The following is a 60,948-nucleotide window of genomic DNA, read 5'->3' on the forward strand; positions in this document are numbered from 1 at the left end:
TCATCCACACCTATGGGCAATTTAGAGTAGCCAATAACTTAACCCCAGTAAGTGCATATCTTTGGAATGTGGGAGGAAACCCACGCAAGCACAGGGAGAACATGCAAACTCCACACAGAGAGAGAGAGAGGCCCGGGCCAAGGTGGAATTGAACCCAGACCTTTCAGATGTTATGCTGTGAGGCAGCAGTGCTAACCACTGCGCCACCGTGCTGCCATTAGATGTTCTCATTCATTTAAATTTTTTATACGTGCTAAGGACCAGTTTATTTTGACTACATCCTTATACATAAAAACTTGAAAGAGGGTGTTTCTTTTTCACAACTGTCTTGTTTTATACATGTCATATCTATCGATCTATCTATCTCATGACCTGGTAGTAAATGTTAGGTAACCTATGCAACCACAGCCTGGAACATCCACAAGTGAGCAGCTGTCAGCTTCAAATCAACATGCGACCAGCAAAGTGCTTCTAATATGCAGCTTTAGGAACAGAGATATTCTTAAAGATGACGCACTGAGATGGATTTCCAGGTCACAGACAGGCAGCAGGAGAACAGAGAACATGTTGAAAGACCTTTGTCTCTTTCAAAGATTAAGAACTGTACAGCTGTTTGATAAGTAATTTCTGGGCCTGTGGAGCAATGAGGGCTAAGACTACATAACACTGTAGTGTGCAGTTAAGCCATAGATGGTGTGCAGACTGATTTTCTTCCTAGCCAGCCCCCCCAAATTACCTAATTAGGCAAATAACTGCAAAGCAGGAAAAAAAAAAATAAAACATAAAAAAAATAAAAAACTGGCCTCAAGGCTGGGTTCCAGCCAAATTGTGCATTTTTATTTGAACTCAAAAACATGGCACTACATAGAATTGAATCCAAGGAAAAGAACAGTTGCAACATAAGTTAATCAGCAGTAGTGTCTCCCTATATAACTACTAACCAAAATAATCAATCAACATGTTTAATGATGCTGTGGCGTTTTTCTTGGTTTGGTTCATATAGAAATTAAGACAAAAAAAAAGTCTGTTTGGACACACTGTGATGGCATGAGTTAGCCCATATTCTGGCGATTTCCATAACCTCTACGGTGAGTATCTTTCCAGTCATCCCAGTTTCTGGCTTTCAGCAGAGACTCATCGTCGTCTTCATCCCCTTTCTCTTTTCCTTCATCCTTTTCATCCTGATCCTCCTCCACAGCGACCTTCCTGGGTACACCCTGGTCAGGCAGGACTCCACGTTTCTTGTGCTGCTCATACCAGTCATCTACCGTCATGGTGGGAAGACTGGGGTAACCAGCCCCGAACACCTGAGCCTGTGGATGAAGTAAACATGCATTTAAGGAAGATACAATTAAGAGGGTCATTCCATATACAATCAATCAAACCCTCAGAATTGGCAGATTTTTTAATCATACTTTATCTAACATTAACTAATAATATGAACTCGTTGTCTCTGGAGCTTGAAAAAGGCGACTGGACTTCTTTTTGTTTCTTGAAGACGTTTCACCTCTCATCCGAAAGGCTTCTTCAGTTCTCAACCAAATGGTGGAGAGACCCAGGTATTTAAACCCCTGTGGGCGTAGTCCCCTGGAGGTGGTTATGACCCTCTATTGATCATGTTCACGCAGTCCGTTTTTTTTTTTTTTTTAAAATGGTATCTCTTGTCGGCAGCACGGCGGCGTAGTGGTTAGCACTGCTGCCTCACAGTTAGAATACCATCTGGAAGGCCTGGGTTCGATTCCACCTTGGCCCAGGCCTCTCCCTCTCTCTGTGTGGAGTTTGCATGTTCTCCCCGTGCTTGCGTGGGTTTCCTCCGGGTACTCCGGTTTCCTCCCACATTCCAAAGACATGCACTTACTGGGGTTAGGTTAATTGGCTAATCTAAATTGCCCATAGGTGTGAATGAGAGCATGAATGTGAGTGTGAAAGGTCATTTGTCCCTCTGTGTTGGCCCTGCAACAGGCTGGCGACCTGTTCAGGGTGTACCCTGCCTCTCGCCCTATGACAGCTGGGATAGGCTCCAGCCCCCCCGCGACCCTTAACAGGATGTGCGGAAGCGAATGGATGGATGGATGGATGGTATCTCTTGTCGAGTTTTTATTACACAAGAGTCACTCTTGCACTTTGAATCTTGCACCTGACAAACTATGAAAAAACTAAAACTAAGCATTAAACCAAAAAAAAAAAATAAAAACCAGCAAAGCCACTCTGAAAACTAAAACTAACTGAATTAGAGAGAAAAAAACAAACTAAAACTAAACTATAATGTAAAATCCAAAACTATTATAACCCTGTACAGCAACAACAAGATAGCATTTAATATTAATTGTAAAATTGCCCTCTAAAGGAGGGAGAGGTTGGTTTGTGCTTTTGCAGGGCTGTTGGAACAGATGGGCTTAAGTGTTTTGTTGATGGATCAGAGATGTCCATGTTTCATCCTGACTTTTATTGTGAAAAATACATCTCAATATAATCAAGTAACACTACACCAGTTCCACATAAAGCCTTCACTTTGTTTACGGTTATGTGAAACTGGTCAATTGCATTATTCAGAAAGTATTACAAAAGAAATGCAAACAGCAGGAGTATGTTGGTGCTGTCCGTCCTTATTTGGCTGAAATTCCATTATATACATATATACTGGGAACTAACACTCAAAACCAGCAGGTGGCAAATTGGCAGCTTGAGTTACTACATTAGTCTGAGCATTCCCTCCATTAGCTGCCCCCCCAGTCAAATGTGCTAATTTGCAGCAAACTACTGGACATTATTTCTCACACACTCACATTAAGACACCCTTATCTGTGCTTACTGCTCACAGTTTCTGTGAATAAAATATGCAATATCAAATATAACAATAAAATCTGAATTAAGTTAATGATGCAATTGAATGGCATTTATAATTTAAATTTGTTACAAACTGCTAAAGAGAACAGACTCCAATCAAGAGGATGAAAGAACACCATCCTCAATCTTCATATTGAGTCAGCTGTATAAGCTGTAACAAACTAGGTCAGATGTGCTTCATACAGAAAAATCAGTAATCTGTTATGGCTCAAGTAAGGCTTGGGTCTTGTACTTGTTCATGAATCTGCATTGGACTTTGGTGTCCTGCAGTGGTTGGCTGCTAAATATTTTGTGTCAGCACCTTGTGAAGCAGCAAAACCACTGGTCTCTGACTCATAAGGGGTAAGAGTCTCACAGGAAAGGCAACTAGCAAATGTGACTTGGCTAACATTTCCTCCTGCTCTTGCAGGTCTCTGTCAACGTGTTTAAAAGAGTGAACTTCTTTAAAGCAGTCCGGCAAAGATAAAGCTTTACATGCTACATGCTAGAAGTTCAACCTGAACTCGTAACATACATTGCAAAGTTGTTCAGATATGACGGGTAGCTGGTAGCGTACATAGGGTGCAAATCACACCAAAGACTCAGCTTGAACAGAATGCATCTATGGAGTGAATTTGAACATCCTAGGCCACATTGTTCTTGAGTTATCGCTCTTCTCATGCACCACCATCCTGAGATAACGTTAGCTGATCAAACTTGCATTAAACTGCCTCAACCGAAAAACCATCCAACACCGGACACACTTACAGTAGCTTGACAAATCTACCTTCTATTTCAGAGAAAGCCAACAGACGTTTTCACTTACTGGCCAAGATGTCTAGGAGTTAGGAGTATAGCGTGAAAAGGTTTTTAATAACTTATTCAGCTTATTAGCAAAGAAAGTCTTTTTGGAGAAAAGATGCCAAATCTGGTTCAATAAAACAGGAAGTTTCTACCTTCTCTTGTTTAGAAACATCAGGACATCGCTTGATGTCGACTGAATTATTATTATTTTTTTTCCCCCACACTGTGTTTCATGAGGATGAATTATTAGCAAAAATGAAACTCCGGTGTGTAAAGGCCTTTAATCTGACCCCCTCTGTCTTGTTAAACAGTGCCTCTCTTTGCCTTTCTGTAAAAGTCACTGCACGCCACTGCTGGATGAAAAAACAAACAAACAAAAAACACAACACAAACAATATCAGACATGGATGGGCCTCCCAGAGCCAGGACCTCAACTGAAAACAGAACAATAGACAGCCAACTTTCAAGAACACTTTTCGATTGACCTTTACGAAGCCCGGAGAACTTTGAAGATTATTTAAAGAAATTGGAAGACATCTGGAGTGTAAGCTGCGTTGAAGGTGGTCATACCTAATATTGACTTTCAAGCTTGATAGAATTGCACAAACTCTGTTTTTGCCTTCTATATTGCATTTCTAAGTCTGTTTGTACATGTTTAAATAAGTTGCAACTATTTCCCATTTTCGTAGCAAATGGGAAACAGGTGCAAACTCATGACTCTTTCAAAGTACTGTATGTTGCTCATTCAGTACCAACACCACCACATAGCTCACCTGCACAGCATCCCTGGTGAGAATGAAGGGTTTCATGGGTGGCCTGGATAGCTGAGTTGGCTGCTTGGCAGCACTCTCCTTGAGAGCATCCATATTTTTGAGTATCTCCACCTCCTGGTCAATGCTCTCTATTTCCTCCAAACACACAGTGACCCATCTTCGGACATTCAAAAGGTAAAAATCTCTGGTGACATCATCATCTGCTTGTCCACTCTCCACAGCTCTCCGAACATCAGACAATCTGGCCTCAAGCTCCTTCTTCTGACGGTACCGCTCAATTTTAGCTTGTCTCTGTGCTGCCATAGCAACCAGGTTCGTTGGGCAGGGGAAAGGCTGAAACAAAAAGCACACTTTACATCACCTGATTCATTATCAATAGATGCTCCAATTCTCACTCATGAACTCATTTATTTATAGTCACCTCTGACATGTTAAGAAAACAAAGTTTATGTGTGACCTTAAATCTTGTAGCTTTTTATGACATTTTCTAACAGAGCACATTTTTCTAAAAACTGACTTATATGACATTGGTCATGGTTCTAGCCAAAAAAAAACAAATTTCAGCCCAGCACCCATGTGTGCTGGGGGCAGGGGTAATTAGCATTAGCTTGCTAATGCTAAATGCCGTGCCAGCTTGCTAATTCAGTGACGTGAACAGCTGGATAATATTATGTATGCCATATTCTGTGATGTGTTGGTCCTATGGGTCATTGAAGGCACCTGAATCTGATTGGACCATGTGACTTGATGCCATTAGGGAGTGTGGATCCCTCTAGTCTAGTCTCTGAAAATAAGATGCACATCTACCTGCAGCTACTGTTAATAAACATTCCTTAAGCAAAACATGAGTGTGTTATCCTTGTGAGTCTATTAAGACAACAAGACGTGCTCCTGGGATTTTATGGTTAATAGGAAGTTTTTTTTTATTCACACACGTGCTAACTCAGGGTGAACATACTCTGCGTTGATTGAACTGACTCTGATCAGCTGTTGTGGAACAGGAAACTCAGAGTTTGTTGAACCTGCTTAATGGAATAAGGCCCAGAAGTTCAAACACCACAACCCTGTGTCATGTTTCATCTGTGTGCAGGCACAGTTGAACCAAAAAGCAGAACTCCAGTGACGAGAAAGATGCAGAATCCAAATTTAATTCTGATTGCTTATAGGAAACAAAACCCAAACTTCAGCTGGGATATATTAGAAAACTAACTGATGGAGAACACAGGGCAGGGAGATACACAACAATGAGGGATGACACGACAAGGAACTGAGGAGAAATACACACAAGGGTGATTAGGGTAACAGGACACAAGTAGGGAGAACAGGTGAACTGAATCGAACTAACAAGACAAGGGGAGCAAAACTGAACACAAAGCACATGAGATGAGAGACTAGCAAAGTAAAACAGGAAATGACTAAACATGACAAATGCAGATTGACATGAAGAATACTGGGGAACAAGGAATCAAATATAAATAAATAATATCTAACCAATAACATAACTCAGATAAACTAAGAAGGCCTGAAGATACAAACAAATAAACCAACCATGAATTACTACATAAAAAGGTACATAACTCAAGACTGCAAAACCCACAATAAACAGAAGCAAACAGGGACATAAAACAGAAAACGCTGGGCCAGGATTATGACACCCTGACAGTATAACCAGTAACTGTGTTGGCCAGAATAATTCTGATTTAACATGTTTTCTGTTTGCTCGGGGCTATAATGGGCCAGCCTTCCATGTTGTTAAATTGAGTTCCCGACTGGAATTAATCGAATATAAATTCTGAATGCATGTACAGGATTTCTCAATATGTTGTGGCAATGAACTAATCTATTTGGTCTAAATAACTAGGTCCCATTTCTTCTTAGTAATATTAGTCATGATAACTGGTATTACCTTCCTGTTTATTATTTGTGTTTAATTTATAATGTATTTACATTGAAATGTATTTCTATATATTTTCTGATGTATTTATATTTCTTATTTTTTATTTATATATTGGTTTTTATTTCAATTTAATATTTAATTTTCAAGAGACCGTAGAAAAGCACTAACTATTAAGTTAGTCACTGTTTTTAAGTGCATTAAATGCAGTGTGTTTACAAAGCCGGTGAGTAATTGTGTTAAATAATTGTGATTTCAACTTGACCAAAATAATCATGATTATGATTTTTTCCATAATCGAGCAGCCCAAGTAGTGATATGTGATACTTTTACTGTATTCCACAGAGTCTATAATTTCCCCATTGTTGGCCAATGCACGAAATTCTTTTATTTTAAGATTAAGATAGTGTTTATTCGTCACATGCACAGTTATACACAGTACAATGCACAGTGAAATGTATTTTTGCCAGTTATATGATGAAGCCAAGTGACTATCAGTGGTATGTGAGAGAAACGGTAAGCGCACACTGATCATTTTAGGGGTGAAAAAAGTCTTTGAGGGATGGGTTTCATGTGATATCCTTGAGTAAAAACATGGCCTCCTGCCTTTGCTCTACTCAAAAACAGCTGTGATTAAATCTGGTGGAATACAAATGCATGGTTTAATACTGTACTGGCAGTGAGATTTAAAAAAGTGGTTTTAATCTAAGTCAACAGGATGTTTTTGGCCACAAAGGTGTCCAGAGGGAGCAAGGGTGTAGGAAGGAGTTTACTATTGGGGGGGGACACATATCAGAAACCTGACAGATCCGTAAATACTCGGAGCAAAGCATAAAAAATGCCATTTGATCTTTTACTTTCTTCTTTTTCAAATGTTTCTTGGAAAAATAGTGTTGTGTACACCTATATTATTGCATGTATAATTTACATATATATATGTTTTATAATCATAAGACGTGGACAAACCACCAAACAAAATGGCTTGAGTCTTTTATGAAGCATAATGACCATGTCATTCCAGGCTTACTTTAACAGCTGGCCGCACTGGTACTAGTACAAAGGAGTATTTTAGGGCCACATTGAGAAAAAAAATTGTGCATTTTGAGAATAAATTTAAAATTTTGAGAAAAAAGTCGAGTATAGCAGCTGTGGCCGTTATTTGACTTGAAATGACGACTTTGACGATTTTGTCTTTATTATCAAAATGCATAAAATGATTTGTTTTTCCTCAATGTGGCCCTCACACTCCTTTACATACTAGCAAGCTAAATATTTCAGTAGCAGAAAAATAATTTAGTAAAGCACAGAAGTGCAAAGTTTGATATGTTTTATTGGTTGAAAACATTTAAGAATGGTCAAAAATGCATTTATGTAGGTTGACTGGCAACAGAACTGGTTCTTTAATTAAACAATGTTCTTTTTTGGGTGGCACAAATGCGCCTGTCTCCAATACTGGGGGGGGGGGGGGGGGGGGGGGCACGTCCCCCCCCCCGGTTCCTACGCCTATGAGAGGGAGTATCTGGCACTGCATAAAAAATACTAATGCAATCAAATCAATTTTGTTGCTAATTTGACACATCCAAGACTCTAAACCGCATCCCCCTGCTATGTATTTTATAGAAAATTAGATTTTTATGTTTTCTTGTTTAAAAAAGAAGAAGCAATAATTCAACAGGGTTAAAATACTGAAAATGATTGAATATTTGATCATTTTGATTAGGGCTGACGTTGATTAAGTGATTTAAACAAAAAAAATCAAATATAACAGAACACACAAAAGACATTAAATTTCAAACATTTTACTAAAGAAAACATTTTTCCCACAAGCTCTAACACAGCCCAAAATTACCAAATCAAAAATAAAAGTTGAAAAACGTACAAATATGCCCGAGTGGGGCATAAGGGTTATATAATTTGTTATTTACGTTAGCTAAGCACTTACATTAGCTTTCGAGTTTCCATCTTCTGATGCGTCGTCAGGACTTGCGCGTTCACCCGTCGAGTTTGGCAGTTCAAACTGTAATATGTTGTACTCTTTACATCTCCTTAAAAAATCCATAAAGTAAGCTCGGGCCGTTTGGACTATCTCTAGTCGTTTGTCCCGGGTGGTCTGCTTCATGCTCAGAGCTCCTAACAAACAGGGCAGCAGTAGATACTTCAGGTCCGCCGTGGCTATCTCCTCTAGCTCTTCATTACGGCTGAACAAGTCGAGCTGAGCTACCATTCTGGAGGCTTCTTCTAACATATTAACACCGCGTTTAACTCTGACCTGGATACTGTTTGAGCCAAGAGGTTCGTTTGTACTGTCTACCTCCTCAAATATTTTCCAACCACGATCGAACAACTCAGATAATTTAGGGGTATCTGCATTTAAATCTATTGCCTGCCTCACATCGTTGCTGTTTATAGATTCCGCCATCTTGTAATGTTTTCCGGGTTCGGACTTCTTCTTCTATTTTTGCAGCTCAGTGCAAGTTCAGTAAATATTACCGCCCACCACAGGCAAACGTTAAAATAACATGCGAGATATTTTATTCCTTTTTCTTTCACACAAATAAATACATAAAGAAATAGAAAATATACTACAGTCTCTCTCTCTGTCTCTCCTCCACTCACTCCCACCACTCACATCCTGACCCAGGTCAACTGTCCTCTGAAATCAATCACCATCTCTGTGGTCTTATCGACATTAGAAGCAGATGATTTCTCCCAGACCACTCCACAAAATCAACCTTTAGTGTTCTGTTCTCCTCTTCTGGCCCATTGTTAATGCACTATATTGCCAAAAGTATTCACTTACCCATCCAAACCATTGAATTCAGGTGTTCCAGTCACCTCCATGTGCACAGGTGTATAAACAAGCACCTAGGCATGCAGACTGCTTCTACAAACATTTGTGAAAGAATGGGTCGCTCTCAGGAGCTCAGTGAATTCCAGTGTGGTACTGTGAAGGATGCCACCTGTGCAACAAGTTCAGCTGTGAAATTTCCCCACTATTAAATATTCCACAGTAAACTGTTAGTGGGATTATAAAAACGTGGAAGCGATTGGAAATGACAGCCACTGAGCCATTAAGTGTTAGGCCACATAAAATCACAAACTGGGGTCAACAGATGCTGAGGGTCATAGTGCGCAGATGTCGCCAACTTTCTGCAGTCAATCACTACAGACCTCCAAACTTCACGTGGCCTTCAGATTAACTCAAGAACAGTGTGTAGAGACCTGCATGGAATGGGTTTCCATGGCGGAGCAGCTGCATCCAAGCCTTACATCACCAAGCTCAATGCAAAGCATTGGATGCAGTGGTGTAAAGCACACCACCACTGCATAGAGCAGTGGAGACGTGTTCTCTGGAGTGATAAATCCCGTTTTTTTCGTCTGGCAATCTGACGGATGTGTCTGGGTTTGGTGGTTGCCAGGAGAGCGGCATTTGTTTGACTGTATTGTGCCAGGTTTAAAGTTTGGTGGTGGTGGGGATTATGGTGTGGAGGGGTTTTCCCTGATGTTAGCAAATGTGCATCACTCTGGGAAAATGAGCCAGTGTAACCCAGTACACAGCAAAGTGTGTAATAAAGCTGCCTATCTGCTCCAGGAAATCACGTGGCTGTGACGTTTTGCCTGTCCAAGGTGTGAAAAAAAACCCACTCTCGGTACAAGGCATTCTGCAGATTCTCTTGGCTGACTTTTTGTCTTTCTTTTCTAAAAATACTGATTCTATTACCTCTTGCCCTTGACACCCCCGATACAAAAAAGCAGACAGAGTACCTGAGAGTGAGCAACAGGGTGAAATACAGGTACAGTGTACCCTGGAAGGTGGGAAAACCTTTTTCATTAAAGAAGATTAAAATAAACACTGTCTTTAAATCCAGTATTCAGTTCTAATAAAATACCAGCATCATTAATATATATGGTGTAAATAAATTGGTTCTTCAGACTGTTGTAAAGTAAACCCAGTTAGTCTCTTACAAGTTCAGAAAAATGTCCAACCACAGCCTTACCAATTATAATCAGGCAGCAGTATGAGCGCCTGTGCTCACACTAACGAGCACTGTATGTATTTCATAGACTGTATGACTGACTCACTCTTTTTTCTCTCTCCTGACAAATGACTGGACCAATAAACAAGGTAATTCAAAGCAATACTAGAAACATAAATAAATAAATCTACATTGACCTTCAGTGATCAGCTGACGTCAATGTGTAGGATGATTATCTGGGCTGACTTTGGGTTACGGCTAGGTCCTGCCCCCCCCACCAAAAAAAAAAAAGTGGCAATGAGACTCACACTGACAGACAGTTAAGGCACTTTAATTTCAGCAACAATCACATCTGAACAAATATTCTCTTTGTCCAAGTTGATAAGGCAGGCAATTAAAACTTAACACACAAAATGCACCCTTCGCTGAGTTTGTATTTTACCAGTAATCATGTATACACACATATGAACATATTTGAATGTTACCTTGCCACTTTCAGGAAGTATGATCTGTTCCATCAACTCTTAACAGCAAAGATTATTATAAACACCACTTTCTTTCATTCAACATATTTTCATACAATTTGCTGTTTTTCATTTGAAAATGAATGGGGAGAGACAGTGATATTGAGTCACCAAGGACCGCCTGATTATGGGAATTTAAAGGACCATGTAATAACACGCCAATAACTTTATTTTATAAATCATATGGCTTAAAATCATGGATCAGGGCCCTGTCCCAAAAAGCACATTTAGGGAAAGCTCTGGGTTCCCTCCACATGAGAGAAACTCTTGAGTTTTCTGTTCCAAAAAGAAAATTAATTTAACGGTCAACAGACCGTGTGTACCTCACTACAGCAGGTTTTCTCTGACTCTTCTCCTCCTGCTGCACCTGATCCACTCTCCTTCATTTCCTCATTCATTAGGTCCATATCAGAACACATACTGGAGCGCAATAAACATGCTCACGTTTGTTCTTTACAAACAGGAAATCCCAGTTACACATTTGCTGTAACATGAGCAGTTTTATAACCACTCAGTTATTAATACAAAGGCATTCAAGGCAATCACTGGACATTGTGGATCTAGTAACAGCTCAAAATAAAATCTGAAGGCACATCGTCAGTCAGTTCCCCTGCAATGAAACCTTTACCCAATGTTGTTATAATCACTGTTTAAGTCAAATTAATTGGCATGATTGAAGCATGCAAAATTATCTGCAAAATTTCCCCACATTCAGCTACAAACTATTTAAACAATGTGCTGTGAAGTTTATCAAGTCACATTGTCAGCAATATTCCATCAAAGTCTACATGTTAAATCTAAATATCACATTTAAATTTAAATGTTAGATCTGAGTGATCAGTCATTCGTCATGTTGTTGATAAAAAAAAATGTCAGTGGGCATCTTGTTGTCAATATTTGAGCAAAGATGAGGCTGAAAGAACATTAAATTTTTAAAGCAGGAGCTTGTGATAATATTCTGAGAGCATTTCATGTTGAGATATTTTCACAAGTTGAAATACAGTCATTAAATGTTGTTGAGCAACATTTTGAAAGGTACAACATCTGAAAGCTCCGTCTCAGTATTATTTCCTCTGAACGAGTCTTACTGGGTCTAAATAATATCACATGTATCAATAATATGTAGTTATAGCTGAGTAATTTCTTAAAATTACTGTTCCTCCCCAGTTTTTTTTATACGTCACACAATAAAAACAAATAATGTCATACCTTTATGGTTGACACACATTCCACAGTCCACGGGATTTATTATTTATTTATTTACTTGTTGAAGGTTTTTTTCGCTATTCACATGTACTAAAGTCAGGATGAATATACTAACTAAGAGCTGATCTCTGATAAGCCTTTCTAGAATTTTTTTCCCAGCTCAGAGATAGTCAACTAAGAATTTATGGTTAGCCACGGTGTTTGTTAAACCTGCTTTCTGGAAGTGGGCACAGATAAACCGATCCAGATATTTCACTTCCTATTAGCCTTAGTGGAAGATAAACAACCAGAGCTGCAAATACCAACAGTAGAAACTCAGGAACAATCAAGGAAAGCATTACTAAGCAGGGAAGTATTTGTACGTAAAAAAGACAAGTGTAAGGCTACCAACAGCTCCATGTACGGTCTAAACTGTTACAACGTTTCCACTGAAATATTGTTTGCCCAATTACCACACAGAGTACAACTACCAGATCCCAAGACTCTGTTTTCTAGAGAACATTACTTCCAACTGAATTCCAAATTTATCATCCCTTTAAAAAATGTTTATATAATACAGTAGATCAGTGGTTCTCAAAGTCGAGTGCTGCAGCCCACTGAAGGAACAGAAAATCCTAAAAAAACTTCAATAAAAAGCAGTAAACTCAGGTTAAACTAATGAGCAATACCGCAAACTAACCACCTCCTATTACCAGCTTTAATTCACTTTTTATTTAAATAAATACATTTATATAAATATATAACTGCATACTTGTGAGTCATTTAAAACTGAATTTCTGTTATTACTGCAGCCTTCCTGCAGTACCTCCGCAGCCCACCAGGGGGCCGCAGCCCACACTTAGGGAACCACGGATGAAAATTTTTTTTTTTTTTTTTTTAAATCAAGGGAAAATTTCATATATTTCCTTAGTGATGAGAAGACTGACAACACCTTATCAGGCTGAGCCTCGGTCTGGAACCAGAGACAAAGGCTCACTGGGATTTTTGTCCACTACGTTCAAAATAAATCAAAATCAAGCAATCTGGTGAAAATTCTGATCAAGAAGACAACTGTTGGTACATAATGTTTATACTGCACAGAAGTGAAGAGAGTCCTGTTGGTGATTAAAAAAAAAATTGTAAACGTACAGTGTGTGTTGGCTTTTATGTAACCGATAAGACGACGAATCACGGCTTAGCAAACAGCTATTCAGCAATGATGCCGTGGACAACTCCCAGCTTTCTGACAGCCCTTCCTGTCCTCCAATTCATACTTGCTTTGAATCAGGAGGATGTTTATCAGCCCTAACTCATCAGGAAGCTGCAACATAGACAAGACAACTTTCAACAATCAGTATCTGGATATAAAGCACCATCTCAGCCAATCACAGGGAATTAACGAGGATAATCTGATATTAATGTGTTTGTCCGTACCTGTATGGATATCCATGGTACTTGGCTCTGAAAATGGACAGCAACCAACTGAAGAACAGCATAACTAGACCAATACCTGCAACACACATAACTGACACACACACACACACACACACACACACACACACACACACACACACACACACACACACACACACACACACACACACACAGAGTGCTGCTATTATACATAGTCATGCATTATACACAAAAATAAACAAAGGTATAACGATTCACTGATTACAATATTAAACATTGAGACACTCAAATCAAATACAAGTTTAGAAAAGGACATTTTAAACATTTTCAAGCAATTAGTATCTGAAATCTTTGGACCGAAAAACACCAGATGTGATCGAACTGTTCTGAAATAGGTCATATCATTATTTCTCAACAATTTATAATTTGGAAGATTTTTGCCTTTGAGGTCGTCATCTTATGTGTTGCCAAAAATGCTTTCAGAGTGACTGCTGCTTTTAAATCACGTCCTGGAAATCTCTGTTTCTTTGATTCACGGGACTGAACCCTGCAACTTTTTGACCACACCTCAAATTTGGTTGACAACAAAATGTTATTTTAATACAAAATAAATTAAAATTACAGCTTCAACTGGCAGTTTAGAATTTGGCCAACTGAGTAAATCTGCTAGAAATGCTAGAAAAGTTTTGGTTCCCTACTTGAGGAGTTTTTGACGCTAACATTTGGTTGACAGTAAAACAATTAATGGCATAAATTCCCATTTCATATATTTTTGCTAACATTTAATCTGTAATATAGGTTTTGGCTGTCAGTTACGTAATTAAATTTTTTAATTAAACTAAATTTGTGTGTGTGTGTGTGTGTGTACACATACTCTTTCTCTTTCCAATATCCATGTCTGAAGTAGCAGCCTCACATAGTAGGACTATCCCCATGGTAACAGCAGCATCTGATAGTGAGGTCAAGGGATGAACAACGAGTGCATGGTGTCCATCAACTCAGGACCAAAGATGATGCCCCGAGTCTGCTAACACCTGGGACATTTTAAAAACTTGTACTTTATTGGTAACGGGGCCACCATCAACCCCAGAAATTATTATTATTATTTTTAATATTATGGATAACTTAAGACCTCAAAATCAACATAGCAAAACAGAATTTAAAATTGGCTCAAAAATGTTAAAGGGCATCTGTTCAGTAAGTGGTGCAGAGAATGGTCATTAATATGCATGATGAAGAACAGTTCAGTGAAGAGTTGATAAAGAATTTCAGGTGTGTTTAGTGTGTACTGGATATAAAAGTGTCAATTTACACATAGCTGGAGGATACTGAAGAGGAGGACGATGTGTGTCTCAGCCACAAACTGTGCCTGACTGCTGCCGTGGATATAACTCTGAAAACACAGTAAAATCTCTTACTTTTCCAATTAATGTACTCGCTCTCTCTAGTACCTACTCAGCTTGACTCAATTAGATTTTTAGGGTTTTTCCATTAGGTGTTAGTACCTGGTACTTTTTAGTACCTACTTGGCTATGGTTCCAAGCGAGCTGAGACGAGCCAAAAAATGTGACGTCAAAAGAATGCATGAGAGTGACTCCTTTACAAAAATCAAACCTGCCGTTTCTGAGACCCAGCAATGAGGGAAATGGGGAAATGCCCACACACTAACCAACAAAGACATTTTTGTTCATGGTGGCTGACAACAAAATCCAGAGGAGGCTAGACGGAGCGACCATTTGTGTTTGTGTCAAATTCAAATGACGTCACAGGACTTTTGGGCAGCCTTAGTGAGGTGGTACCAAATTGTAATGGAAAATGAACAAAGCTAGATAGGGTAGAGTCGAGTCGAGCTGAGTTGGTACTACTACAAAAGAGACATTAGAATGGTCAAGATACAGTTGTGGTCAGAAGTTTTCATACACTTAACATGGGCATGAACATCATGGTAATTTTGAAGGTTTTACAATGTCTTAAACTTGACAAGACCAAGAGACCAAGACAAAGAACTGGCATGCTACAAAGTGGACATCACTGCCCTGAGTGAAACAAGGCTGGCTGACAAAGGGCAACTGACTGAGGTTGGCAATGGCTGCACCTTTTTCTGGAGTGGCTTTGCCTTCAAGACCCAACTTGTCTGGAAGCTCTCCAAGCTGCCTGATGGCCTGAATGACTGTCTCATGACACTCCAACTCCCTCTGGGTAGACAGAGCTATGCTACTCTCATCAGCACCTACACCCCAATGATGACTACCCCAGACAATGTGAAAGATAAGTTTATGAAGAGCTTGACTCACTGATCTCCCATGCCCCATAGTCTGAGAAGCTTATGGCCTTTAGCGACTTCAGCGCAAGAGCAGGGACTGACGACATGACCTTGACCTGCTTGATCAGCAGGGCTGATGGCTGCAACAGCAACGGTATTCTGTTACTGATGACATGTACCACACGTCTAGTCATCACTAATCCTGCCTCCGTATCTGCAACAAGACATTGTGGATGCACTCTCGCTCTAAGCACTGACATCTGCTGAACTATGTTATCACTAGAAAGAGGGGCTGGCAAGACATACGAGTTACCAAGGCCATGAGCAGCGCTGACCGCTGGACAGACCACCGGCCCATCACCCCCAAGCTCAAGCTCTGCATCTTCCTAAAGCGCAGACCACAAAGTCAGAAGACAAGAAAGAGACTCAACACTGTCAAGTTGAGAAGCAGCAGGACAGCTGTGGAGTTTGCTGATGCTTTGGACAGCAAACTTCAGGATACTCCTTGTGACCAATTCAGTCTGAAGGAATAGTGGTTGACTTGTAGGGAAGCTGTACATGCCGTTGTTCTGGAATACCTCAGACTAGCTACTCGCAAACACCAAGACTGGTTCAATGAGAACGATGAGAAGATCTATGCACTCCTGGCAGAAAGCATTGCCTACTCTGCGCTAACTAGAATGACCCTGCAATGACCTCGAAGAAAGACGTTCTCCTCAGCTGCTGCAGTAAAGTCCAGAAGCAGCTGCGAGAGATGCAAGACACGTGGCTGAGCAAAAAAGCAGATGAAATCTAAGGCTATGCTGACAGCCAAAATACAAACAATTCTATGATGCCCTCAAGGCTGTTTGTGGTCCTCAGTCCTCAGGATCCTCACCCCTCCTCAGCACCAACGCATCACAGCTACTGACTAAAAGGAAGTTGATCCCAGACAATGAAGTGCTGCAGCGCTCGGGCTTGTCCAGCATTTACACCCTTCTTCACAAGTAAGTGTATGTGGATGTAACCTTCAGACCACAACTGTATGAGGGTGGTATTTTCTGAAAAGCTCAACTAGGCAAATAATCTGATATTCTGTTTGAATAGAAAGAGTTGCCAAGTAATATCTTCCATGAGAAATTGTTGAATTATGGAATATATGCAGTCCTATTGTTACAAGGTTAGCAAGACATTTCAGTCTTTTTATACAGATTTTTCCTAAGTTAACCAGTACTACATGTCAGTTAGGTGCATTGTGTTATATTTGTAATTATTCTGTTGGGGCCAATATATTATTGAGAATACATGATGAACTTCACATTTCTATCTTACAACTTGTCCTGTGCTGGGGTTCTTGTGAGCATAAGGTGGTCCTCTGATGTGGTTCCACATCTGGCCTGAAGTCATGATCAAGACAAAGCACTGAAACACAGATAACAATGCATCTCTGCATAAGACAAAGAGTCAGCAGCAGAGAAACTTAATGAGCTACTGGGTATTCAATTGGAATTTTAATTTGGACAAAAACATTCAGGAGAACTGTTTACTAACTTGGCCATTCTTCCCTTTAAAATTATAAGGTTCTATCTGACATTTTTGACGAAGTTGACTTATTTGTTGACCACTAATCAACAATATGTAAGAGATTTTTTTCAACTATGTACAACTTTGGCCATTTTATTCACAAAACAAAAAGGTTCTATCTGAAAAATCAAGCTTTAACTTGGTATTATAAGGTTCTATTATTTAATATCTCAAAATGGGTCAGAATGCAGATAGAAACTTAGGGGGACACATTATCAGATTAATGGAGTCAAGCATTTTCAAAATCAATGGAGTCTAAGGAGAAAGAGGTTGTTATATAATATAAACCTTTTACAGCATAGAATTGCCTTTTCATCACTTGCGGTGAATTTTGGATTTTGGGCTACATACACTAAAAAATACTCACTCATCCATCCAAACCACTAAATTCACGTGTTCCACCTATTTCCACGTGCACAGGTGTATAAACCAAGCACCTAGCCATGCAGACTGTTTCTACAAACATTAGTCAAAGAATGGGTCGCTCTCTGGAGCTCAGAGAATTCCAGCATGGTACCGTGATAGGATGCCACCTGTGCAACAAGTCCAGTCATGAAATTTCCTCACTGCTAAATAATCCACAGTCAGCTGTTAGTGGGATTATTGTAAAAAAGTGGAAGCGACTGGGAATGACAGAAACTCATCCACAAAGTGGTAGGCCATGTAAAATGACAGACTGAGGTCAGCAGATGCTGAGGTGTATGGTGCACAGAGGTCACCAACTTTGCACAGAGTCAATCACTTCCGACCTCCAAACTTCACGTGGCCTTCAGATTAGCTCAAGAACAGTGTGTAGAGAGCTTCATGGAATGGGTTTCATAACACTCCCTTAAGGTAGGTGCCTTTTTCACACACCAGTCAATGTTACGTGCCTTAACAATAAAACAAACCAAAAAAAATTCTTCTGAAAATTTTCAGGTACAAGGACTGGACTGAAAAATTTGTGCAAAAGCAGCCAATGTCCAAAGAAAAACTTTGAAAAACCTTCTGAAATCCTGGAGAGCTCGAAAGACTTACAAAAAAGGCTCCTTGGAAGCAAAATATAAATAAGGGATGGCTAAACATCTGCACACTATTGTACCTTAAATTTTTGTTTGAAATGTGACTTGTATTGAGCCATAAATAAAAATAAACATGCCAAAGTGCAGACAATGTTACATATACTTTTGGACATAGCATGGAGATGGATGACAGAAGATTTTGATCAAAATAGTCACTGCTTTTTAAGAATCATCTACTGGGTTTTCTACTCTCCACTCTGGAAACCTTGGTTTAGCACTGGGCATTTAAGCATGTATGTGTGCATGATGGTAGTTGTTACCAGTGCAGAGAAGGCCCAGACACTTTTGTTAAAGAGAAACTCTAAATTGTGTCTTCGTAGATATGCAAGTCCACCAATCACAGCCAGAAGGAATCCCAGCAAGAGAGGCCCTGCATAGTTGGGAGGACGAATGACACGGATCTGAAACATACAAACATGATTACAGACTCCAGAGCCTCCTACCAACAGTGAATTTAGATACTCTTGTTGGAATTTGCTGGATTTATTTTAAAGCAAACATCTTCACTGATCTCATTGAGAACCCACTTTCACAGCACGTTTGACACTTACCTGTACATCAGTTCTGTCTGCCACCCATCTAGCAAGCTGCTCAGCTGCAAAGCCTCGGACCTGCAGCTCATATGTATCAGACCTGCGAGGTTTCCCTTTGGATGGGAAGTGGAGGAATGTTGGGGCAGAATTCATATTCAGCTGAAAACAGACAGATAACATATACTAAGACAGGTGTAGCTATGGGGTACAATAGTACTCGGGGAATCCACTAATAAAGTAGAATCCTTGTGGATGCCTCATCAAATCTCATCTCAGCCATTTCAAGTCTTTTTCTTTGGACTGTAGGCACAGGGAGAACATTCAAACTCCACACAGAAAGGCCCGAATGTTTAAATATTGCATACATTTTTAGGTAGACTAAATTTGTGTGCAAAGGTTTAAACATTACATATAATATAAAATTTACTCTAAAACTAATATGGTGGTATTAAAATAACTGAAAAATTTGTCTCCTAAAGATTCATGTAGGTTCACCATTAGTTGTAGAAAATATTTGAAAAAAGTTTATGCTTTAGTACTTCTATTGTCCCATTTTTGCAATAATAATCTTATTAATAAAAATATTGATATTTTACTCATTTTAAGTAAATCAACTGAGTGCCAACATTAACTTATTTAGAACAGTTTCTCTCATTTTTGGAACCCCAGGTGACCCTCAGAAATATTAACCAAATTAATGCAAATACAACTTTATGTAAGTTGCAATGACTACACTATAATACTATGGTAACAACTTAAATATGTGCATGTGGGGACTAGATGTGTTTGTATCATTAAAATTGTTGACTCTGAGGAAAGTTATTGTGCCACTAATACATATAAAATACTTTTTGGGGTGGGGGTCACAGACCAAATTATATATCTTTGTGTGGGGTGATACAGATGAAAGACTATTGAAATATGTTTAGTCTTACAGAAGAAAACATCTCACCATCTGAAAGACATCTGATCCTTCATCAAAATCGACAGACGCAAAAAAGACTTTATTAGTAAATGCTGAAGAATAACGCCAAGAGTTAGCCAGCACCTGGAACTCCTCATCAGCTTGCCTGAAAAGAAAATACGTTTCAAAAGTCATAAATCCAAATAAATGAAGTAAAAGCAGTACATGCTCCTCTTGTTGCTGCTTGTTACCTGCAGACCCCACACTGTCTCTGTGGCTGCAGCGCAGTAAACATGATGACCACTGAGTAGTTTCTAGGTGGAGCCTTGACAAAACGACGAAACTTATCTCCATTCATTTTAATGACTGATCGCTTGGAAGCCCACTCCATCATCTGCGTGACCTTCTCTGACAGCAGAGTCTAAACACAACGAAGACACCAAGACAACTGCTAAAACCCCTGAAGTTGAAACAAACGCCTTTCTATTCACTTTATTTTCATTCAGTTAAAACATGCTTTTATGGAATTAGGATAAAAGTGACAAAAGCGAAGATTTAATTTCCGGTTTAATAACGTCCAGTCCAACACAAAGTTTACAATCAATAACTGGGTAAACCGAAGCTATTAATTCAGGTCAAAGTAATGTTATCTTATGAAAGTAGCGCCTTGTTTAAGCTACTGAGGCAACTGATAAAACTACATTAGATAATCTGTTACTGAGCTTTTTCTGGTTGCTGTTAGCTTAAGCTAGCTACCTAAAATGGTACGGAAACAGAAAGACGAGGAACTTTGACGAAGTTGCAAAAACTCCCTCCAAAGTTTAAGAACTCTCTTGGTTATACGCTACTGAAGACATCACCTCTCTTTTCTTCTGTGCCTCAACGGATTCATAGCAGAAGATAACGAGAAGAAGCAGCGAAGTGAAAAGTTTTCTTGACATTCTGCTACACTATCCACTCTGCTACCGGCCACACACACACCCGCGAACACGCGATAATAGCCTGTCAGCTTTCCATTGGTCACCTCTCAGCCAATCGCAGAGAGCTGTTCTTCCTTCTTGTTTCCTTCTTCTTCGTTTTAATAAACAATCGCAACCAAAGCTGAACATTGTCGCCACCTACAGCTGTGTTGGGGTGCGTTCAAATAGTCCATCTTCCTAACTGAGAAAAGTGACCCTAAGTATCTGCGTGGCAGCCATAATAAGGGCTGTTCCAGCTCTCTAAATACTAAGAAAAGGAGCTTTAGTGCTCCCTTTATTTCCTCCTTTGGCACAGCATACACTGGGGCTATGCTTTATGAATGGAGAGCAGAAAATGCTGTCCCATAATTTATTGTTCATGAAAACAATCAACAAAAAGTGGCAGATCATATGAATGTTAATTGTAATTGCATTTTCCATTTCATGCCATAACCTGGTAAAATGTTTTGAAGTGCAAAACCCAGCACGTCTGAGGAGGGAGCATGAAGGAGAGTGTAAGCCTGTTAACCACGCGCATAAATGCACCCATCGCTTTTTTCCTTTTATTTTTAATAGCACATTGCAACATTCAAACATTAATCTAACACACTAACACGGATTCATTAATAGTTGCATTTTCACAGACATTTCTTTTTGTATTCATTAACAGAGATGCTGCTTGTTGTGCGCGCACTGCAGACAAAAAGACAGCTTTACTGAGGAGAAATAAGCAGGGCTTGTCTCACAGACTTTGTAATTCACATTTGCGTGACTCATTGAAATATTCTTCTTCTGGGGGAAACTCTACATAAGGCCAGTTCCAAAAATACTGTTCACAACTTTTAGTTACAAGGAAAAGCACAGGACCAGACCCGAAACGGCTCCGTTCATATTCCAAACTCATCCGGTCGGTGTGCCAAAAAGTGATTGTCTGCCAAAAACTGATTACCGGTATTTGCCAGAAAATGATTGCCTGTATTGAAACTGTCATAGGTAAAAATAGGTAAAAATTCCTAAAACCTTCCACCCATGCATAAATATAATAATACCTAATAATTTGCTTATTTAATAATTTACTTCAAAGAGATCTGTGTGTTTGAGGTCTTATTAGATGTCAGTAAAATGTGTAATCACTGAACATGATAATCCTTCACTGCTGGGGAAACTCTGTAAAGCTGTCACAGCTAAAAGTTGATTTTTTTCTTCCATAATAACAAGTGCAACATAAAAATTAAGTCACAGTCACCATAAACTGCCATGAACCACTGTGTGGAAGGCAGGAACTGGATTCTGATGCAGACTCCTGAGACAAGACTGAACTTAGAAACACGCAGCTTTATATGCTGCTAAACTCAGAGAAGCTGTACAAAATATAAATTGGGCTGAACAGGAGCCAGGAATACATTAACCAGGAATAAACTAGGAAACACAACAGAACACACAGCGTAGGAAACCGCCGACACAGCAAAGAACTGAAGACGACACAAACAATATAAACACAAGAGGCAAAGAGAGGAGAGGAAACTAAGAATTAAACAGAGACAACAGAACTGAAAGAGCAGAACAGAAACAGTGGCTCACAGACTCAGGACCAGCTTAAAGCTCTGCTGGATGACGTTCTGCTGTTCAGTGGGAAAACTGGAGTCTGGAGTAGTTTTTTGGAGCCCCGGCCCATGGAGTCACTGCAGTGGTCTGAGTCAAATAATTAGCATGATTTTTTTTTAATGCAGTCAGTTTATAGTCAGTTTGGTGACAGTGTTGTTCAGGAGGAACGTCTCCATGCATCCAGCTAATTTTTCCCACATTCTTCCCGTTCTAACTGATCTTCCTCCAACATCTTCACAGAAAGAGGAGCCAGGATGGAGGAAATCTATGGTGGAGTGCAGAGAGGGAGAAAAAGCTTCCTCTCATAATACTTACAATAATACATAAGTAATGTGTTATATTACATGCACACAGACGAGTGCGTGTTCTTATTGATGAAGCTACCAAGCACCGTTAATCCAGTGTGAAAACTTCGACTAGCTAAATAAATGCAAACACAAGCCAACAATAAACATATACAGGAAAAATGTAGCGAGGTTTTTCATGTTTCTGTATCACATTCATTTATTCTTAATTTCCTCAAATAAATGTCCAAAATATAAATGTGCTGACTCAGCAACACTAATTAGTGTTTGTCAGATGTGAGATTCACAGTAAAATGTGCTGACTGATATCTGCCTGCTTTTTTATATATTTTAAAAAGCTTCATTTACTCAAGCATGAAATACATTTCTGTTTGTGAGCGCTTTGAGTGCTCATACTGAGTAGAAAAGCGCTATATAAGAACTAGTCCATTTACCATTTGTCAAATGGACAGAAAGACACAAACAGACATAAGCAAGGTAACGCTGGCTCACTGCCCTCGCTACAGGCAGCTCCTCCTTAGTTAACACACAACAAAAAAGATGATAAACTGACCTGGTATCAAAGCTCCTCCTCCTTTTTCCTTCTGGCTCCTCCATGGTCATCCACCTGCATGTGCTCATGACATCAGAAGAGACACCACAACAGTGTTAGCGCTGCATAGTTAACTCATAATTCATATTTTAGGTGGAAAAACAGACTCACTGCTGAAGAAAGAGAAGTCTTACTAACAGAGACTGGTGCTGTTGGAGTCAATTAGTCTTTAAGATAGATTGACTTGAATTAGGCAGCGTGCAGAGATGAGACCGCCTGAATAAGATCAACAGCAGTGAGCTGCAGGCTGCAACACAACATAGAGGTATAATATTAATAAAGATGATTCATCTGAAAGAAACTGATGACTTTTCTATGTCCTAGTGTCCGTTCAGATCAACATCCAGATTCTCCTCCATTATTTACCTGTTCTTTAATTCTGGAAGTTGACAGGATATATGTGTACAGACAGGAGTATTCAGCAACAAGGAAGCAAAAACAGGATCATGGATGAGCTCAAGGTCAGGAAATATGATGAGCTGCTGAATCTGAGTCAAATAAATGTAATTTATGAACCTTTGCAGATCATAACTCAGTCTCTCTCTCTCTCTCTCTCTCTGTATATATATATATATATATATATATATATATATATATATATATATATATATATATAAAAAATCCCAGCTAGCCCCTACGGGCAGTCTATTTTGACCTCCAAGCTTGGGTTCTCTACCAGAGGCCTGGGAGCTTGAGGGTCCTGCGCAGTATCTTAGCTGTTCCCAGTATTGCGCTCTTCTGGACAGAGATCACAGATGTTGTTCCAGGAATCTGCTGGAGCCACTCTCCCAGTTTGGCGGTCACTGCCCCGAGTGTACGATTACCACGGGGTCCACTGTTACCTTCATCTTCCACATCCTTTCCAGCTCCTCTCTGAGTCCTTGGTATTTGGCTGAATGACTTCCGACCGGTGGCACTCACCTCACATCTAATGAAGATGTTGGAGCAGCTCTTCCTCAGCCTCCTCAGACCCTAGGTGCAACACGCCCAGGACCGGCTGCAGTTTGCATACCAGGCAGGCGTCAATGTTGAGGACGCCATCCTCTACCTACTACCTCGAGCACACTCTCACCTGGATATGGGGAATGGCATGGTGAGGATCCTTTTCCTAGATTTCTCAAGTGCCTTTAACACCATCCAGCCCCTCATACTTCAGGATAAACTAAACAGGATGAGAGCGGACCCCTGCCTGGTCAATTGGATCTCCAGCTACCTCACCGACAGGCCGCAGTATGTCAGGCTGAAAGACACCATGTCTGACACTGTGATCAGCAACACCGGGGCACCCCAGGGGACGGTGCTGTCCCCTCTTCTCTTCACCTTGTACACTGCAGACTTCTGCTACAACTCTGAGCTGTGTCCCATCCAGAAGTTTGCTGATGACACAGCCATTGTGGGGTGTATCAGGGATGACAGAGAGGAGGAATATAGGAACCTAGTGAGGGACTTTGCTGTCTGGTGCCACAGGAACCACCTGCAGCTCAACACCTCAAAGACCAAGGAGCTGGTCATTGACTTCAGGAAGTCCAGACCAAGGTCACGGCCAGTTCAAATTGAGGGAGTTGAGGTAGAGACCGTAGATGCCTACAAGTACCTTGGACTGTGGCTGGACAGCAAGCTGGACTGGACAAGCAACACAGAACATCTGTACAGGAAGGGACAGAGCAGGCTGTACTTCCTGAGGAGGCTGCGTTCTTTTAACATCTGCAGGAAACTCCTGGAGATGTTTTATCAGACTGTTACAGCGAGTGTCCTGTTTTACACTGTGGTGTGCTGGGGGGGCAGCACAACCAGGAAGGACACATCCAGGCTGGACAAACTGATCAGGTGGGCCGGCTCTGTAGTCGGCATGAACCTTCCTTTTCTCTCAAAGATTCTTGAAAGAGTAGTTGTAAAACAGCTAACTGATCATCTGCAGAGGAACGGTTTATTTGAAGAGTTTCAGTCAGGTTTCAGAATTCATCACAGTACAGAAACAGCATTAGTGAAGGTTACAAATGATCTTCTTAGAGCCTCTGACAGTGGACTCATCTCTGTATTTGTCCTGTTGGACCTCAGTGCAGCTTTTGATACTGTTGACCATAACATTTTATTACAGAGATTAGAGCTTGCTATAGGTATTAAAGGTACTGCACTGCAGTGGTTTGAATCATATTTATCTCATAGACTCCAATTTGTTCATGTAAATGGGGAGTCTTCTTCATACACTAAGGTTAATTATGGAGTTCCACAGGGTTCTGTGCTAGGACCAATTTTATTTACATTATACATGCTTCCCTTAGGCAGTATTATTAGAAAGCATTGCATCAATTTTCATTGTTATGCAGATGATACTCAGCTTTACCTATCAATGAAGCTAGATGACACATCAATTAGTTAAACTGCAGGAATGTCTTAAAGATATTAAGGCCTGGATGACCTCTAATTTCCTGCTTCTAAATCCAGATAAAACTGAAATTCTTGTACTCGGCCCCACAAATCTTAGAAACATGGTGTCAAACCAGATACTTACTCTGGATGGCATTACTTTGGCCTCCAGTAACACTGTGAGAAATCTTGGAGTCATTTTTGACCAGGATATGTCCTTCAATGCACATATTAAACAAATATGTAGGACCACTTTTTTGCATTTGCGCAATATTTCTAAAATTAGAAACATCCTGTCTCAGAGTGATGCTGAAAAGCTAATTCATGCATTTATTACTTCTAGGGTGGACTATTGTAATTAATTATTATCAGGCTGTCCTATAAGCTCCCTCAAAAGCCTTCAGCTGATCCAAAATGCTGCAGCTAGAGTACTGACAGGGACTAGAAAGAGAGAGCAGATTTCTCCCATATTGGCTTCTCTTCATTGGCTCCCTGTTAAATCTAGAATAGAATTTAAAATTCTTCTCCTCACATACAAGGTCTTGAATAATCAGACACCATCTTATCTCAAAGACCTCATAGTACCATATCACCCCAATAGAGCACTTCGCTCTCAGACTGCTGGCTTACTTGTGGTTCCTAGGATACTTAAGAGTAGAATGGGAGGCAGAGCCTTCAGTTTTCAGGCCCCTCTTCTGTGGAACCAGCTTCCAGCTTGGATTCGGGAGACAGACACCCTCTCTATTTTTAAGATTAGGATTAAAACTTTCCTTTATGATAAAGCTTATAGTTAGGGCTGGATCAGGTGACCCTGAACCATCCCTTAGTTATGCTGCTATAGGCCTAGTCTGCTGGGGGGTTCACATAATGCACTGTTTCTTCTCATTCACCTTATTTACTTTGTTTATACTCCACTCTGCATTTAATCATTAATTGATATTAATCTCTGGCTCTCTTCCACAGCATGTCTTTCTCTCCCCTCAGCCCAACCGGTCGCGGCAGATGACTGCTCCTCCCTGAGCCTGGTTCTGCTGGAGGTTTCTTCCTGTTAAAAGGGAGTTTTTCCTTTCCACTGTCGCCAAGTGCTTGCTCATAGGGGGTCGTTTTGACTGTTGGGTTTTCTCTGTATTATTGTAGGGTCTTTACCCACAATACAAAGCGCCTTGAGGCGACAGTTTGTTGTGATTTGGCGCTATATAAATAAAATTGAATTGAAAAAATTGAATTGAATGAAGCTGGACTCTCTGGTGACGGTGGCAGAGAAGAGGACTATGGACAAACTACTGGGCATTATGGATGATACCAGTCACCCTCTGCACACGGTCATCAGCAACCAGAGGAGTCTGTTCAGTGACAGACTGCTGCTTCCCAAGTGTAGGACCAACAGACTGAAAAACTCCTTTGTCCCTCACGTCATCAGACTGTACAACTCCTCTTTTGGGGGGGGGCAACAGGAGGACAGTGGGGGGGGGCAGCCTGAGCCTGAGCCTGAGCCTGACCATGACCACAATGTAATGTAAAACAGTACTGGACAATGAATGATATCAATGTGCAAGTATTACCTCAGCTGTCTGACATCTTATATCTTCTGTGTCTTGTTGTGTCTTTGCTTATTATTTATCTGTTTATTCTTTGCTTGTATATTTCTGACTGTATATTCTTGCATATTCTTGTAGATTTCTGACTGTATATTTTCTGATTGTATATTCTTGTATATTCTGTATATTTCTGACTGTACATTCTTGTATGACTATATTTCCAACTATATCTCTGCTTGTGTGACTATAATGTAAAAGGCGCTACTGGAACTTTAATTTCCCTGACGGAACCCTCCCAAAGGGATTAATAAAGTTTAATCTAATCTATCTAATCTAATTTATCGAGCTTCTCGTGTTCCTTCTTCTTGATGTTCCCGTCACTTGGTATTGCAACGTCTATCACCACGACTTTCTTCCTTTGTTTGTCCACCACTACGATGTCCGGTTGGTTAGCTACCACAAGTTTGTCTGTCTGTATCTGGAAGTCCCACAGGATCTTAGCTCTGTTGTTAGCTCTGTTGTTCTCAACCACCCTTGGGGGTGTGTCCCATTTTGACCTTGAGACTTCCAGGTCATACTCAGCACAGTATACTATGCCGGCCACTTGGTTATGGCGTTCCATGTATGCCCTGCCCGCTAGCATCTTGCACCCTGCTGTTATGTGCTGAATTGTCTCAGGGGCATCTCTGCACAGCCTGCACCTGGGGTCTTGCCTGGTGTGGTAGACCCTAGCCTCTATTGATCTTGTACTCAGAGCTTGCTCTTGTGCTGCCATGATTAGTGCCTCTGTGCTGTCTGTCAGTCCAGATTGTTCAACAATTGGTAGGATTTCTCTATGTCGGCCACTTCTTCTATCTGCCAGTGGTACATGCCGTGCAGAGGCCTGTCCTTCCATGATGGTTCCTGTTCTTCGTCCTCTTCTTTCTCGGGTTTCTGCTGCCTGAGGTACTCACTAAGCACATGATCCTTTGTGGCCATCTTCCTGATGTATTCATGGATGTTGGAGTTATGGTATAAATTCCATTCTGTTTATTGTGAATTATCATATCTTCTGTTTGTATATTTTTTATAAGTTGTTTTATGTACATATGATACTGTTGTTTTTATGTTTGAAATGGAAACATGTGGTGACATTTTTTACAAAGGAAGTTGTAGTTACCTGCAGGCTGTTTTCAGCCTGCAGAGAATACACACATAGGATACATGTCTCATATACGCCATGTTACATGCACATTCTACAGGATACTTACTACCATATATGGTAAGGAAAAAGCCAAGAATGTTGTTTATTACATGCTGTAAACTGCGTTTGGTGTAACCCATGTGATCTTATTGTGAAAGTCCGACTAAAAGCGCTGCGCAGGAAGCCGTCCTTTAGGACAGATAACTTCCGCGAGCTGAGTTCAAGGAACGGATCTCTCCTCCTTGCGCAAGTTCAAAAAGAGTTGTGTGTTTGTTCTCTGAGTTAATAAAATGATGTGAACCTATCAATGGACCTTCGTTGTTTCATCTAGGACAGTGGTTCTGACACTCACTAGTCCTCGGCCACCTTCCTTCCGCTTAGCGTACAGTTTCAGGGTGCTGGATTTGGGGTGAAACCCTCCATGGAGCTTTCTCCTCCTTTGGCCAGCTTATTATCCCAGCAGGGTATCTGACAACTGGCAGGGCATAGGTGTTAATAGCCCGGATCTTGTTCTTCCCATTCAGCTGACTCTTCAGGACTTGCCTTACTCTCTGCAGGTACTTGGAGGTTGCAGCTTTCCTAGTGGCCACTTCATGGTTCCCATTTGCCTGTGGGATTCCAAGGTACTTGTAGCTGTCCTCATTGTCTGCAATGTTGCCTTCTGGTAGTGCAACCCCCTCAGTTCTGACTACTTTTCCTCTCTTAGTTACCATCTGACTACACTTCTCCAGTCCGATGACATTCCGATATCATTGCTGTAGATCCTGGTGGTGTGGATCAGTGAATCGATATCTCGTTCACTCTTAGCATACAGCTTGATGTCATCCCTGTACAGGAGGTGGCTGATGTTTGCTCCATTCCGTAGTTGGTATCCGTAGCCAGTCTTGTTGATGACCTGGCTGAGGGGATTCAGGCCTATGCAGAACAGCAGTGGGGACAGGGCATCTCCTTGGTAAATCCCACACTTGATGTTGACTTGTGCAATGGGCTTGAAGTTGGCCTCTAGTATTGTTCTCCACATACCCATTGAATTCTTGATGGCTCTTAGGGTTCTGTTGATCTTATACAGTTCTAGGCATTCCAGGATCCATGTGTGCGGCATCGAATCATAGGCTTTCTTGTAGTCAATCCAGGCAGTGCACAGGTTGGTCAGTCGAGTCTTACAGTCTCGAGTGACTGCTCTATCTACCAGTAGCTGGTGTTTTGCTCCCCTGATCTCTCTGCCTATCCCTTTCTGGGCCTCACTCATGTGTTGTGCCACGTGCCTACTCATCTTAGCTGCTATGATACCTGACAGGAGTTTCCATGTTGTACTGAGGCAGGTTATGGGCCGGTAGTTGGATGGGACTGGTCCCTTCTGGGTGTCCTTGGGGATCAGGACCCGCCCTCAGTCAGCCAGTCTGGGTGTGTCTTAGCCTCTAGCAGCTGGTTCAGTTGTGCTGCCAGGCGCTCCTGGAGTACAGTTAGCTTCTTTAGCCAGTAGGTGTGAATCATATCAGGGCCTGGTGCTGTCCAGCTCTTTATGTGTGAGACTCTTTCTTAGATGTCTGCCACTGTGATGGTTACTGGGGCCTGTTCAGGGAGATTGCTGTGGTCTGCTCTTAGATCCACTAGCCACTGAGCATTGGTGTTGTGTGATGCATCCTTCTCCCATATGCTCTTCCAGTATTGCTCCACCTCCAGCCTTGGTGGGAGTGCTGTTCTCATATTGTTCCCCTGCCACTGAGAATATACCTTGGATGGTTCGGTGGAGAACATCCAGTTTATTCTCCTGGCTTCTATCTCTCTGGTATACCTCTTCAGGCGGCTAACCAAGACTGTGAGTCTTTGCTTGACAGTCTCTAAGGCCTCAGGTATGGAGAGCCTGTTGTACTTCTTAAGCACCGCTTTCTTCATCCCACCTTTCTGCAACTCTGAGAGCTGGCTAACTTCCCTCCGTGCTCTGTCTTGATCCTAGCCTCTAGTCATCGTTTCCATGGAGGGTACTGCTCCTTATTGCTGTTCATATATATATATATATATATATATATATATATATATATATATATATATATATATATATATATATATATATATATACACACTGCTCAAAAAAAATAAAGGGAACACTTAAACAACACAATATAACTCCAAGTAAATCAAACTTCTGTGAAATCAAACTGTCCACTTAGGAAGCAACACTGATTGACAATCAATTTCACATGCTGTTGTGCAAATGGAATAGACAACAGGTGGGAATTATTGGCAATTAGCAAGACACACTCAATAAAGGAGTGGTTCTGCAGGTGGGGACCACAGACCACTTCTTAGTACCTATGCTTTCTGGCTGATGTTTTGGTCACTTTTGAATGTTGGTGGTGCTTTCACACTCGTGGTAGCATGGGACAGACTCTACAACCCAAACAAGTGGCTCAGGTAGTGCAACTCATCCAGGATGGCACATCAATGCGAGCTGTGGCATGAAGGTTTGCTGTGTCTGTCAGCGTAGTGTCCAGAGGCTGGAGGCGCTACCAGGAGACAGGCCAGTGCACCAGACCATATGTTGGTGCGGTTGGCCCTGGGTTCCTCCTAATGCAGGACAATGCTAGACCTCATGTGGCTGGAGTGTGTCAGCAGTTCCTGCAAGATGAAGGCATTGAAGTTATGGACTGGCCCACCCATTCCCCAGACCTGAATTCGATTGAGCACATCTGGGACATCATGCACCACAGACTGTCCAGGAGTTAGTGGATGCTTTAGTCCAGGTCTGGGAGGAGATCCCTCAGGAGACCATCCGCCACCTCATCAGGAGCATGCCCAGGTGCTGTAGGGAGGTCATACAGGCACGTGGAGGCCACACACAATACTGAGCCTCATTTTGACTTGTTTTAAGGACATTACATCAAAGTTGGATCAGCCTGTAGTGTGTTTTTCCACTTTAATTTTGTGTGTGACTCCAAATCCAGGCCTCCATTGGTTAATAAATTTGATTTCCATTGATGATTTTTGTGTGATTTTGTTGTCAGCACATTCAACTTTGTACAGAACAAAGTATTCAATGAGAATATTTCATTCATTCAGATCTAGGATGTGTTATTTGAGTGTTCCCTTTATGTTTTTGAGCAGTGTATATTGGCATCACAAACATCATTTATTCTGTTCAAAGCTTTACACACCAAAGCCACAGTGTGGTTATAATCACTCTGCCTGTTTTTATATTTACTGTCCACTTGATGCGCAGTAGAACAAATGAAGCACTATGAAGCTTTGGCCTAAGGGTTCACCCACTGAATGGAAAGCTTCATGAAACTTCATCTCACCAGCACTACTTGTCACTTGTAATATCCACACTGCTCTCACCATTCTCTCTACTGTGCGCACACTGTCTTATAATTTCAGGGCCTGATTGCTGAGTGAGCCCAGGTGTAGACCAGGGAAACAAGGGACACCTAAGACCTGGAGAGAGTGGGAGCAAGAGAGAGGGAAAATAGGAGAGGGAGAAAGGAAACAGTGCAGCACCACACACATACAGCCACGCAGTTCTACAGCATGTAACACACCTCTAGAATTTCTATGTACACACGTTCCACTGGGATGCTTTCTGGTGTAATGCACTACTGAATTTAGTGTGGTGTGACCTAACGTAACCATATCTGCATGCTTCTTTTGAAGGATGGGCCCTACAGAATTCCCCTGAGAATAATAATAATGATAATAATGAACTTGAATCATTGGGAAACCATAAATTCTTTAGTAAGGTTTCTGCCTAGGAGCAGATCCTCAGCAGAAATCTACAAAAGACCCAAAGACGACAACAGCACCCAACAGCACCCTAGCCTGCTGGGAGAAAAAAAAATCAGAACCAAAATCGATAGTTTGTCAGCACTAATGAGTCTTAGATCTGGGAATTCGTGCAGATTAGATGTTATTTATGAACTATATTATAGTTTGCAAAGATTGCATAATGGGGTTTAAAAGTTGGGTTTCTTTGGGTTCCAGCACATGTAAGTTCCAGCACATGTAGGCAAAACAGTCATTGATATTGTTATCATTTGATTTACAGTTGATTAATCAAAGCTGAATTTAAGAGCATTATTAATAGTCAAATCCAAAGAATATGGCAGGAGCACTGGGACATCAGCAATACAGGAAGGCATTTTCATAACATAGCATGTTGTCATGGGCAAAAGAGGGTAGGAACCGGACAGAAGAGATAAGGTTAGGTCACACAGGTCTTAATAACACACTGCAGCTCAGAGGTAAGCACCCAAACGGACAGTGTTAGCACTGCAGTGAACCTGAATCAGTTCAGCATATGTTGTTAGCATGCCAGGCCTATGACCAGGATGGGAAGGAATTGAGGGGAACTTAAGATAAGATAAGATAAGATAAAACTTTAATGATCCCATGATGGGGAAATTTGTGCATTACAGCAGCTCAATACAGAGAAAAAATGAAAAGGATGAGTAAGAACAAATAACTAAACTAAAAACTAAAACTAAAATTCAATAGAATAAAATAAAATAGCAAAAAACTATACACATATACATAAGCACTATATACATAAATATATATATCAGTGTCAATACCCACATTTACATATACACACATATACACACACGTCAAACACTATATAAAGATATCAAAATATTATATACATTTGTAGCTGGTAAGGTACACAGCATACACGGTATGCATTATATGGGTGAGTGTAATAAATAAAATGTATCTGACTGTATGGATAAAGTGATGGCAGTGTAGGTAAAGTGTCCAAGTGACTTAAGACATTATGATGTGTTATACAGTCTAACTACTGTTGGGATGAATGACCTGCGAAAGCGCTCCTTCCTGCAGCGAGGATGTTTCAGTCTCTGACTGAAGGAGCTGCTCAGTTCACCCACGGTCTCATGAAGAGGGTGATGGGGGTTGTTCATGATGGATGTCAGCTTTGCTAACATCCTCCTCGTCCTCATCCTCCTCCTCCTTGTAACCAGATGAAGATTAATTTCACATTGGAGGACTTCCTTGAAAATGCCCAGTTGTAAGTTTATGGTCAGTTGATGAAATTTGTGAGGAGAAAGAATGTAGTTGTTTGAGAAAGAGTCTAGTTGTTAGTTTGTTTTTTCTGTCCAAATCCTGAACCAGCCACACTCCAGTCCAGTAGGTGGCGGTAATGAACCTAAAGTTGGTTTGCCAACCGCCATTAAAACCACAAGAAGAAGAAGAATCACAAGAAGAAGAAGAAGAAGAAGACGATGACTATAGTTGCTTTGTGTTTAGCATATTTTCTTTGAAGACAGGATGGCTGAGAAGAAGCATTACGAAGGCTTTGATAGAAAAGGATGGTAGATCAGAACCATAAGCTGAAGGCCTTCATAAAGGTAACTGGGCTTTGACTGTGAACCCATTGTGGGAACTTGTGTGGTTTTCTCTAGTGTACTATGGTTATGCTATAGCTGGTGAGCTAGCTTGAACAAAGATTTATTTTAACTTTAAAGCACAATTTAACGAACTTAACATGTGTAAAATAAGCCGAGTGGAAGCTGTTATAGTTATAGTAAAGGAAAATGAATGACTTTTCCCTTTTGTTCTTATTAACGGAACCAGTTGTCGTTTTTATGTTTGTCATCAAGCATGAATATCCCTCCTTGCTTTTTGTTGATGTAGCTACACTGACAATCGTTCCAGAGTATACTGGCGTTAGTGCTCAGTTTATTTCCTCTAGACTGCACACTATCCTCACACACGCAGCAAATATGGAAAATGATTGGTGTGCGCTTAACATGTCCTTCGTGGTCTTTGATAAGTCAAGTATTGAATCCATTTTAACGTTACCAAAGTACGTCTGGAAAAATGCATTTATGAAGCTTTAATGTTCAACTAAGTAGGTTTAAAGAAAACCTGAAAATTTTGGTATCATTCCTTTTGTGTTTTTTTTGTTTTTGTTTTTTTTTTTGTATCCTGTTCTCTTACCTCAGTTAACTCTTCCTTTATAATGTGTCCAGAACTGAGGTTCTTGCTTGGGAATATATATCGTCCAGACTGCACGAGGGAGGAAATTATACAGGAGAAATGGGCCCGAGAAAGAAGTCTAATAAACTCCAGCCTTTTGTGGTCAGCAGTGGAGGGGAACTGGTCCAAAGAGCCAGTGAGCCCAAAGACTACATCAATGAGCTGTCCCATGAAGTCCTCTGTCATATATTCAGGTATAATGCTCTGAGCCTGCGCTTTTTATTTGTGTTATTTACAATGTATTGTAGGGGTCCACCAGTATGTTGGCCCATTATGCCAATGAATGTTGGCAATGAATGTTGGCATTGATTGCCACAGACCCACTGGCAAATAAGATTACATTTAGCAAGGGTGGTGACTGGATATCAATTTTGTGCTGACCAAGATGTGATCAAAATGTGAAGAGCAAAAAGACTTGAACAGATGTTTGTTTCAGATTGATTTGATGTAGTCATCGGATGCTTGTTCAAGTAACTAAACTTTTTTTTTTTGAGGCACTATGGAACAGCAAAACTGTGTTGGCCTTGATTCATCTCTGCACACACAGGCCAGCTTAGAGGCCAACTTTGACTAAATGGGCTTATGAATTTGTGTGTGCTTTAAGTGCATTGATCAGTATGGCTAAAAAAGTGTTGCTAAATTAAGAAAATCTATCCTGTTTGAAGCCAGGAAGGAAAGCTGTGTAAGTTAACAGACTTACCCAAACTGGGCTTTATCTGTGCATTAAGACACAGGAGAATCTGACAGATTGCAACTGCCTATTCATTTATGTGCATAAGAGTAAGTTCTATTCTTTAACCCTCTATACAAATGTGTAAAAAAAAATTTAAAAATCTAGAAACAAAGTACATCCTGCTCCTAAGAAGTTATTTACCTGCAGCAATAAGAAATAAACTACCTTCATAAAACTGAAAACCCAGGGCTATCCTTGAAATTACCTTACTAAGTCCCAAATCCTGCTTTGTAGAAAGCTCCTACATAATTACCAGTGTTACTAGCAATTGCCAAATGTATATTAACACACGGTACAGATCGCTTATATATTCCAGCACGATCATAACATACAGAAAATAAGAAATAAATGTGCTACCTTGACCTGAGACTAAGGTACAGAGCTTTTGAAATGTCTATATGTTCTTTTGTTTTGTAGGTATCTCCCCATGAAGGATATCATATGTATGGAGTGTTTATCGAGAAAGCTTCGAGAAGCTGTAACTCTGTACCTGCGAGTAATTAAAGTGGTGGATCTATGTGCTGGCCGCTGGTGGGAGTATATGCCTTCAGGTATGAGCCTCAGTTAAATCACACTATCCTTCACCAACATACAATGAAGGGCATGCTATGGGACCATTGCTTTATTTTGTATGAGATCATCAATCATACCAACACTGTCACTAAAACCTGCCAAAATGTTGCCATAAGATGAATTCAGTCTGCTATCAGTTGAATGGGGTCAAGTTGGCATTTACATGCAATCTGTTTCTGATAATACAGCAATTAACTGTGATAATAATTGTTGAAAATCACACAAATCTGTTGACATCTACATAGAAATTCACATTTAACTAGCACAGGAATATAGCCAGAATACAACTAGATGGCAGCAACACCCTCAAGCTCTGGGCATTTAGTCACCACAAGTTGCAATTGGTTGCAGAATGTGAAAAAAAAATCCACCATCCACCAATTAAAAAAAAAATTATTTGTAGGTGCAATTTTGTTTTTGTTTTGTTTTTTCTTTTTCTTCTTCCTAGTGTGGGTTTTTGTTTTTCCTCAGCTTTCATTATCTCTCTTGTTCATAGCATTCTCATTTTAGATTTTAATTTATTTAATAAAATATTGATATTTGGTTTCCCTCTATTGACATAATATATATCACGATACTATGCTGTATCTTTATTTCCCTTCCCCCCTCAAACCCCTACAAGGAACCACCTTTTAAAATACAAATGAACAATGAAATGATTTTTTGAATAATTTCTCCAGCTGATTTCAAGAAATGGGAACATTCAATAGTGACCCAATACCTATCTTGAGACAGAGAGAGGATTAAAGGGGGAAAAAAATGTCTATATATTTAAAATAACAAAGAAAAAAAATATTCCCCTCCGTCGCTGCGGGCCTTTGTCCTCCAAACTTGGGTACTTTACCCGAGGCCTGGGAGCTTGAAGGACCTGTGTGGTATCTTTGCTTTTCCAAGGGATGCACTCTTCCGGACAGAGATCTCAGATGTCGTTCCTGGAATCTGCTGGAGCCATTCTCACAGTTTGGGGGTCACTGCCCGGAGTGTTCCAGTTACCATGGAATCACTGTTGCCTTCACCTTCCACATTCTCTCTAGCTCTTCTCTCAGCTCTTGGGTATTTTTCAAGCCTCTCGTGTTCCTTCTTCCTGATGTTTTTATCACTTGGTGTTACTATATTTATCATTGCTGCTTTATTCCTCTGCTTGTCTACCACTACTGTGTCCAGCTGGTTAGCAATCACCAGGTTGTCTGTCAATGTCTGGAAGTCCCACAGGATCTTAGCTTGGCCATTGTCAAACCACCACTGGGGGCATATCCCATTTTGACCTCAGGGCATGCCAGCCACTTGGTTGTATGCTCTGCATGCTAGCATCTTGCACTCTGCAGTTATGTGCTGAATTGTCTCAGGTGCATCTCTGCAAAGCCTGCACCTGGGGTCTTGCCTGGCATGAAGTGTGATCAGTTGAGGCTATCTTCATCATGTACTCATGGATCTTTTGTTGTTACATCCAGAATAGTGGTTCTGGCACTCATTAGTCCCTGGCTTCTTTCCTTCCATTTAGTGTATAGTCTTAAGGTGCTGGACTTGGGGGTGATAGCGATCCGTTTCTGTAGCTAACAGCTGAAATTCTCAGTCTGGCATGACAGTACCTCTGTCCAGGTCAGTGGATCGATGTCTCTTTCACTCTTGGCTTTCAGCTTGATGTCCTCCATGTAGAGGAGATGGCTAATGTATCTCCTTGGTAAATCTGCACTTGATGGTGACTTGTGCAGTTAGATTGAAATTGCTGCAAACCTTTTGGCTTTCAACTCTGTTTTTGCACATATCAAGGGGGGAAAAAAAGGTTTAATTTTGTTTTTTGTTTTTTTTTTTTTTTTTTGTTATGTTTGTCTGTTTAGGCTTTACAGATAGCAGTTTTTTGCTACTTTTGAAGAAGATGCCAGATCTGGAGCAGCTATATGGTCTCCACCCACGATACCTGGAAAGGAGACGAGTCCGTGGTTTTGAGGCTTTCAGTATACCAGGAGTCCTGGAGGCCCTACAGGCCTGTCCGAATCTGCTGGTAAGTAAGTAGTATGTGATTGATATCCTATAAGACTGACGTGGTGTATATAATTAACACAATACCATGCTCTGATTGTTTTTTAACTTAGCTAGAATTTCTTTAAAGCAGCCGTCAGTGGCGGCGTCTGCTTATGTTCCACAAAAACTGTAATGTAGGCTTTAACTCTGGAACGTTCTCACCTAGGATGTACAAATTCACACCAGATGCATGTACTAAAAATCTCAGACAAGTTGAAATCTTAGCAACCTTGACCTGACATCACAGGTCAGATTTTGTGAATGCGATAACTCAAGAATGATCTTACTTAGGATCTTCAAATTCATACCAAAGGTGCATTCTGGTTAAGCTAGAACAATCAAACTTCAGGCTTGTTCACTGATGTCACTAAATTTATATTTTTTTCTATCCATCCATTCTCTTCCGAGAAAAGAAATACTCAGTGTCTTATAGGAACCCCCCACCCCCCCACCCCCAGCAGCCTAGGCCTATAGCAGCTTAAGTAAGGGATGGTTCAGGGTGACCTGGTCCAAGCTTTATCATAAAGGAAAGTTTTAAGCCTAATCTTAAAAATAGAGAGGGTGTCTGTCTCCCAAATCCAAACTGGGAGCTGGTTCCACAGAAGAGGCGCCTGAAAGCTGAAGGCTCTGCCTCCCATTCTACTCTTAAGTATCCTAGGAACCACAAGTAAGTCAGCAGTCTGAGAGTGAAGTGCTCTGTTGGGGTGATATGGTACTATGAGGTCTTTAAGATAAGATGGGGCCTGATTATTCAAGACCTTGTATGTGAGGAGAAGGATTTTAAATGAAATTCTGGATTTAACAGGGAGCCAAAGAAGAGAAACCAAAATATGGGAGAGTTATGCTTCCCTGTCAGTACTCTAGCTGCAGCTTTTCAGGGAGCTTATAGGACAGCCTGATAGTGAAGAATTACAATAGTCCAGCCTAGAAATAATAAATGCATGAATTAGCTTTTCAGCATCACTCAATTTGTAGGGCTGAGCACAACAGCTTCAGTTTTATGTGAATTTAGAAGCAGGAAATTAGAGGTCATCCAGGCCTTTATGTCTTTAAGACATTTCTGCTGTGTTACTAATTGGTGTGTGTCATCTGGCTTCATGGACAGATAAAGCTGGGTATCAACAATGAAAACACATGCAGTGCTTTCTAATACACTGTGGAACTGCAGTCTGTTAGATAAATGTGATTTAAACCACTGCAGTGCAGTACCCTTAACCCACGGGTGTCAAACTCCAGGCCTCGAGGGCCATTGTCCTGCAGGTTTTAGATGTGTTCCTGATCCAACACACCTGATTCAAATGGCTGAATTACCTCCTCAGTATGCAGGCGAGTTCTCCAGAGTCCTGCTAATGACCAGTCTGATTTGCAGATGACAAGAAAGCAGATGGCTGTTTATTTACTTAAATATTTGACTCTGTATGCACTTTGACATGACCTTGCCTCTCTAAAGTGTTTTACTGTTGTTCACTGGATTATGAATCCTAAATTGTGATTAATAATCCAGTGAATAATGATTGGGGTAGTATTGATTCTTTCACATAGGGTTGTGGGTGCCACTCTGGCTTGGCCCATCATAACAGCTGTGCCAGTGTAACCTTGATATGAATGGTATTTTCATATCAAGATTTTGTAAAGTGACGTCACAGTTTGCTGTTTTTGGTTGATCTCATTACAGGGTGTTGAGACTTCACACCTGGAACTGGTGGAAGCCATATGGAACTATATGCCCCAGGTTCACATTCTGGGAAAGTTCCGCAACCGTAACGGGGCTTTTCCCATTCCTGCTGAGAACAAACTCACCATCCCCATAAATGCTAAGATCCAGACTCTACATCTGGTGGGTGAGTGCAACATAATTACAGAATCCTTAGACTAACCACTCCTGCCTCCACATCAGAACTACTGTATAAAAATTCAGAAACTGGATACAAGTCAGTGTAATCTCTTCTGGTGCATAGTTTTGTGAGGAATAAAAAGGCCTGAAGAATAACCTTTAGGTCTGAAAATAAATTTGCTCTATTATATTTACAAACGCAGGTGTAAATGTCCCTGAGATCCCCTGTGTATCCATGCTGCGGCACCTTTACCTGAAATGGGTTCGTCTCACCAAACCGCAGCCGTTTAAAGACTTTCTGTGTGTGAGCCTGAGGACCTTTGTCATGCGCAACTGTGCAGGGCCAACCAACTCTCTCAAATATGTTCCCCTGATTACTGGTTTGGCTTCAGCCCGGAACCTGGAGCAGCTGGAGTTGGTAAGAGTTCCCTTCCTGGGAGGGTTGATCCAACATGTGGTGGAGGACAGCTGGAGGTCAGGTGAGCAGAGCATGTGTCTTTAAACCCTTCTAAGTGTTAGTTTACCAGAGTACTACAGTTAGAAGAAAACATGTTTGTACTTTTCATATTGCGCCATTGCTCAGTAGGATTTATTCATTCATGGTTTTGCTTTTGTTTGTTGAATGCATAAGAAGCACGGAAGTGAAGCAGATTACCTGAAAATATCTTTAATGTAGATTGCTTTCATCTTTGTGGTATAGTTTTATAGTAAAGGGTGTCCTTAAAGAAATTTTGACACATTTATATTAGCGACAATCCCTACTTTTGTCCTTAACCTATTACGTACTGTTTTTCCTTTGTATTTCAATAATATTTTACTGTCATTTGTATTTTCTCATGAATTAATTCGCGCCAACTTAATAGAAGTTTAGCAACTGTTAATAATTTGCATTGTTTTTAAATTATATTTAAATTATATTTATTTATCCAGGAGGATTTCGGAACCTTCACACCATTGTGTTCGGAGCCTGTAAGAATGCTCTGGAAGTGGACTTGGGCTACCTCATCATAACTGCTGCTCGCAGGTATTGACTCACTAAACTTACTGAAAGGAAACATTTCTAAAAATCCTCAGTTACTACATGTTACACATTATGCAAGGTATGGGGAAAACAAGGAACTTCTGCACCATATTGATGATTCATCACAAAATTTCTCAAAGTGTTCAGATGTGATTAATGGATGCTGCTGAAGTCCACAGAACTAGTGTTCATGAAGCCATACTTGCTAATGTGAACTGTCCAACATCAACTCAGATGTCCATAAAAGCAAGCCTGTATAGCACCTCGGTATATCCATAAAACTCTCAGACTCACTGAAATCACCAATTCAGTTGTGTTCCATTTGGCCAAAGACGTGTGTCCAGTAAAATTGGTGAGTAGTGAATGTTTCAGGAAAATGGCTCAGGTGGTAGTGTGTCATCTAGCACTCAGAAGTCAGTGGACCTTGGACTCCTCCAGTCCGCATGCGGAAGTATCCTTGGGCAACATACTAAACCCCGAGTTTATTGTTCATTGTTATGAAGTGCTTTGGCATAGGTTAAAGCGCTCTATGAATGTGTGTGTGATTGGGTGAATTAGACTTATTCTACTCAGCTGCGTAGAAAAATGCTATGTAAGTACCAGTCCATTTACAAAAGCTACGTTATTTCCTTGTGCATTTATTTTGCCACTTTGCTCGAGGGTGCTCCATCTGTTGATTGCGGTGTCCTACTGGGAGACTTAAGTGCTCACGTGGACAACATTGACCCAGAGACCTAGAGGGGCATGACTGGGAGGAACAGCCTGCCTGATTTGAACTCAAGTAGTGTTCTGTTATGGACAAACTGTGGTTTGCACAAAAGTCAATAACAAACACCACATTCAAACGTAAGGATGTCCATAAGTGCATGTGGCACCAGGACACTCTAGGTCATTGGTTGATCGATTTTTGTAATCATATCATGAGATCTGCACTTTATGTTCTGGACACAGGTATCTGATGGATTTTAGGTGGTGGGCTGGTGTAGGGATTCTAATAAATGCTTAATTATTTCAGTTTTTTCTTTTTTTTTTTTTCTTCCTGAAATAGGCTTCATGAGCTCCGTATCCAGCCTTCACTGACAAAAGATGGAGTCTTCTCAGCTCTTAAAATGGCTGAACTTGAGTTTCCCCAGTTTGAGACGCTTCACCTGGGCTATGTGGATGAGTTTCTGCTCCAGTGTGAGTGCTTTTTCTCAAATATCTTTGATTTGTCATTGATTTAGTCTGCAGATGGATGAAAACAATGCATTGTCTTGTGTGTTTAAATTTAGGTAAAATGAGTCATTCGGAGTTGGTGAAGTATGGTCTGGCTGATGTCATTGAGAACCCAGGCATCATCACTGATATTGGAATAAAGGTGGTGAATGAGGTGTTCACCAATATTAAATACCTGCTAATCTACAACTGTCCTCACCTCCACAACCCTCACCACTGGCTCACAGGTAAATTTTGGGTCACTTTGTTGGAATTTTGACATGGTTTTGGTGAGTAATTACAAAGCACTGGATACAAATAAACTTTCATTTTGCTGCAGTCTTTTTGTTTTTGTTTTGTTCTCTGACTCTGATTTTTCAAAAATGTAGAGTTGTAGCATGTATTTTTACTGCTATAGTCTGTCTATCTTTGTCTCCAGATCAGTCCAGATGGAGTCGTCTTGTTGATCTCACGCTTGTTCGCTGCCATGCCATCAAACTGGAGTCTTTTTCCCAGTTTGTAGAGTTGCTGCCCAGTCTGGAGTTTATCTGTCTGGACCAAATGTTTAGGGAACCACCCAAGGTATGCTGTGTGTTATGGTCATTCTTTCTTGAAACAAATCATTCCAGTGCAAGATAAATAATCTTCAAGGAGAGTGGCTTTCAAAACTGCATGGAAAGCGTGCCAGCAAAAATCCTTTGCTGTCCAAAAACCATAGATATACGCTGCATTGTTTGCTGCTCTTCAGTTACATTCACTCTGACTTGAGTTTTAATTCCTTAAAAACTTGCCAAAAGTGAAGTTAGTGTCAGCAGTACACTTGTACTAAGTTACCAGGTTATGAAAAAAATTTAATGCTAACAAATGATTTTGTGAACTTGGAAACTAAAATAAAAAATAGTTTCACTATTTGTTACTTTGTTTAAAATCTATTCTCAAACTTTCCTGAGGAGACTTTGAGCAACATGTTTATTGAGACTTCGAGTATCTGCAAAACTCCAAAAATTCTGTTTTTTTTTTTTTATTGTAATTCCTATACTGATTTTCCTAAATCTTACTTCTGATGTATGCCCCTCCTTATAGTAGTAATTAAAAAGATGAACTAATAATTTTCAGAAAATAAAAACTGAACCTCTGTGGAAATTAAATAAAACTAAACTGAATTTAAAAAGAAAAAAAAATTAGAAGATGAAAAACTAAGTAAGCTACACAATCATGCATGTATTAAATCTTTGAAACACTTTGTTTGTTTGGGTATTTTTAGTTTATTTTATTTTTGGCATGCAGCAAGAATTGCAAACTAGAACAGAAAGAAATTGCACATAATGATGTGTGACTGCTGGCTAGTTTATATTCTGATTCATATTATGCTCTATGTGTGTGTTTGTTCGGTTGTTTGTTTTAGGGATGTGCCAGGGTGGGTCTGAGTGCAGGAACTGGGATCGGTGTTTCCTCAGCACTGGTCAGCAACCAGAACTCCAACAATGACAACGATAACCATCATCACAATGAGGCCAACATGCCTCCTGCTCCTCCACCTGTCAACAACCAAAGGCGGCAGCAGCAGCAACATGATGGCAAGTCTCACTGTCCATCCATCCATCCAGCCATCCATTCTCTTCCGCTTATCCTGGGCCGGGACGCCGGGGCAGGAGCCTAAGCAGAGAAGCCCAGGCTTCCCTCTCCCCAGCCACCTCCTCATCCGGAGGGACACCAAGGCGTTCCCAGGCCAGCCGAGAGATATAATCTCCGCAGCGTGTCCTGGGTCTACCACAAGGCCTCCTCCCAGGTAGAGGGTGGGCCCACCACCCGCAGGAGGCATCGTAGGGGTCAGGTGCAGTGTGTGTCGGGCGGTGGCCAAGGGCAGAAGCCCTGGTGGACCGATCCCCGGCTATCGAGACTGGCAAGTCTCACTGACTTTCTTAATTTAATACTAGCAATTGTAAAGCTTCATTTATACATCAGTGATTCAGGCTCGAAATTGAAGGGGTGTTTGTTGTCAGTGTGTGTATGCCTGGCAGGTTGGATGTCAGGAAAGGAGCAGGAGGCATTCTTGAGTAAGTTGGATGAAGTGATGGTGTTCCCACAGGGGAGAGAGTAGTAATTGGACTTCAGTGGACATGTAGGTGACGGAAACAAAGGTGATGAGGTGTTGGGTAGGTATGATGTTAAGGAGAGAAATACAGAAGGACAGATGATAGATTTTGTGAAAAGGAGGGAAATGGCTGTGGTAGACAAACATTTCAAGAAGAGGGAGGAACATAGGGTAATAGATAAGAGTAGAGGAAGGTGCACACAGGTCGACTACATCTTATGCAGAAAGTGCAATATGAAAGAGAGGAGACTGCAAGGTGGTGTCAGGGAAGAATGATGCAAGGCAGCATTGGATGGTAGTCTGTAGGATGACTTTGGAAATCGAGAAGAGGAAGCGAGTGAAAGCAGAGCCAAGGATTAAAGGAGAAGAAGGAAGAAGGTTGTGCAAAGATCAGGAAGAAGCTGAGACAGGCTCTGGGTGATAGGTACCGTATTTTTCGGACTATAAGGCACACTTAAAATCCTTAAATTTTCTCAAAAATCGACAGTGCGCCTTATAATCCAGTGCGCCTTATGTATGAGTCCTTGTTGGCTTACTGACCTTGAACCAATTTTATGTGGTACACTGTGCTCAAAAATCTGTTAATGTTTTAGTGCGACTTTGGTGAGGGACGCTTAACAAATATCAACATTTTCCAGAGCGTACAAAGCGTACGACGGGGGGTAACACCCAGCGTACGGTTTTCAAATAGTTAGAAAATGTTGGTCGGTCTGTGTAATTTGAGCCCTGCCGTCTGACCGCCGATGGCCGAGGCATCCACACCACTGCACCATTGCGTGGTCTACAGCGATATGGCCTCCGGTCTGGCGGATCAGTTCAAAGGCCTCATAGAATTCTCTAAAATAGTCCATCATCGATTCACAAAATGACTTTACTGATGATATTAGACAGGAACAAGCTGTGAGTGCAGGTGTGGAAAGCAGCCATAGCCAGCCGAGATAAATTCGACAAGAAGTGGAAGCATTGTTCCAAAAATAGAAACCGTACGCAGTAAACTGCAGAAAACTATGATAGATTTGGCCTAGTTTCATCTATGCTGGCTGGATATTTGTGCGTAATCTGGCGATCGGCGGCCAGCACTGTCGCCAACTTTTGTGCAACAGAACTCGCTGTTGGCTGTCTCACAAATAGCTAAAGGACGAATCGAGGTCCGGAGATGTGTGTGCTGTCCCCCTCGGTGCCAAAGAGAGGTCCGGGCGACGCCACAGCGTATGAGCAGTACGAGCACTGTATGTACACAAAACACAGTGACAGCGGAGTTTTCAGGTTTCCGGTGTTGTCAAAAAATTATTTTATTTATTTATTTTTTGCTGTGTGCCGCAACCAAAACAAAACAGTAACAACGAGACAGACTCGGATAATGACGAGAGGGAACCCGGCATGCGTGATGCCGAAATCGCCCAACTGTTCAACTCAGACACTGAAGATGAGGAATTTGATGAATTTGTAGAAGATGAATGATTTAAAATGTGTGTATTTTTCTCTATTTGTTACAACTGAACAATATTCTGAGTTATTGTGAATGAGTTGAATAAAGTTCAACTTACCTCACGCTTTTGTTTCGTTCTACATATGTTTTATCATGCGCCTTATAACCCGGTGCGCCTTATGTATGAAAATAGACCCGTTCATTGATATTGCGCCTTATAATGCGGTGCGCCTTATGGTCCGCAAAATACGGTAAGTGTTCCCAGATGACTGGGAAAGTACAGCTGAAATGGAGAGGGAAACTGTCTGGTATACCCTTTGGACAGAGGATGCACAGTCATCTGTTGTTGTAGGCAACAGATGACTTTCGTCTTCCAATTGCTTGTGGGTTCTCATCTTAAGACCTAAGTATTGTTGTCACTGAGGAGTGTAGTGATTTTGGTGTGGTAGTCAGTTGCATTCAGAACAACGGTGTATCTCCCCTTGTCGGCTGGTAGTATGGTGTCCTTCCACATTGCTCTTTTTAACACCATACCACAGTCCAAAGACATACATGGGGTTAGGCTAACTGGTGATACTGGTGTGCATGAATGGTTGTCTGTCTCACTTTTTTAGCCCTGACTGGCAACCTGTCCAGGGTGTACCCCATCCCTCGCTCCTATGACAGCTGGAATAGGGTCCAGCCACAAAGTGACCCTCAATTGGATAAGTGGAAGAAAATGGATGGATTGATACTAATACTGGGATCATTTTAAAGTGAATAACTTCTGATTTTCTTTGTTTTTTACAGCACCAGTGGAAGTAAATGGGATGGAGGAAGAGGATGAAGAGGACGAAGAGGAGGTAAAAAAATAAAAATAAATTCCTGCTGGAATTAGTATTGTCAGGTTTGGGTTTCTGATGCTAATTTTAATTTTGAGGAGGAGAACGTGGAATTTGAGCCTCAGATAGAGCTGAAAGGAGCAGACGAGGGGATGGAAGTTGAAGGATGTGATATGGCTCCAGGGCCCAGTCGTCAGGCTATAACACCACAGCCACCTGATGAGGAACAAGCAGGTCTGGAGCTGCTCATTAAAATTAAGCGCAACTGGTATTGGGAAGATTAAGACAATAGATAAAAATTACAAAGAATTTATCCATTTTTTTCTCATTAATATTTCATTCTCACCCCTTCTCCAGGTCCCAGTGGTTTAATCCAGCAGTGCAGATCAGCTAGTGCCACTGTTCCCAAGCCCTCACAGGTCATCTCAGACTCAGACAGTGAGGAAGAGGAAGGCCTTGTTTCAAGATTAATGCCACCTTCATGTTTGGAGCAGCCGGCCTCCTGTACAAAAGGTGTGGCACAACACAACATGCCCAGAAGCCGCAATCAGCTTTCAATTCAATTATTTATTTAAGCAGAGTGCCAAATCACATCAAACCGTTGCCTCAAGGTGCTTTATATTGTAAAGTAAAGGCCCTACAAAGACCCTTTCCATTGTGTTTCACACCGGGTTGTTGATAGTGAGATGGGGTACAGAAAATGATTTTGGTATGCAACCATTTTAGGGCCACAGTTGAATATAACATCTGTACTCGGGAAGAGAAAACTGCTTAGGCTTTTTTTAAAGATAATCAAACAAGTGCAGGACGAAGCAACAGGAGGCAGACTCAAACCTGCAGTCTGTAGAGGATGTCACAGAAGCACCGTGATAGATCAGAATATACTTTTAGTATAAGTTCAACAGACCACTGACAGTATATAAAGGAGTGATGTAGACACTGTGACATCATGCACTGGCTTTGTGAACTCCTTTTGTAAAGCTTTAATTTGTGTGTTCTGCTGTTGCCATCTTGGCACTTTTAAGTAGGATATGTATACTCCATCTCTCTAACCCTGATGATGACTGTAATATACAAAATATATCCAAATGTATCCAGTATGACCATTTTCACACAAATGTCTATACAAAGCCCCCAGCCAGGGGGGGCTGGGGGCTGGCGATTTAAGAATGTGGGTTTAAGGCACTTGGGCATGCATTTCACTTTAGGACCCTGAAGCTGCGTGAATCTTTTATACAGGATGGATGGAACGTCTGAGCATAAATTTTCATTGGAATTGTTACAGGGCAGAACTCAGCTGAAAATGTGTGCTGTGAGTTTACACATGATCCAAATACTTGTGCGCACATTTTACAAATATTACATTAACACATCCCTATGTGTTCCTGTTTGGTTTGGATATGAATATTTGATGGAGCATATAATGATCAATCAGGTGTGTGTTTGTTTCCAGGTAAAGGAAAGACTCCCCTGAGGCGGTGCAACAATGTGGCTGTATCTGTGGCAGTCTCTGATGAGCCAAGGGCTCATGTTGCAGAGGGCAACTGTGAGAAGAGCTGCCAGGTGACCAGTGAACAGATTAAGGCAGATATGAAGGCTGCTACTGAGAGCAGCAGGAGGACTAGCAGTAAAGGAATTACTCCTGAGGCTGTGAAAGCCACTGCAAGACCAGGAGCTAACAGTGGGACATCAGAGGGTACTAGGACTGCTGGGGTAGCATCAAGGGCTGGAGTGAGGACAACCACTGGATCCATGGCCAGAGTTGGACCTCCAAGAGCTACATCTGGCCATGTAGGTGGATATGGGAGGATGGTGATGGATGCTACCTGTGGAACAGCCACTGACAGAGCTGCAGGAATTGGCAGGGCTAATGATGGCACAGAGGGTCCTTCTGCCCCTCTGAGTTCTAGTCCGGCTAATGTGGACAGTCTGGAGCCCAGAGGTGCTGCTGTAAATCAGGATCCTAGGAGACCAGCACCTCAGGGTGGACAGGGGGAGAGGCAGCCTGCCCCTTCTGGAAATGCATCTGTGATTAGCTCAGGTTTACAGCAGGATCAGGCCATAAATGATAACTTTGTTCCAAGGCGACCCTTAACCCGATCTTGCACTCGCATGTCCTCTGTGTCGTTGGTATCGGAGACAGGTAAGACTGAAATAACAAACACAGGAAACATTTAGTAAGTCCTCTGGACCCGTGCATGTATGTTAGCACACATAAGGCTAAGTAAATGGCTGTTTTCTGATTCCTGATGCCTTTTGTGATTTGTTTGGTGTTTACTTTTACTCAAGCATACATAACATACATAACATATCACGCATGTTAATGTCTCCTAAAAAGATCCCTATCTTGATCCAGACAGCAGGCAGGTTTAGTGAGAAAGGTTTTTGTTTTTTTTTGTTTTGTTTTTTCTCCTCACAGTGCTGAAATCCCCTTCAGCACACTTAGATCTGATTCTGGTAATAGTTAAAAGATCTGCACCTGATGACCTGAGAGGCCTGAGAGAACTCTATATGACTTCTGTTTGGCTTGTTTGCCAGTAAGACAGTTAATATTCTGTTTTGTATAGATTTTTCAAGAGCCAGGTCTCGAGCAGCAGTGAAGAGGAAACGAATGGCTGACAAATCAACCAGCACTTCAGACCCAGTCACTGAGGATGACCATGTGCAGGTATGCATGCATACAGACTAGGGATGGTCCTTGCAACTAATTTTGTTGTTGACTGACCGACACGTCTTGAACTAAGAAACACTTGAATATCAAGTTATTTTAGGTCTGTTTAATGGACAGTGTCAAAAACTGTCTAAACAAAACATTTGAAACCACTAATCACATTCTTCAATAATAAATCGCATTTGTTTATGCATCACTGAAATATGAGAAATTAATATTCAAAAACAAATAAATTGTGACTTAAAAGTGTGGCGCATTGTGCATCACATTATGATTGATGCTCATTCTACAATTCATGACATGCATCTCAATAGAAGTTACTTTGTTCAAACTTGGGGGAAGTGCAGTGAAGGAAAGGACGTGTTTCTCAGGAGCTGCACTTCAGGTTACATTCTAAAACTTATAAAATAACTTACAATATTAGACCTATTAAAAATATTAATCCAAGATTAACACAGTTATGGCATTTTTCTATAACCGTGTCAAGGCTTGTCACAGATGGCTCTAACATTTAGGACAACAGATTATGGCACTGGGCATCAATTAAAATCTTAACAATTAGACTAACCGACTAGCACGTCTGGTACTGACTAGTGACAATAGCAACTATTAATCGACTAGTTGCGCACATCCCTGATACACACAAACATTCAAATATTGACAGTCTAAACTACAGAATTACAGACAGGCAAACTTTACTGTGTAATCAATGGAAAAAACACACAAACATATTAGTCTTTGGTTAAAATTGGCTTTCTTGGTTCTACATTGTTCATGTGTTATAATAGGCATGCTGAGATATTTTTGCTTGTATAGGTTTTGTCTCTGAAGAGCAAGAACCTGGTGGGAATCACTCTGACCAACTGTGGAATCACTGACCTGGTCCTTAAAGACTGCCCCAAAATGATGTTCATTCACGGTAACTGAATACCGATATTTGACGATTGTCAGATGTTATTTGGATCATTTTGATTTGATTTTAATCTAAAAATCTTCAGCTAAAAGCTTTTATCAAAGGAAAATGTGTATTGGATAATAAAGATACAGTGTTTTGTGTGTTTCATGAGTGCATTTTGATTGTAAACATGACGGTAACTTCCAGACATTACCATAGATAGATTGGTCCAGACAGAGATCCCATGACAAATACATCATTCAACAAAGTATTGGCTGCAGTCCTTCCAAAGTAAATAAATGCCTTTTATCTTTCCAGAAAGAAAAAGGCTACTTTTGTGTTAGTGATGTGCAGTTACTGAATAAAGTAACTATATTTCACTTAGTTACATTGTGTAACTAATAAACTCACCAATGTTACTAAAATTACACACATTAAATAAATCCACATCCCACACATACTCTTGTCATGTTGAATCATGAGTGTACACCTGACTACTGCTCATTTCAAAAAAATTGTGTTGACATCACAGTTTCGCAGACTGACTATAGATAAATGACAGGGTACTGTACTTGAGTCTACATACATTATTTTTTATTTTATTTTTTGTTAAAAGTCATGTTTTAAAAGCACCAAGTGACAGTAACTTTATGTTTGGTTGTTATACTGAGTTAAAAGGTTTTGAGTGATTAAAAGGTCTCTCTTTGTGTTCTTACCCTCTCTATAGCCACCAGATGCCGTGTGTTAAAGCACCTAAGAGTAGAAAGTGCCCCCATAGTAAACAGATTTGACTATGCTCAGTGTAAGAAGCTGGACATGGAACAGGTCCTGGATCAGATACTGAGAATGCCTCCTGAGAGGAATCGCATAATCTACATGCGTCCTATGCACCAGGTTGGTGATCCTTGGTCATTAGAGACCAAATCTTACCCAGTGTAAGTATAAAAAAAAATCAATAGCTGACATCTGGAGAAACTCATAGGAGGTAAAAACAGGAGGCTATACATCAAAAGGGGCAAAACATTGGAGGTTTGCTTCAGTTTGCCACTCCACCTAATTTTGCTGCAGCATTGTGAGATGACAAATGAAGCAAAAGCTCCATAGACCTTTCATTATAAAATTTATTCCTATAAAGCTGTTGACGGGACAGCAGCTATAAATTGGCTTGTTGACAGCTGCTGGAACATAGTGTTTGTGTACAGGAGAAGCTGTCAGACATGGAGGCATGCAGTGATAACTGCTACAATCACTATGAAATGAATACAGCTTGCATTACCACTGAACAAGACAACCCAAATTGACTAATTGCTTCATTCTCCAGTTACCTATGGATCTACCTATAAGATGCCTATTAAGGCCTGTCGAAAATTTCTTAATGGGGAGCAATAAAAAGAAAATTATTCTAATTAACATGCCCACCATATAAGGTGAAGGTTGCATTTGCATTACTTTCCATAATGCCAGCTTTGGTTGTTTTATACCTGATTGTCTTTCTTCATTTGTTTGCCTCTCTGGTCTTCCTTTTTTTTCTTTTTGGCCTCATTTGATCACTCCATCTAATTGTCTCTGTCTCCCTCCTGTTCTCAGATTGACTCGGTAGCATTGGAGCATCAGCTGTTCCAGGGGCCTTATCCTTATCATATTGCTATAGTACATGAATTTAGCAATCCCCCAAATATACGCAACAAAGTTCGCATTCGCAGTTGGATGGACACCATAGCTAACATCAGTCAGTGAGTACTATCACATGTAGCATTACACAAGACAACAGTCCAGTGGACGGGGTGTGTGGGTGGGTGTTTGGTGGTATGAAAATGTTGATGGGTAGTTTTTTGTAACAATGACAACTGATGTGGTCATTGCTAAGACATTTGCTTATAGTCACTCATTTGCTATGTTCACATATACCATATGAACACACTTGTGTTTATTCTTTCCTCCACCAAAATTGTGTTTGTATTTTATAGTACTGAAGGTAGATGGAGTTACTAGGAATCTCTTGATATATACGATAATATATGCTAATGATATTTATTAGCCTTTTTTTTTTTTTGGTCTGATTGGCTCAGCCTAATCATGTAATCATATTTTTCTGTATGATTGACTAAACCTACTACTATACCTAGTGGGGATTCCCAATATCTAGCAACTGACCTCAGTTACAGTTACTGAGCAGTTGGCAGTAGGTAGATGGTGAGAAACTGAGGAATCCCAAATTTCTAGTCAAAGAGCCAATCTGTTTATAGTAACATCATTTCTAGACTTCAAGCAATAATGTAATCAGTGAAATTATTTTATAACTTAATTTTGTGTGTGTGTGTGTGTGTGTGTGTGTGTGTGTGTGTGTGTGTGTGTGTGTGTGTACACATGTAAAGTGTGTATATACTACAAGCATGTTTGCACAATTAAAACAACTGTGATTGGTTATTCTTATCATAGTTGTGACTGAACAACTGCATGTTTTAAACAGAAAGGAAAAATGAAAACTCTCTGATTAAACCAGGTTATCTTTTAACTTTTACCAGGCTATTAATGATAAGTTAACTCCAAGTATACAGTTGTGGCCAAAAGTTTTGAGAATGACACAGGAATTGTTTTTTGTTTGTTTGTTTTGTCACACATTTGTCAGAATTCGTGGTTTTTTTGTTTGTCCACTCACCTCTCGACTGACCACAAGTTCTCAGTGGGAGTAAGGTCTGGGGGGTTTCCTGGCCAAATGCCTAAAATTTCAATGTTTTGTTTCCCAAGCCGCAAAGCATTGAAGTCTTTGCCTCACTGTGCATGCAAATGTACTCCCACCTGCCTGCTACCATTCATGAGCAATCTCTGCACTGGTGGCCTGATGCCACAGCTACATCACCTTTAGGAGACAGTCCTGGCACTTGCTAGACTTTCTTGGGCACCCTGAAGCCTTTTTCACAACAATTTAGCCTCTCCTTGAAGTTCTGATAAATGATTGGTTTTAGGTGCAAATGGGCCTGTGAACCCCGTTTTATGCAAACAATGACTACACCTGTTACTTTGCCAGGTAACCATGGTTAACAGAGAAAGGACAGTCATTTCAAGCACCGCCCTCCTTTTAAAGGATCCAATCTATTGTTCTAACTCAGTCAACATGACGGTGATCTCCAGCTTTGTCCTCATCAACACTTTTTTACCTGTGTTAATGAGAGGACCACTGAAAATGTCAACAGGGCTGAAATGCAGTGGAAATGGGTTTTTGGGATTAAGTTAATTTTCATCGCAAAGAGGGACTTGCAATTAATTGCAATATATCTGATCACTCTTCATGACATTCTGGAGTGTATGCAAACTGCCATCATAAAAACTGAAGCAACAAACTTTCTGAAAACCAGTACTTGTCATTCTCAAAGCTTTTGGCCACAACTGTATGAAGCCATATTTTAGTTTGAGCTTGAGGGTTGTCTCATGAGCTATAAATGTATAATTTATGGGTGTTTTTATCTCTTACAGAGAGCTAATAAAGTATGAGTTCTTCCCAGAAGCCACCAGGACAGAAGAAGATGTGAAAAAGTTTCCCAAATACCCGTGGGGTCGAGATATCTACACACTGGAGGGTAACATGGTCATGTCGTCTTTAAAGCTTTACAGATTTCTAGTTAGTTCCTCTTTACTTTGGCAATGCTGAAATGTTTTTATCCTGCGCATCGTCATGAAGTGTGTGGAGATGGGAGGTTTTTCTACAAACAGCTAGGAAACACATTTGTATCAGTCCTTTTATTTATTTTTTCCCCTGAGCAATCAGTTTTGGCAGTTGATAGCGACATTATGGACCCAAATTCAGTGTCCTTTCACGTCCTCACTAGGTAGAGACAGGATGAAAATGCAAGTAAAGGAAGTGAGGAGACATGTTGATATACTGCTCTAACATTAAGAAAAGCTAATTTAGCTACTTTTCCAGTGTTTTATTGTCTCTGATGTTGTTTACACACTATTGTAAAATGTGAGAAAAAGTCATTTCTACAGGTCATTGCAAGTCCGTAGCATTTATCTAGTGTTACTGGCCACTCACTTTTAAACACACATGAGCTGTTCTTATTCTGTGTATAGATTACACCCGACTGGTAATTGATTCTTCACATTAGTGGACTTCCCACTATACCTTCTGAGCCATACCCACTACATAAAATTCACTCTGTAGAAACATTTTTAATTTCCATTAAAAACTAAGAAAACAGGTTACTGACAAGCTAATTCTTAAAACAGCCATGCAGGGTGTGTCTTTCAGTCAACAGACCTCACGTCAGCTGTTTTCTGTGATGTAATTCCTCAGGATTGGTGGATGGTGCTCCCTACAGCATGATAACAGACTTTCCTTGGCTTAGGACTCTGAGAGCAGCGGATCCTAACAGCTACGCCCGCTATGACTTTGAAGATGATGAAAGCAGTGAGTGCATCCGTCTGTCACTGCTCTATGTACAAAAATGTCTGTGTACACAGACTATAGCATTTAGCAGTACTTAAAATTGTACCTTTCAGACAAACGTTGAACTAAATCATGTAAACTCAGTTTTTTCTCTCTGCTGTGTCATGTTGTGTTAGCCACCATCTACGCCCCACGGCGTAAAGGACAGCTGTCTGCTGATATCTGCATGGAGACCATTGGGGAGGAGATTTCAGAACGCCGACAGAGCAAAACAGGAGTATTTCAGAGAGTAGTGGTCCTCTTCCTCCATCACTGTGATACACCAGGAGAACCTGTGGATGATGATTACATCTAGAAACCAAAGAATAGTGTGAATAAAAGGGATACCAACCTTGACACTCCTGCTCCTGACTGTGAAACCACTTGGTTTCCTTTGTAAATGAGAAAGTGGGTTACCTGTGGAAGCTGCAGGTCAGCACTACATTCTTACACACTGACATGTACTCATGTCATAATAGCATATGACTCTACTAGCTTTGTGGAGAAGGAATAACACATTCTAAGGCCACTCACAAGGGGGCGCTAGTGAACTGGAACTGGACAGCTAAAGACACTATCATGTTGACATGCTTTGGGAAATCTCAACAAAGACTTTCCAGTTTTTTGATGTTTCATTTGGCACACACTGAAGGGTGACTCCTGCTCAGTTCTGCTTTTCTCATTTTTTGATCAGATATTACCAACCTGGTATATTCTAAGAATAAATAAAATGGAGTAAAAGAAAAAAGCTCTAATATATAGTTTTGTTCCACATAAAGACTTTTCCTGAGGCCTTTACTGACAGCATTGTCTGCACTGCTAGTTTTTGAGTTCTGTTTTCTGTCATGCTGCTGAGAACGTGTGGTACAGAACAATGCTTTAAGTATTGCTCTGATTTTTGTTCTGTCTGCAACCATCGTTGTGGAGAAGAAATTATGCTTTTTAGTTAAGTTTCAAGTTTTCTTTTTGAATCCATATCCTCTTTTTTTTTTTTTTTTTTTTTTTTTTTGTTGATGGCTTTGGGTACTGGCGGGTTTGTCATGTGTTGGCATTTTATCAGCAAGCACAATGCAGAAAAAAGCCATCTTTTTTCCTGGAAGGAGATTTAAAACAAAGAAACAAACAAACAAAAAAAAAAAAGAAAACGTTAATAGCTGAATATTTTCCATGTGGCTGAGTTTTAGTCATCTTTGCATGCTAGGCCTTTTCAACTGAAGGCTCTTATGCCAGGATACTACAATAATTCCGCTGAAATGTATGAATTACACCACATTCTCACTCAACCGCACTAACTCAGACAAGGATCACAGCATTGCTGTGCAGATAGTTTAAATTATAGGGCTTTATAATGTTGACCTGACACATTTACATTGCATAACCGGCGCTAACGGCTTTGTTGCAGCTGATCATCTCTGTTCTGAACTTTCCCAGTGATTAAGCAGCATGCTTTTGGTGCTTTTACAACTTCTAATCCAATTGTATGTATGTATATCACTGATAGTTTGGACTGGTAGATTCATGGATTCACTTGTTTTAAATGTGTTTTAACATGAACAAACCAACCATTTAACCCATTGACCAATTAGTTTTATTTTCTTTCCTGAAGATTACTGGTATACATGATGTAGGCTCATGATTCCCTTTAGCTTTTTCACAGAATTTGACAGTTGGTTGCTCAAGATTGATATCATGAGCAGCCAACTGTCATATCAGTCACAATGAACTGAATATGTAAGGCAAGTCAAGCATTCTTTTTGTATTTACAACTGTGTATATATGTCATTGGATAGCAGTATGCTTCAATTGTGTTTAAATGTTTATACAATAAGAACAAGATTGTTTCTCACATCAAAAAATAAAAAAAATGCAAACTAACCTGTTTTATTTCAGATTCTCACACCTTGAAAATGGGCTGGGTAATTTATTTTAAAAAAGGGTATCAATACTGACCTAATAACATTAAACTAGGATATTTACTAGCATCTGTTATATTTTGTTTCCATACTTGCTTTTGTTTAACAAATACCATACTTTTACTTTCATTTTCAGTTTAAATGAAATGCATCACTCTGCAAAAGTCTTGAGCCACCATCATTTCTTTATATCTCTATATACAAACAGTAAGACAAAAATAATTCTGTGGAGCTTAAGTCTTTTCGGTAAGACCACCTTTATTCTTCAACTTTCTGGAGCCTATCCCAGCTCCCCCAACCGGTTGTGGTAGATGACTGCCCCACCCTGAGCGTGGTTCTGCCAGAGGTTTCTTCCTATTTAAAAGGGAGTTTTTCCCTTCCACTGTTGCCAAGTCTTTGCTCATGCGGTTGGTTTTTCTCTGTAATTATATTGTAGGGTCTTTACAATATAATGTGCCTGGAGGTGGCTCTTTGTTGTGATTGGTGCTATATAAATAAAATTGAACTGAAAACGCAGGGTACACCCTGGACAGGTCACCAGTCTGTCGCAAGGTTAGCCCACAGGGAGACAGACGACCATTCACACTCACAGGTAATTTATAGTCACCAATTAGCCAAACTCCAATAACTGCATGTATTTGGGAGGAAGCTGGAGTACCTGGAGAGATCTGGAACCACCTTTGTCCTTAGCTCAGCTTCTCCCTTTGGGTGCAGGCAAGGATGTAGGTTTGATATTAACATTGGTAGGGTTGTGTACCATGACCAAGTTTTTCAACATCACATGGATGTTTCTAATTCGAAAGAGAGAATGCACAAATACAAGGAAGCAATCCCACATATTTGTTTAATATGTGCATTGAAGGATATATCCTGGTCAAAATTTACTCCAAGAATCTTCAGTGTTATTGGATGCCAAGGTAATGCCATCCAGAGTAAGTATCGGTTAGTCATTATGTTTCTAAGATTTGCAGAGCTGAGTACAATAAACTCTTCTGAATTTAGAAACAGGAAATTAGAGGTCATCCAGGCTTTTGTGTTTAAGACATTCCTACAGTTTAACTAATTGGTGTGGCTTTATGGATAGATTAAGTTGTGTATCAGCTGTGTAACAATGAAAATGTTTACTATGCCTTCTAATAATACTGCCTAAGGGAAGCATTTTTAATGTTAGTAGAATTGGCCCTAGCACAGAATCCTGTGGAGCTCCATAATTAATTAATTAACATTAATTAACTCCCTATTTACATGAACAAATTGGAGTCTATTAGATAGATATGATTCAAACTGCTGCAGTGGTTTAATACCTACAACATGCTCTAATCTCTGTAATAAAATATTATGGTCAACAATATTGAACGCTGCACGGAGGTCTAGCAGACATTCTGTCCACTGTCAGAGGCTGTAAGAAGATCATTTGTAACCTTCACTAATGCTGTTTCTGTACTGTGATGAATCCTGAATCCTGACTGAAACTCTTCAAATAAACCGTTCCTCTGCAGGTGATCAGTTAGCTGTTTTACAACTACTCTTTCAAGAATTTTTGAGATTAAAAGGAAGGTTGGAGATTGGTCTAGAATTAGCTAAGACAACTGGGTCAAATAAATACTGGTTTAATCACTGCCATCACTGCCAGATGAGTGAATACATTTGGGAATAAAGTGTAGGAAGGAACACAGGCAAAAAGGCAGACTGTATGGTAACAGACTTATCAGCTCTGTTATTAAGACATGGGAGAATCTGATGCATTATAATTGTTATTTTATTAAATTAATGTTTGATGTGTGCAAGACAGTTTTACACTTTTTTTGAGTTATAATATATTAAGGCTTATGGAACAATAAAATTGTTTTAAAATTGCTTGCAGCCAGAAGGAAAAAATTAAGTTGCTTTTGAAAATATAAACTTAACACAACAAGTAAGGAAATTTGTGTTTGGTTGATTATTTCTTTGTTGTAACAATGCTTATGGGTAATAAACACAGTAGCTCAGGAGGTAGAGCAGGTCATCTACTAATGGTAGTTTGATGTGAAATCACTTAGGTGTAGGAAGAATGGGTGAATGAGGAATGTTGTGCTCGAGTGAGTGCTCGAGTGGAACAAGAGCTATATATGAACCATTTACAATATCTGGCAACATGGTAGGATCGTTCCTGATTTTTCAGCATGTGACTGTGTTGCCTACCATGTATCCCTGGTGGTGTTGTGATCTTTCCAATGTCTCTGCTAATGTCCCCATTTTGCCTCCTTGGTGCCCACTTTCAGTCTAGCTCTGGTCATGTTATGTGCCAGATTGTCCCACTGTGTTTCAGCATCATGCATTTATGTGAACACAGTGGTAACTGTCTTGCAGAAAATGCTTTGTCTGTCCTGAAAAGTAGAATCTTTTTTTGTGTTTGACTTTATGCCATTCACATAGCCATGGGTGAATGAAGTTAACTGACTGATGTAAGCTTTGTATTGTGGCTGTCAGTGTCACACATCTGAACACAAGACAGTGTTCAACAACTGGGCTATATGTGATATTCAGTTGAAAACTTGTCAAAAATGAGAACTCCTTCAGCCACTTTCATTTACTTTGTGAAAGTGATGAGGCAAAATATTGGTGAACTTTATATGGCCACAAAAGGGTCTTTACCCACAATACAAAGCGCCTTGAGGCGACAGTTTGTTGTGATTTGGCGCTATATAAATAAAATTGAATTGAATTGAATTGAATTGAAAAGAAAATGAAAAGAACAAATATCTACAAGTATTTCTCTTCTTCTAAAACTACTAATGTGGTCCAGAGATAATCTCTGGAGAGCTGAACTGTTCTGCTTTCTGCTTTGTTCATTATATAAATTAAATTAAATTGAACTGAATCATCCCTCTCTTTGACCTCTCTTCCACTCTTCCTAAAGATTGTTTCCATTAATTCTTTATACCAGTTTTCAATTTATCATTGCTGCATGTGTACTTTGAACTAAGTTATACATCATTAACAACAAATTTGAAAAATTTAGTTTTTGATTGATTTTCTGCCACTTATCCAGAGCCAGATTGCCAGGTCGCACCTCCTAGAGGTGCACCCCCTAAAAAAAAAAGAAATCTGGATTCTGACAGACCCAACACAGCTGAAAGGCCCATATCTTTCAACTGTGTTGGGTCTGTCAGAATCTAGATTTTTTTTTCTGAGAATTCTGAAAAAAATGCCATGAAAAACATTTTTTTTTTTTTTAGTGGCCCTAATTCTTCTGGACCACACTATCTACCTAAAAATAACAAATATGAAAATTAGGTTTGGACTGTAATTCTACTGTGACACTGGTCTTTGTTGAGAATGGGGAAGAGCGGGGGGGGGGGGGGGGGTCAAATTTATGTTATACTCAGGTTTCTCCTAGACCAGGGTGTGAAAAATGTCTAGTGTTTTAGTGATTTAAGTTGGAAAAGAAATGGTGTGTAATGGTTCAGTGGTGAAACACACTTTGTTACTTACTAACACTATTTTCCACCTGTATTCCTTCTTCTGACTTTGCAATCTAAAGTGTATCTATGAGATCTCTGACTGGCTGCTCTTTGAAAAATTATTTTTGTGTAAGTCTGAATGAACAGGTTAACACCAAAGACATTTATGGACTGGTTCGTTTTTAGCGCTTTTCTGGTCTACATTGAGCACTCGAAGTAGTTTAATATAACATGCCTCATTCACCCATTCATACACATTCATACAAGCACTTCTTTCTACACTTATGTGCTTTGTATCTAACATTCACACACATTCATACTCCAACGATTGCATCGGTGAATTTGGGGGTTCACTATCTTGCCCAAAGATACTTTGGCATGTAGACTGGAGCAGCCAGGGACAGAACTGTCAACCTTCCGATTAATATGTGACCTCCTCTTGAGCTACAGCCACCCCTATGAAATGTAGCATCAGAAATCTTAATGAAATATATAGCTCTCAGCATTTCTGTTAATAAAATTACAGAACAGGCAGGCGCTAACAAAAGAAAAGAAAAAAAAACTCTGGCAGCTGTGGAGACATAGCAGATCTACCTGTATATGTTGGCCAATTTCTGGCTCCACTAATCTCTTCTCTTCCTGCTTTGACAAGGTGGAGTACAACAAGATAGTCTTCCATCTTTCCAGTGAATCTGACTTCTAAGCTGCTTTTACTCAATGTAAACAGGGGGAATCTGCCTCCAGTCTTCCATCAAGCCTGCACAGCCTCTTGCTGTTCTACTAGGGTTCTGTGACACTGAGCAGATTCTATAAGATAGAACGCTGGTTCTACACAATATGTACATTTACAATGTATTAGTCAAAGGATTGTTCATGTCAGTGACATGTTGACTGCAAGTCAGGTGATAATGTCTGAAAAGGTGGTCTGAATGAACCATACTGGGTGCTGCACCTTATTTTAGATTGACACTCTGGGAGGGACGTCAGTCTATAGTACTCTTTGTTTTGTCCTTGTTTGTGTTTTATTAGGTACAAAGATTTCTTTTTCACTCTGTATCTTTGAAGAACTGATACAGACTATTTGCATATTCATCATAAAGTAGTAACTTTCCCAAATTTTCCATGTAATGTTGCTGGACTTCAGGTGTAGTTTTCAGCATCTAAAATTGCTTACCTGTTAATATAGTAGAACAAGGGGGTAGCAATTTTAAAGTAAAGGGGAGACAAATACTGTAAACAAAAATTTTAAGTAGTGAATAAATTTGAGCTATTTTAGAGGAAAGGGCAACCTATTTCTCAAACTTACATTATAATAACATAGTCATTATAGGGATATTGACAAGCCTAATCTCCCTGTCTTACATTGTAAATACACATTGTGTTAGTGTGTTAGTGAATATTCACTGTTGAGTTGTACTCTTGTTTTACTTTTTTAAAAATTTTATTTAAATAAGTGCTTTTCTCCTTTGACATCCATCCATCTTCCCAAAGAGTCCTCTACGCCCACCACCTGCAGGAGGTGCCGTAGTGGCAGGTGAAGTGTGTATGACAGCAGCCAAAAGCGGAGGCCACGGTGAACTGATTCCTGGCTTCAAGGCTGGTGATTGAGACTTGGAAC

At 40.4% G+C, this 60,948-nt stretch overlaps 3 protein-coding genes across 3 annotated transcripts; 1 reads left to right on the top strand and 2 right to left on the bottom strand.

The window, feature by feature from the left end:
• Positions 1-811: 811 nt before the first annotated feature.
• Positions 812-8,731, bottom strand: igbp1 (immunoglobulin (CD79A) binding protein 1). The gene is made up of 3 exons (XM_030739288.1): positions 8,240-8,731; positions 4,404-4,736; positions 812-1,313 (listed from the first exon to the last, which is right to left on the bottom strand). Exons 1-3 carry the CDS (start codon positions 8,714-8,716, stop codon positions 1,053-1,055), a joined length of 1,071 nt encoding a protein of 356 aa, XP_030595148.1. The 5' UTR covers positions 8,717-8,731; the 3' UTR covers positions 812-1,052.
• Positions 8,732-10,589: 1,858 nt separating this feature from the next.
• Positions 10,590-20,723, bottom strand: LOC115787278 (magnesium transporter protein 1-like). Its single transcript, XM_030739885.1, has 10 exons — positions 20,581-20,723; positions 19,972-20,141; positions 19,769-19,886; positions 18,835-18,975; positions 18,544-18,684; positions 16,971-17,060; positions 14,726-14,789; positions 14,271-14,345; positions 13,418-13,508; positions 10,590-13,304 (listed from the first exon to the last, which is right to left on the bottom strand). Exons 1-10 carry the CDS (start codon positions 20,659-20,661, stop codon positions 13,289-13,291), a joined length of 987 nt encoding a protein of 328 aa, XP_030595745.1. The 5' UTR covers positions 20,662-20,723; the 3' UTR covers positions 10,590-13,288.
• Positions 20,724-33,494: 12,771 nt separating this feature from the next.
• On the top strand, positions 33,495-55,837 carry fbxo38 (F-box protein 38). Its single transcript, XM_030740029.1, has 22 exons — positions 33,495-33,629; positions 34,254-34,454; positions 35,411-35,544; positions 37,405-37,568; positions 39,264-39,429; positions 39,626-39,901; positions 40,353-40,446; positions 41,492-41,622; positions 41,715-41,885; positions 42,077-42,219; positions 43,043-43,214; positions 45,951-46,003; positions 46,081-46,216; positions 46,340-46,495; positions 47,436-48,125; positions 48,550-48,650; positions 49,470-49,572; positions 50,276-50,442; positions 51,136-51,281; positions 53,023-53,126; positions 53,843-53,956; positions 54,112-55,837. The coding sequence occupies exons 2-22, from the start codon at positions 34,321-34,323 to the stop codon at positions 54,288-54,290; spliced, it is 3,534 nt and encodes a 1,177-aa protein (XP_030595889.1). The 5' UTR covers positions 33,495-33,629; positions 34,254-34,320; the 3' UTR covers positions 54,291-55,837.
• Positions 55,838-60,948: the final 5,111 nt, after the last annotated feature.

The sequence above is a fragment of the Archocentrus centrarchus genome, chromosome 10 (genome assembly GCF_007364275.1).
Source record: "Archocentrus centrarchus isolate MPI-CPG fArcCen1 chromosome 10, fArcCen1, whole genome shotgun sequence".
NCBI lineage: Eukaryota > Metazoa > Chordata > Actinopteri > Cichliformes > Cichlidae > Archocentrus > Archocentrus centrarchus.

Bases quoted from the DNA above. Each gene is read 5' to 3' on its own strand.
- igbp1 (XM_030739288.1), bottom strand. From the start codon at position 8,716: ATGGCGGAATCTATAAACAGCAACGATGTGAGGCAGGCAATAGATTTA. The intron at 4,737-8,239 runs GTAAGTGCTTAG...TTTTTGTTTCAG, and splicing joins ATGGAAACTCGAAAGCTAAT to CCTTTCCCCTGCCCAACGAA. The intron at 1,314-4,403 runs GTGAGCTATGTG...CTTCATCCACAG, and splicing joins TCACCAGGGATGCTGTGCAG to GCTCAGGTGTTCGGGGCTGG.
- LOC115787278 (XM_030739885.1), bottom strand. From the start codon at position 20,661: ATGTCAAGAAAACTTTTCACTTCGCTGCTTCTTCTCGTTATCTTCTGC. The intron at 18,685-18,834 runs GTAAGTGTCAAA...TGTATGTTTCAG, and splicing joins CAGACAGAACTGATGTACAG to ATCCGTGTCATTCGTCCTCC. The intron at 13,509-14,270 runs GTATGTGTACAC...TGTGTGTGTCAG, and splicing joins GGATATTGGAAAGAGAAAGA to TTATGTGTGTTGCAGGTATT.
- fbxo38 (XM_030740029.1), top strand. From the start codon at position 34,321: ATGGGCCCGAGAAAGAAGTCTAATAAACTCCAGCCTTTTGTGGTCAGC. The intron at 42,220-43,042 runs GTATGCTGTGTG...TGTTTGTTTTAG, and splicing joins TGTTTAGGGAACCACCCAAG to GGATGTGCCAGGGTGGGTCT. The intron at 48,651-49,469 runs GTATGCATGCAT...TTGCTTGTATAG, and splicing joins CTGAGGATGACCATGTGCAG to GTTTTGTCTCTGAAGAGCAA.